Source organism: Lissotriton helveticus, chromosome 3_1, assembly GCF_964261635.1.
Source record: "Lissotriton helveticus chromosome 3_1, aLisHel1.1, whole genome shotgun sequence".
Classification (NCBI taxonomy): domain Eukaryota; kingdom Metazoa; phylum Chordata; class Amphibia; order Caudata; family Salamandridae; genus Lissotriton; species Lissotriton helveticus.
This window is the reverse complement of record NC_136061.1, coordinates 927,907,550-927,979,638: the sequence shown is the minus strand read 5'-3', so window position 1 is coordinate 927,979,638 and position 72,089 is coordinate 927,907,550.

The following is a 72,089-nucleotide window of genomic DNA, read 5'->3' as shown; positions in this document are numbered from 1 at the left end:
TAGCTCGAAGTTTGCCCCTGATTGCCGTGAGTTTGCGTAGTGTCTGTCTGGTGGGTGTAAGTTTGTGGGTGTGTTCCACAGCCGTTAGTTCCTCCTCTAAGAGATCCCTGTCTTTCGACCGTTGTCTATTCAGGGCTGAATTAAGCGATATACACTTGCCCCGCATCACGGCCTTAAAGGAGTCCCACGTGATGTACTCAGAGGTGTCCTCCAGTCTATTAAGAATAAAAAATTCCTTGATAGTCTCTCGTAATTGGGCACACGACTCCTTATCCCTCGCCAAGGATGCCGGGAAGTACCACCGAGCAGGCGATGGGGCATTGCCCAACCAGGAAAAACATACTGAGTATAGACCATGATCTGACACTGATATGGGGAATATATTGGCTTCCTTGAGATTGCCCTGTAAGGACTGGCTGGCAAGATGTAGTCTAGCCTGGAATAAGAGTGGTGGACGTGGGAGAAGAAGGAATAATCCCGGGTGTGGGGATATAGAGCACGCCACGTGTCCAAAAGGCCCATGTCCTGAATATGCCTCTGAGTGTCAATGGAGAAAGAGTCCAAGTCAGAGCGGTGAGTATGTGTGCTGTCAAGAACTGGGTGCCAAACTAAGTTAAATTCCCCCATAACAAACAGTGGTCCCTCTGCAAAGTCTGTTACCTTACCCAGGAGTGTATGCAGGAAACCCTTCTGCCTGCTGTTAGGGGCATAAATCGCCACGAAGGTGCACATCTTCCCTTTCAGTCACCCCTTAACCATCAGCCATCGTACGTCTCCATCGCTCTGGATACCTAGGGGTTGGAACTGAGTGGTGGATCGAAATAAGAGTGCCACCCCCCTGTGTTTGGTAGAAGCAGAAGATATATAAATAAGTGGGTTTTGCTTGTGTTTCAGACGGAAGTCTTCAGATTTCAATAAGTGTGTTTCCTGTAGAGCTACTATATCTAGATGATGGTCTAGGGTGTACTTCCAGATTTCTGTCGCTTCTGAGGGGAGTTGAGCCCCTTAACGTTCCATGTATCTACTGTGATTGGCATTGCAATGTAGGACCTGGGAATCTCCTTAATAACATTCTACCTAGCCTTTCACCAACATCCACCGTGTTATTTCCCCATATGCTCCCCCATGGGCGTCGGGCAGGACCCAAGCACGTCAGCATGTCAGAATTCTCCCCGTGTCACAGCTTAGACCACCACCGCCTCTCATCACCACCATCCTCCCACCATGGCTCCACTCGGAAGTCTCTGCAGGCAAGAGCAAAGCTGAGCAACCACCACCATCCCCCCCTCCACCCCCAACCAATGTTCCCTCTAATTATTTTCCTCTGTGTGCGGCAGAGTAAAGTCTCTGTGCGCTGCAGCGAAGGCTATGTGCGCCATAAACCTGACCGTACGTGTAGACCAGGGCTTTGAGTGGGATGAAAAAACTATTGGGTCTTTCAAAGGGGCATAACGAATGCAATTAAGGGCTTGGCTTAAAAGCAATTAGGCTAAAAATATGTGCAACGCATAGTGAACCACCGGACTGATATTATACCGGGTCTGTCCGTATCACTGCATTCGAATGGACAGCGCGACATCACCTTAGTAAACTTTTCTCGCGAGATCCGCCTGTGTATAGTATGCATCATCCTGCAGTTTAGTTATTTTGGGTTAGTTAATTTAAAAAAAAACATAATTTTGAATATTTTACGAGAGAGAGAGGCATGTGTGGGAAAATGGCTTGCTGTGTGTTGAACTCAATCACAGTCCGAGCACTAATCTTGCCACTGTAAACACGACTGCACTGTGTATTGTTTTATTTCCCAGCATTGGTAGCTTCCCTGGTGCCTCTTGCTTCAGGGTTTCAAAGCATTCCCCCCTGCTTTGCAACAATCTAATTTGGGTCTCATAGTGACAAGGCATGGTTTCAACAGTCTCACTGTATGGGAGGAAAACAAAAAAGAGCATGTTTCTCTTGCTGTGTTCGTGCCACCTAATGCTGACGGTGAGGTGTAGAGCTTTTTCTTTTCAGGGAAATGATACAAAAATATCTTCTATAGAAATGATGTGTCCTTGGGCGTTCTGATCTCATGTAGGGGCTCCAGGAAAGCCTGCCAGAGGGCTTTGGAATGCGGATTATGGCCAGTGCATGTGCGCCAGGCGCGCGCTCACCATTTGCTCCCCCGCCCCCCCATCATACTTGAAAGGAAGCCGCTCACACACCACCATTTGTCTGAGCCTTGGCATCAGACTTCAAAGGAAGCCGCTCCCCTGCCCCCCTCCCCCATCAGACTTCAAAGGAATGCGCTCCCGAACTTGCTGGCCTCACTCTCGTGAGCTTTTATTTACTTGTTTTCATGGTCTGTTCCTCGTCCAGCTCTCTCTCTCCTTACCTCTGATCTTCCCCTCTCTCTCGCTTTCAACCTTGTTGTTTCATATTGATTTTGCCCTGGCTCTTCTCTTCCATACAGGCTCACTTCTGTTGCTCGCTGCTTTTGCTCCTATAAATTTTGGCCTTTCCACATCCTCCTCCCTCACTGATTTTGGATCTCGGCCCCCTCCTCCTCTTTCCTCTTTCCCTCGCCTCTCCCGCGCTTACTGTTCCTGTCTCCTATTCATTCATCTTCCTTATCCAATTTACCACCCTCTCTTCATCTCGCAGACATACTTCCATTCTTGGCTAAGAAAATCATTGCAGTATTGATCTGTGCCTACTCGTCTCTCTTCATAACACATCCCATGCTTTGTTAATCAATGTTATAGACATAACAAGGGTTTTGTTTACAGGTCTATTAAGAGGATACTTCACTCGGGGACACCACCACATCACTTGGGGACACCACCACATCACTCGGAGGCACCACCACATCACTCAGGGGCACCACCACATCACTCAGGGGCACCCCCACATCGCTCGGGGGCACCACAACATCACTCGGGGGCACCACCACATCACTCGGGGGCACCATCACATCACTCAGGGGCACCATCACATCACTCAGTGGCACCACCACATCACTCAGGGACACCACCACATCACTCAGGGACACCACCACATCACTCAGGGACACCGCGACATCACTCAGGGGCACCGCCACATCACTCAGGGGCACCACTCACTGACACCACCACATCACTCGGGAACACCACCACATCACTCGGGGACACCACCACATCACTTGGGGACACCACCACATCACTCAACCCAACCACATCATCACTCAGCACCACAACAGCACTGTCCTTGCTTGCTAGCAACAAGCATTGCCATAGCCAATATAACTCGCATTAGGAAAGTGTAAGCTATTGGCTTTGTGAATAACAATGCTATTAATTTATATATTTTCAAAGCCAACACATATTTAAAAAAATTGTCATTTACAATACCAATAGCTCACACTTTCCTAATGCGAGACCTATTGCATTGCAATTGCTTGTTTTTCAGGAAGTGGGGGACACATCTTTAATTTTTACTGGAGGAATTATTTTCCCATTCAGCGTAAACCCTGTTCGGTACACTTTCACGCCGTTCAGGATTGCCAGTAGCGCCATGAAGCTGCAGACATGTTCAAAATTTCGGTGCAGATAATAAATTGTGGGGTCATGGTGGCGAGAGCTGCTGATTGAAAATGTATGTGGATGATTGATCTACTCAATAGCTATTACGAACTTCAAACACTTACACAACTTTACACAACACAGTTGTTCCTAATCTTTTTCTCTCTTCACGCTGTTTAAGCAGCAGTTTTGGTGAAAAACTCTAGTCGGGCTGGTGATGTATCTTATAGAAACATGGGCAGAAATAGTTTTGGCTCAAGTAGTTAATTTGTTGCTTTTATGGAGGTGAGATAAGAAGGCAGGTGGATGGACGTAGCCTGTCAAGCTGAATACAGTTTGCCACAGGTTGTCCTCACTGTGTGAAAAACAAAAAGGAGTCTGCTTCTTTCGTTAGGTTTTGACTGAAACTGCCTCTATTTATTACAAATAGACACCTTTTTAAAACATCTAGGAATATATTTCGTACTTGCTTATACATCACTACTTCACTGTAAAATAAATAAAGTCATATTTTGCATCCAAACCGCTTGCATTAGTTGCAGCGCTCTCGCTCCTCGACCTGCCTGTCAACAATTAGACTTTAGAGACAAACGTTCTTCTTAAATTATTGTCTCTTTGAATGCGCTCTAGACTGTGAAGTAAGTGTACTCTAGTATGAATAGACCTCACAAACTCGCAATGTACAAAAACGAAAAGAGAAAGGTGACTTAATGGGGCAGTGGCAAAAACAGTGTGATTACATCAGTGGAGAAAACCAATACCTCGAAATCACTGTTATATGTCGTCTTCACTGTATCGTGTGTGCAAAATTAGCTAAGTAATGTCGATACTCCGATAATGCAGTGTAATCGATTGCTTTTGCACTATATAGTAGAGCAAGACACAGGAGTGCCCTACCGAAAGAGACACTGGATGTACACTACAGGGAAAGACACAGGATGAGCACTAAAGCAAGACATTTTACATTTACATTTTTACTTCTATCACGGAGCAAATTAAAGTTTTTGCCTAGATGCTGTCTTTTGTTCGAGCGCGGCTAGGGGCTGATTGTGACTCGCCCATCCCATTTGCATAGATTGATTGAAAGCATGCCAACATGAATAGCCAAAACAATACGTACTCCGTCCGATTAAGGTAAGAAATGCCTCAGTCCACTATAAAAAGAGCGCGCAATTGAGCAAGCAGTGCTTATTTTGCACACAAAAAAGTACCAGGGCCATCGGCAGGAGGCAACTGAATGCTTGCGACACCTATAGAACCCCCCCCCCCCCGCCAGCCCTGCCAATGACCGTTTTTATTACCTTGATGCTGTCTTTTGTTAGAGCGCGGCTGGGGGCTGATTGTGACTGAGTGGCCAGTGTGAAAATATGTATGTTAATTGCAGCGCATGACCGTGTGGCAATTAACACATATTTCCACAAAGGCCCATAAACAGCCTGCAGCCGTTTCCTATTGAGGAACAAATGTAGCAAGAGCCACTTACTATTGAAGTCGTCCCCGAAATCAGGAAAGTAGCATTTTTCGCGCCACTCGCCATTAAAAACCGGCGGCGCGAACACTCTCCTGTGATGTGTGCGCGCTTCAATAGGGACACTGCGCGCTAGGGTGTCACTAAGTGGGCGGCCGCGCACGCGCCCGCGTTAGAGGGAACACTGCCCCCAACCCCCAAAAAACTCAACAGAATAGAAAACCAAAACAACAATCGAAAACAATTGTTTTGTCGCAGCGCGGTGCAGCGCGGTGCAATTCTGCCCACGCACAGACTGGTGGGGACTACGGGTCCTGGAACCCAGTCCGCACAGCACTTCAGCGATATGGTAATAAGGAATCAATGGATCAAAAACCACTCACATTGTGTCTCAGACATTGCAGCGGTAGACACCTGCCCCAGCGTTTATGTCCTTGGGTGCCATGGCGTGAACCAAACTAGGATTGAAGTAGTCCTGCTACCCTCCTTAGCGAGAGGGAACTGTTCGGAGCTACCGCATCCACCCACATATTAGAATATACCCTCACCCATCGTCGTCGTCTTCAGCGGTTCTTCCTGTTCTTGTTCTGCGACCAGGCCAAGGTGGAGGCCGCGCCTCCCGCAGGATTTCCCGATGTACCCGATGAGGGGTCTCCCTCCTCTGCTGGTGCAGGCCCTCTCTCAAGGTGGTGAGTTGGTGTCTCTTGTTGTGAAGTTCAAAGCTAAGGCCAAAAGGGTATGTCCATCGATATTTGATCCCGTCTTTCTGAAGTTTGGCAGTAACAGGTCGCAGAGTTTGTCTGCGCGCCAGTGTAGATGGAGCTACATCTTGAAATATGGCACAGGAGAAATTCTGGAAGGAAATGGAGTCCTTGGCCCTGGCCGCCTGCAAGACCGCCTCCTTAACTTTATAAGAGTGGAATTTCTCCAAAATATCCCGAGGCTTCCGTTGTTCACCCCTCTGGGGGGGCCCACTCTATGTACCCTGTCAAGCTTTATTTTGAGCACTGTGGGGTTCAGGATCTCCGCAAAGAGGCCTTCCATAAAAGCCTCCAAGTCGGGCCCCTCCGCGCCCTCTTCCACGTCTTTGGCGCGAATGTTCTCCCGCCGAGCACGATTTTCCAGGTCTTCGGTCTTCAGTTGCGTTTACTGGAGTTGTTCCTTCAAAGATCTGATATCTTCCTGGCACTCACCCATCGCTTGCTTGTGTTCTTGGTGGTGTGATTCTAGGTCAAGAACTCGGGTGCCCACAGAGTCTACATCACATTGAAGAGAGGCCATGCGTTCTGAGATATCTGATCGTAGTTGGTCGATGGAGGATTTAATGTCCTGGCCTAGCTCATTGCGCAGCTCCGATTTGAAGTCCTTAAGCATGGACCGGAGCTCCGCCTTGGATAGGGCCATGGCTGTCTTCTCCGAGGTGCCCTGAAGAGCCAGTCGAGGGTCAGCAGCGGCGAAAAAATCCGATAACCTGCCAGTCGCTTTGTTTGTGCCTTTCTTCGGAGGCATAAGGAATCGGGCAATCACCGTCCAGCCGTCTCAGAGTTTGCCAGGGATATTCTTGTTATCTCCAGTGTAGGGACAGGGACAGAAAGTAGCAATATGCAGTCCTCCAGCAGTTGTATAGGTCGTCCCGGCAGCCCCGCCACCCCTAGTGTCAGCCTGTGCATCCTCACTCCTTTGTGAGAGCTCGAGGAGGAGACCCCGCTAGGTGCTCGGCCGCCCAGTCATAATGGTAGTGGCCCTCTCTAGACCCCTCACTGTGCAGGTGCTATCAGGCAATGCTGCGGTCCACGCCTCCGCCGTCCATCAGTGCTGCTGCCGCCCACGGCTCATAGGGCGCCTCTCTCCATTGCCGATTTTCAGCCAGGCCATGCTCGGGACTGCTGGAGTGTTGTAGAGCCCCACGAGGCCGCCATTTTAAAGTCAGGCAGTCGGGTCTGGAGCCTCCGTGGTGTGTAGAGGACAGGTAGGAGACGGCCGACCGTCGGGACTCACCCCTCTGACCTCCGCTGCCTTTGCAGACCCAGCGCTCCCCTCAGGTGCCTCAGCAAGCGCCGGTCGCTTCTCCTGGCAGCCGCGCTGTGTTACACGCCAGCTGCCAGCTTGTGTTCGGAGCCCTGCAGCGACCAGGAGCGCAACCAGGAGCGCGGAAGAAATAGAGCGCCCGAAGTTTCAAGGGCTGCTCAAGGGACCACCACCGTGTGCCTCAGTGGTTCCGCCGCCCATGGGTGTTTACCGCCAATAATGCTCCCCGAGCGCCGCGCGGACCCGGAGCCGAAGCAGGTCACGTCTGCTCGGCCATCTGGCCCGGCCACGCCCCCCCCTAGCTGCAGTTTTTTTCTGTCGCGTCCCCCTGAATATCGGGCATTCTCATGATATGTGTCCGCCTGTCCATACTCTCGCTGTGGGGCTTCGTAGAGCAAGCACAGCCACCAATGTTATTCAGGGTGCAGCCCGATCTTTGTAACAGCCTTGTACATATAGTCTCAGGAGAGCGTATCAAAATCCTGTCGTAAATCGAGTGCAATGCAGCCGGCATTTGGGAAATGTTCAAGGTTAGTTGCCATTATATGGTGCAGTCTCCTAATGTTTAATGACGTGCTGCGTGCTGGCATTAACCCACATTGGTCTATGTGTATTAACTAGTGTAAGTAGGGGAGGAGCCTATTTGCCAAGATTTTGCTTATTATTTTGTATTCTGTCACCAGAAGTGATAGCGGGTGATACCCTGTCGTGTCTACCACGTCCCTCCCCAGTTTGTGAAGTGAGACTACCAGGGCCTGTTTGGTGGTATGGAGGAGGTGACCCAAGTCTAGTCATCTATTGTACAGGACCAATAATTGAGGAATTAAAGCCTCAGAATAGGTATCAAAGAACTCCACTTGTAGACCATCCAGTCCTAGTGCTTTATTACGTGGGAGCCCATTAATAGCAGCTTTTATTTCAGCCCTTGTAATGGAACCTCCTAGATTTATTTGTGCTTCTGCAGGGAGCTGGGGATAGGGTAGGGCTTCTAAGAATGCGACTAGTAGTGTGGCGTCTTGTGGAGGTGACTTATCATAGAGTGTGGTATAATATGCATAGAAGCCGTCGTTGATACCCTGCTGGGTATACACTGTGTATTTCCCGAGCGTGGTAATTTGACTGATTACAGTAGTCCGGAGATCTTCTCTCAGAATCTTCTCTAGAAGTGTCCCGGATTTATCCGCATCTGTATGTTTTAACTGTGTGAAGGCCCTATAGTTGATAACCTTGAGGGTCTTTAAGAACTCAGCATGTTGAATAAGCACCTCCTGTGGAGGAGCCTGTTTTGTGGGGTCTCTCGCCGCTTCTTGTTCCAGCCCATTCATAGCATCCTCTACTGCTTTCAAGCTTTTATGTATCTCTTGTTGTGCACCCACCGTGGCGCTGAACGCAGTTCCATGTAATACTGCCTTGAGCGCATCCCATTCAACTAAAACCGAGGACGCAGTGTTGCCATTCTCTGAAAAGTAATTTGTGAGTGCAGTGGACAGGATGGAACGGAACACAGCGTCCTCCAGCAATTGGGGCCATAGCTTCCATATGGGGACTGGGGTGGGGAATCTGCCCCAGGTAAGGGGAATCTCTAACGGGTTGTGGTCCGAAAAGGTTTTGGCTAGATATGTGGCATGTGTCACTTGCATGGCTATGGAGAGAGAGCAAAAAATTCTACCTATTCTCGTATGCAATTGGTAGACTGGGAAGTAGAAGGAGTATTCCTTATTTGCTAGATTCCTAATTCTGCACACATCACACAATGCCCCCCGTCCACCCAGTTTCTAAGGGTTTCTGCTCTCTTAATGGTAACCGCTCTCTGGAGAGGGGGTGGGAGCGATTGAGCCCGATATCCATCATTGCATCATTGCAGCCCCCCTATGATCCACGGGTGTGCTTCCCAACCCGCTAGTATCGTGTTTAATCCATTAAGTATTTATTCAGATCCAAATTTGGTGCATATAGATTTCCCAATACAACATGAGTACCATCTAGTGTCCCGTGGAGGAAGATATATCTAGCCTGTGTGTCTATACGCCTTTCCAGTTCTACTAAAGAACCCCGTTTCTGATCCAAATCATTACATGCCTGGCGAAAGCAGACTATTTAGTAGAGAATATTTGCCCCTTCCATTTCTCACGCATTTGTTTAGCTTTCGCTTCTGTTAGGTGTGATTCCTACAAGAACACTATCTGTGCCTTGCACCTGATTAGTTGTGCATGCACCCTATGTCACTTCTGCACTGAGCCTAGACCCCGAACATCCCAAGTGACTAAGTTATATTTGTCGAGCTTGTGTGTTGGATAGTAGCAATGGTGTGTGTGTTTAGGGCAGGGAGAGGGAACCACAGTATAGGATGGGTCATCAGTTGCAGGCTAGAACCCCAAAACTCCCATTGATCAACTAGCCGGTGAACTATGCCAGGCAAACCAAAAATACAACATGTAGAACTGTGCTGCATTTAACTGGTGCATACGCAATAAGGGGGATATTGCTTACGTCGTCAATGTTGTACTATTCGCGTACATTAGCTCAACAGCTCAACAGCATTTCAGAGCCCTGGCCTAACATAATTAACATTGCATTGTCATTTTAATCATAGGAAAAATGATATGCATTTTTAGAAGGGAGTATGCCATTTTTCGATAGTCGCTTTGACAATCAGCACAGTCGTATTCATGTCTTGCTAGCCCAGAAGTACGTCTGCAGTCTGAGGTGTCACTGCAGGGAATAGAGTTATGCTGCTCTCTGAGTCAGTGAGCACAGTGCTTTCCTCTGAGGACTTCGAATCCATGTGCCGGGCACTTTCCCTGAATGTGGTTGCCGCTGCTAGGGCTTCATCTTTTCTCCGCTGCACATTGCTCATGGGTAGGGTTGAGGGACAATGATGTATTGGAGGTCTTCACATTACAGTGTGACCGCCATCCTTGCATTTGTTTGGGTCTGTTTAACGGTCCTCGAGGGGTGACGCTGAATAACGTTGCCGGGTCCATAACCTCTATCTATTTCTCCTCGTCTTCCGGAATTTCAAAGAAGTAAGTATTTTGATCGTGGATATTTTTTAAACGACCAGAAAATAATAGCGCATATTTAAGGTTCATATCTCGTAATTTCTTTTTGACTGACTCAAAAGAGGATCTTCGACATTGGACCATGAGGGTGCAGTCAGTATACAGTGATATTTGGCAGTTTTCAAATTGTACCTGAGGTCGCTCTCTTGCCTTTTGTAGCAGGACATCACAATCCTATAGTTCAGGAACCTGACTATCAGTGGTCTTGGCGAGGCACCCACCTTAGGTTTTCCAGTAGGAATTCTATGTGCTCTTTCAACACAGAAGATGTCAGATAACCTGTCAGGGGCTATGTGGTCTCTGAACCAGTTTTCCATGAAAGTAGTGGCATTTGGGCCCTTACTACATTCTGGGAGTCCAATAATGCACATATTGATCTGTCTGGCTCTACCTTCTGCATCCTCAACACTTTTCAGGAGACCATTAACTTGCCGCTGTAATATTGGGATTTGTGATGTGTGTTCTTTGTGTTGGGGTAGGATCTGCTCCAGTACCAAACTGTTATCTTTCACAGTGGTCGCCAGTTTGGTGTGATCGGCCTTTAGCAGTGTAAAGACTGTAGTTAGTGAGCTAATCTGCTGCTCTATTGCCTTGTGACCTCTTGTAGTAATAAATCTAGATTGTCCGGGGGTGCCCTCTCGTTTGTGGGTTGTATGCTGGTGAGCAAGAGTGGAAGCACAGTATGTTTCTGCTCATCTGTAGGCTGCAAGTTAGAGGCGGTCCCCTCTTGTAGTTTCCCTTTAGGTCGCACTATGATTCGCGGCGGGCTCTCGACCATGCCAGCTGCTGTGGGAGAGCTGGTGTCTCCTTTGTTTGATGACTGTGTGCTCGCACTCGGTCTCACGTGGTCGGTTGTTGTAGTACAATCACCCAAGGCCTTGTCAGCTTATGAAGGACAGAGTTCTGTAGTGCGCCCCTGCTCCCTTTGCGTGTCTGAGCTTGCTACAGTGGAAGTGGCCAGAGCTCAGTCTCTGCACTATGCAGCCTAGTATGTTTGCGCTCTTTGCAGCCAGGCCTCATAGTTCAGGCCAACAATGTGCTCAGGAGCAAAGGGACTGAGAGATTTTTCAAGCGAATCTCGGATCAGGTAGTGCTTACGGTGTTCCTACAGCAGAGTTCCAGTGAGGGTCCTCCTGTTTGTACCCACTTTCATGCACTTCCTGGGGGTGCCTAGCATGCTCGAGTACTGGGCCGTATGCTTGAATTTCACTTGAGCCCTCTGACTAAGTTTGCCACTTGTTGTAGACCTCTAATTACCTGCAGGGTGTCGTTCACAGGTCATAGTTTTAGGCACCTCGTACTGGGATTCTTGGTCATATTCAGCTCTCCTGCACATATCCTCCTGCTTTGGGTGGAGCGTGCTCAAATGGGGCAAGGCCAAGGAAGTGCCAGTAATGTAAAGCAGATCCAGCTATAAGTGGTGCTGCTCTCACCAGTGCAGTGAGGACCTCCTGCTGCACTCTATTGGGCTCGGGGCACAACCGTCCTGGCCACCCCCACTATATCAGGCAAGGGGGGAAGCCAGACAAGAGACGTAAAGAAGAAGCAGGTAACGTCCCCCTCTCTCACTCGTTGAGTGTCCTCAATCGAGGCGGGAGGCCGATTCCTTGCTGACACCAGGAGAAAGCACAGGCCACAGCCAGATGTTGTGACAGTCCTTCAGCAGCAAACACAGAGGTGAGGCCATGCTCCATCTGCATTTGGCTCAGTGGCCCCGCTCAGCTCCAGAATCGTCCCAGTGAGTTCCCCTGCTTGTAAAGCGAAAGGGGGGGAGCCGCTCCTCTGTGCATTCGTCTAGTGGCCAAAATCATCCATCCGGATGCCTCCAGAGCACACCCAGGCAGGCCCCGCCGCCACGGCCCAGGTCCTCAGCACAAGTGTCTGGTCACATGCACGGTCAGCCAGGGGGCGGCGGGGGCATCCAGGAGGTGTCCTCTCCACTTGATGCATAACCCGGGACCGCAAAGTCACTCACGGTGGCCTCTCACTATGGTACGCCGCTCTTTTGGCCTCGCTCCCTCAGAAGATGGCGGCCACCTCACAGGTCCCGCTTCTGGTATTTTTCAGTACAATAACAGTTTCGGTCACACCATCTGTCTACGGGGTTGCCCCGACTGTCCCGCCACTCAGACCTGCCGGGTGGGGCCTGATGGAGCACAGTACACAGCAATGACACAGGATTGTGTCACCCGGGCTCTGGAGCCTCCCTAAGCTGCATCTGCCATGTTCGGTGGTTAGCCACACACCCCAACAATTCCTTCTCCTGGTCATTGCAATTACAAAAAAGTAGCCTTACTTTGCCACGTGGTTCTTCTGTGAGTCTGAGATCTGTATCACTGGCTATTAAAATCTATCATGCTAAAGTCCAGAGCTCCGCTTTGTATGGGGCTGAGATTGTTGTGAGTTCCCTATATGGCCCACTGTAGTTTTCCACTACATTAGCCTAATTGTGAGTTGTAGGCTGCTTTTGCATTGTGCACATCATGAGGTTACACGTTCGTTTTATTGCCACATTATTATTTTAGCAATAGGCTGCATATGTTTTTTGTTATTTATCTCTTTTACTGAGATTCATTCTAAACATTACATACAAGGTCAAACAACACTGTGCCCTTTTTTTCTGTGGTTGGTCAATAACCCACCTAGCACATAGATATAACAAAGATACCCAGCTGCTGTTTTCCAGAATAACATTTCTTATCATATAAGTCAAGACTTGCCGTTTTGGAAATAGGCTATTTTCTTGCAGACGAAGGACGCTGGGACGAGCTTGCGCAATCTGAGATACTGACCAGGTACGGGGCCCGGTTATAATCCCTGAGATCTGCGATATATCATTTGTGTAACCACACTATCCCCGAAGGGGTCCTGGGGGAGGCAACTAGAGGTGTGAGGCGCTAGGAGCAGGCCAGCCTCCAACATAAAATGTTTAACACAAAATGGGCCTGCTCCCAAAATAGTAGCCTAGGTGCAAAAAGGGGTTACATTGTGAGTGTGGGCATCTCTTAAAAAGTGAAAGACTGGTCTCACACACCACCTGGTGTCATGCTTCATCATTGGCCAGTCCTCGCCCTCTAGAAATTCGGTTTGGTGGAGGGCGGGCATACACCTGATGACAGGGATGCACTTGTAAACTAAGTGGGGGCCCTTGAAGAGTGAGTGAGATTTAAAAACCATATAGTTGCCAAATTAATTTATTCATATGGCAGGCAGCTATATGGTGTTAAAAACAATTAAACGGTGCTATGGCAAGACTATTGTCCCCTCACCGTTGTGGGTGCATTCAACATGTTTCTGCCTTTTGGCCCAGTTGGGTCCATGGCATTCATCAGGACCTAAAGAAAAGAGGGGGCTCCGTTGTTACCAACTTTGTCGTGATAAGGTGCCACTTGGTGGGGTGACCTATGTAAAACTCCACTGTAGAGGTACTCCCTTTTAAGCCCTAGGACAAAAACCTAAATGCCCCGTGGGAGGAGGGCTGAAGGAAGACCACTGTAGTCACACTTGCCACAAGGTGGGTCTCCCGTAAGTGCACCTAGATGTGTGCTCTACTCCTCCCTGATGATGGTATATACTTTGTGCCCACGTAGTAAGGTTAGACAAATATATAATTCACCATGGTAGGGAATTTCATTGTGCATAGTCTACTGATAATGCTATTCATGCTGCTAAGTTGCTTTTTTTAATTCCTGCAGACTTGCTTCATGATAGAACATGACAGTTTCAATAAATATTGAAAAACATATCTTGTGTTTTTCAGTTGTTTATTGAGGACATGTATGAGTGAGAGAATGAAAGGGTATGGTCTGTTACCATGATTCCCTGAGGGGACTAGAGTGTTGTGTTCTACGATGCCAACATAACTTTTACTCTGGGAAGTTTTGAAGGGCTGGTAAGGCACTATAAGCTAGTCAGGGTTCGGGTCCATAGGTGCTGATGTGGTATAGTGACTCAGTCCCTAAATACTGACGTTCCGTGATCTCAGGCATAGTTCTGTTTCCAAAAACAGAATTCCTGCAACAAGATCTGGGTACATGGGAATCTGAAGGAGTAAACAGTAAAAGATAATGCTTTTTCAAGGTCTGTGGGGCTGATTAGGATGGCGGTGAGAGCGCCACTGACAGCCTGTCGGTGAGGGTCTCACCGCCATCCTAAGCATGTTTTCCGCCCGCCACATTAGGATGGCGAGAGGTTTGTTGGCAGTCGACAAGATCGACTGCCACGTATCCAACGGACTCCTTGAGCCCGCTGGTGCGGCGGAGGCAGAGTAAGGACTACAATGGATGGCACCGCCATAGGCATTACGATGTGCCTTTCTGCCGGCCTTTTCATGGGTGTGAACCAACCATTAAAAAGGCTGTCAGGAAGGGAAATTGGGGGCTCCTCGCAGACCCCTTAATCCCCTGGCCCCTAGACACGGGACCTGGGGACACATATGATGCCCCCCTTCATATCCCTCCACCATGTGGTAGGCACATCAAATTGCAAAATATAGGCAATGCGACCGCCGTGGTGGCGGTCTGATCCAAATGCCTATTGTGGGACCATCAACAGCATGCCGGGCGGTCCCGGTCACTGATAGGGTGACATGCAGACATAAGTCTGCCCACCGTCATAATCGGGCCCTTTGTTCAGCTGAGCTTATCTCTAAGTACATTTATTCTATAGTCCAACTTTTTTTGATTCAGGGCTCAAGAGAAAAAGCAATATAGCTGCTTTAAGACCAAGTTAATTTTGGATTAGATTGTGGGTAACTCCAGATTTAGAACCATATACGAAAGCCTTAATTGAGATCCTAGACATTGACAACTCGGACTCCATTCCAGGGTTTCGTGATATAAAATCCAACTTTCAAGCACTATGCATGAAATCACTCTGGAGTGATCCTTCTACTATAAGGGGTGTAACAACAGTCACTGACAAATCAGGTTTTTAATTCCACATGACTGAGTTACATCATAAAAACATGAGTTCTGGAAACCTTAGGGTAGGCTCCCCATCCCATAGGTATACTCCAGCATTTGAACCTTATATGGATGCCATTGATCACTACCAAATCAAGATCTTGTATATTAAATGAAGGACTTACTATGGTTTGGTCGATTTCTTAGCAAATGAAAGCAGACTCTTGATATACAGGCCCGTGCACCATCTTGTAGGGATGCAACAGAAGAAATGGATAATCCGCTGGTCTTCCGTCCACGGTACCAAAGACCAGAAATACCTGGGTCAGGACCCTCTGTATAAATGTAGGCAGAAGGAATTATCCAACTGCTTCTAGGATACTTCGAACTAACACCAGCCCCCTTATTGTATACACTCTTTGCTGTCTGGCTGACACGGAAGCAGCTAGGGTACTCTCTTTGAACTCAGCCACATGTGAACGTCTTTGGGCCCCCCTTCAATAAATAACTGGTGCATTTACTTGGAATCAGTCCCAATATTCGAATTGTTTACTGGAAATGAAAGGCCATGTCTGTTTTTTAAGCTTTCCATAACATATATCATATCTTCAGCTCAGAATATGTTTTTATGATCCAATGTATGAGATTTCCAATCCAGTTTTAGGAAGCACTCGACCCTTTACAATAAGCAAATGGTTGATCTGTGGAGCGAGGTCTGGCCTTTTATGCAGCTTGGTGTTGAACATGTTATGTTTATCACCGTGCAATGTGTCGAGGACCATTTTTATATCTATGCCTTTCTAAACAGTTCTGCCCAGGAGGGTTTTTTTATTCCTTATTGTGATTTCACCTTTTTACATGAATTGTGGTATTTTTAAATCATGTATATCTTAAGTGATCACTTTTTTAATGCGAACATTTTGATATTATGCTATAAAGTGGCATATGTACACTGGTATAGTTTCTATGCATGTTTGTGTAGGTTGTATGGGGTTTTGTCCCCGAAATGAGCTTGTCAATGTTTGAATGAGTGCAGGTCTGGACATTCAGATGGTTCTGCAAGGGGTCTTAATATCCCCTCCTGCAGACCTTGAGTGTTCAGATACAGCTGCAGCATTGATGTTGCATCATGTTATTAGTGTCGATGGCTGCCGAACTATTTCTCTAATGATGGTTTGCACTGTGCTGTCACATCTGTATCTCAAAGGGGAGATCACCCAGGGATGAATCAGTTGCAATGGGAATCATTAAATGCTAGTGCGGACCCAGGGTACCAACCTGCACTCCAGGCTCTCCCAGTTGGAAAAGCGCTGAGTTCTATTCTCACCTGGCTTGTTAAGCAAAATCACAAACGAGATATATTTTTATTAACCACTTGTTTGTAACCCATATGAGTAAAATACATTTGTAGACAATGTACGGTATTGAGAGAGCGCCATGTAATTTTGAAATTTGTAGGGGTGCACCATAATCCCGAGTAGTCAGCACCCACATATTTAGAGGGTCTACTAATGTAGTTTAGACTTATAATGTTAAGCTGAGAATCAGCACGATATGTAGTGATGTGGTTATTAATTAAAGACTAATGTAGTGTTCTAATCGAAATGTCGTGTTGCCTAATGTAGAAGTATAATCATATGTGAAATGTCATATTACTAATGAAATGCTTTTGAAATGTATACATGCTTATTAAGGCGTGAATTAATATAGGCTTCTAATATGAAAGGTAGTGCTTACATTGAAAGCAGGATTAATACTCCATAGTGGTGAAATGTAATGTTATGTTGTGATAGAAATGTCTTTAAACGTGCAAAGGCCTGGGACATGTTAAAGCCAGTAGAGGCCTAATTGTATTTTCTTATTATTGGTTTTTTTTTGTTTTGTTTTTTAAACTCTTTATTTGCGACTGCATGATTTATCACCTTATAAAACCTGTCATTATTATCAAAATACAGTCTTTTAAACTTTTCTCCCACAACATATCTCCATCGACTTAGGTGGTAACGTCCGTTCTTATTATTGTTAACTTTAGTTGAGAAGGAAAGATTTTGTTTCTTCGGGGAAGAATCTGTCCTCAGCAAAATGTTGAGATATAACTTCGAATGTTTGCAGAGATGTTCCCATGTATTTCAGCTTGCAGGTGCAAGGCCACATAGCTCGTTAGGTAGAAGAGTCCATTGTTTAGGAGTTAGGACAATAGGCGCGAATGGAGAAAAGCTGCCAAAGAATTTGGGAGTGCAACATTTAGCAAGGAAGGTGCTTGGGACCCAAGGATACACCAACGGACGCTGGATGGAAAGGTGCCATACTGGAAAAATCCAAAGACCTTCCCCTGCCAGAGGGGTGTACCTCTGGGCGTGTTGACTGTTTTTGGGATTCTGTATTAGGGACAGCTCCCGAGGGTGGAGAGCAGATCTTAGTTAGGGAACGGACAGAGCAGGATGAAGAAAGCTGTAGAGAGAGAGTCTTGGGAAACTGAGTTGGGGTGTAAGAAGGAGCATCTTAGAACGAGCTCGACAGTTAGACTATTTGCCTGAAGATACTGAATGTACTTCTTTAGAGTCTTCAACGCTGACACCTTTACTCTTGTCTGATGGGAATGTTATGTAGGGATGTCACCTTAGAATAGTGTAGGGACAGACTAATCACTTTCCTTTTCCTTTTTGTAAATGCAGTCCAAACTTCAAGCTGGGACTGTTCTTGGTTGCCTAATGTTATTCGAATTGACTTTGCTTTTTATTCTGAGTTGTCTGAGAATCTTGCATAGAATCATGTTTGTATTAGTGCCAGTTTATTTTCTGAACCTCTTGCTGAGATGTTTGAATGTCCAACTATTTTTGGCTTTGTAATAAATCTTTGAAACTTTAGTTCGTAGTCAGTGGTCCTTTGAGTTTAATTTGGATTTGATGGTGAAGTTGTTCAAAGCTGTGGTAAAATGTTCCCTTTATTCTTCCAGAACAGGGAAAAAGGTCCAGTCGACCTGGTTTGGGATTCTAGAGATGAGTAAGAAAATCTAGATGTAAATCCCAGCTTCCCCAGTTGGTAGCAGAGTAGGATGGTTCCCTTTCTAAAGTAGGGAAAGATCTGATCTAGATTAGGATAAGAGTCCCCTAAGGCCCATAGAAATTAGAGAATGATTGCCCAGTGGATTGTTGGCAGAAGACAGTGCTCCATGGAAACTGACGGAGAGTGACAGTGCTGCGAAAAGCAGCAGTTCATAGGAGAGGGAGTATGAATAGGGTTATATGTTGTTAGATTGCTGTGTTATATGTTGTGTTGTGATGTCTTATGGAGTTGGAATGCCTGTTGTATGAAAGGAGATCAGGCTGTGAGTGCGCGCAGCCCGGGAAAATCTTAGGCTCAAGGAGAAGCTTAAGTGGTTCAGGTGTATCGAACACCCCTAGTAATTGTCGACTATTTTTACGGGGATCGTGAGGTACCATCGATCGCCCGCTGGACTGAGATAGGGGGAATGAATGTGTGAGTGCGTGAGTAACTGATGCTGGTCGTGAGTTGCTGTGTGTTTGTAACCTATCAGTGAGGTGATTGTCTGGTCGTTTCGCATACAGACAGTTGCCAGTTCGGTAACAATTACGCGACTGTGGATGTACAGTCAGACTGTGGACGTACAGTCTGCGAAGTGATTGTTTGGTCGGAAGTGATCATTTCAGTGTTTGCTTGGGATGCGTGTGTGAGGAACTGCAAAGGAGGGGAACTGCTGCGAAGCGGAGGAGAGTGACGTCAGTAGGTGCCGCTCTGGGACTGGTGGATTGCCATCAGGAAGTAAAGGAGCGCTGTGAGAGAAGAAACGCTGGGTTTCATCATGAAATGTTTTAAAGTTTTGAGAGATGTATTCAGAAAAGAAAAGAAGTTAGAACCCCGGGGGGAGAAGAGGCCCCACCCGAGGATACTCCGGCTCATTACATGGCTACAAATGTTGGGTTGCACACGATATTGTGGCTCGAAAATTGTGCTAAGATGACAGATGGAAATGAGGAGTTGACTTTTCCTAGATATGGAACTTTCAGATTAGAAGTGTTCTATCAGTTGAAAGCGATTATGGCTTCTTTGCGGCCTTGATAGAAAGGCTGTTATCTGAGAGGCAACCTCCTTACAACCCAGAGTCAGGGGAGGAGAAGCCAGCCCCAGTGGAGGACGTTAGGGTGCCGCAGGTCCCCCATAGAGCTGAAGTAGAGGGAAAGCTCTCGACAGGAGAAGGACAGAATGTGGAAGGTTTCAGTTCTCAGAGGTTGCCGGATGCTCTTACAGTACCAGTCACTATTGGTCCGATAGTGTCAGTGTATAATCCAGAGCAGCCGCGAAGTGGGGGTCCACCGCAGATGAGTATGCAAGGAAGTATCCGATCTGACAGGAACAGTGTAGTGGAAGGATTGAGCCCAATGCCAAGGCCTGTGGAATCGAGTACCCCATTACCAGTGACAGCAGACTCGTCGAGGGGACCGATGGATTGGAGGGGCCTAAGACCAAAATCTTTTGGGGAACTGAGGCCAGATCTGAGAACTTGGGAGACGGTTGAGGGGGTTCAGAGCGACAGGCCAAGAGAGGATTGGGACCATGGGAATACCGAAAATAGGATGGATCCTCCAACACCCCTGAAGAGTGTAGGCGTAGGGGACAGGACAATGATTGCAGGGAGCCGAGTGGTGCATCTAGTCGAGATACCTTGAGCGCAGTAATAAAAGTAAGAAGAATTGATGTGATACGGTTAAAAGCAGAAGTGGATGAAATTGTTGAAGGAAATCTGCCTTCAGAGAGGATTGAACTTTACGAACCAGATGAGTTGCTGTTCGTAGCAAAGGATTTGACTCGGAAAGCTAGGTCGACCCATGAGAAACTGACTGAATTAGCGAATAAATATGATGTGGACTTGTCCAAAACAAAAATGCTGCAGGGTAATCACAGATTGCAATATATTGACCAAGATCTAGAAGAGAAAAGGGTGATCGGACTGAAGACTCACATTCCAGAACTAATTATAGGAATACGAGCTTGGAGTAGACTTGATAAATGGGAAGAAAGGTGGTCAAAGAAGAAGAGTGTTAGAAGGAGTACGACTGAGACACCCCCTCCGGGAGGAGGAATGACAGGAATTGGAGCATACCCTTTGCGGGAGGTGACCAATGGAGGATATGTTCATGTGCCCTGGAATCGGGGAGATTTAGCTGCCTTTACAAATGATTTCCCAAAGCTGCGAGAGAGCCCAGTTGAATGGTACAAGCAGGTAGAGAGGTTTTACAAGATCTCGAAGGTGCTGTGGATTGATCAGAACACCTTATTTGACATTGTGGTTCCAGGAGACTTGTAGGTAGCATGCAAGGTCGCTGTTGAATGGGCTGTTGTGGAGCCAGAGAGGGAGGCTGCCACAAATAGACCGTCAACCCTTGTAATGAAAAAATATGAACAAGTGATTATGTGGTCGAAATCTAAGGTACCACTACAGGATATCGACTGGGTTAAGGTAGATCTGACGGTACAGGAGCCTAAAGAAACAGTCCATGAGTACTACGAACGACTATTACAGGTCTTTAAGCAGTACAGTGGGTAGGATGTGATGGATCCTAGAGACATGGGACAGTTTGTTTCAAAGTTTGTTCTATGATTGAGACCTGATATCTGTCTTATGATCCAGCAACATTTGATTTGTTGGCAGAACAAACCGCTGGACGAGATTTTGAGGTATGCTAGGTACTGTAGTGATGAAATCGATTCGAAGCACCAAAAGCTCAAGGAAAAGCTGATGCTGGACCCGATGCAATCTGCTGACAAGGGAGGTCTGGTTCAATCAGGTGGAGGTACCTTGGGGAGGAAACAGAATGGTCAGAAAAAGGGAAATGGGGATGACTCCAAGCCAAGGGTAGATGTAGCGACGTTGAAAAAGACTACTGAGTGCCACTATTGGCACCAGATTGGACACTGGAGACGCGAGTGTCCCTATAATCCTGCAAATCAGGAGCAGCAGGAGGAGGAAATGGTTCTGGAACAGGTACCTCAGGTGACGGTGACGTCAGTGGCAAAGACTAAGTCGATAAAAGGGGGGACTTCGGTTCCTCGAGTACAGGTTCCCAAGCCACCAAAAATATCGACAGGAATTCGGACTTACCAGCAGATGCCTCTCTTTGAGGAGAGTGATGATAGTTATTTGGACCCGTTGGCCTGACGGTGCCTGAGAGGGGTGGAGGACTGCACTCTTGGGGCGGTCCTGGAGGTAGACCAAAGGAGACCATTTGTGGAAGCTGATGTCGATGGTCACCCTACCACCTTTTTGGTTGATAATGGTGCTACCCGTTCTACTGTGAGATCTGCAGTAGTCCCCAACCTACCCCTCTCGGGACAGACAATCCAAGTTGTAGGTGTTGCTAATAGGAAACTGACAAATCCTCTGACAGAACCGATTCCTGTAAAGATAGGAATGTTCAGGGATAGACATCAATTTGTGATGTGTGATTCAAGTCCTGTTTGTTTGCTAGGGAGGGATCTCCTGTGCAAACTTAATTTCACCATCTATTGTACCCCTAAGGGAGTGGAATTGCAGACTAATGACGATGACGCTACCTTTAAGGTCGCAAATCAGCATGTGTGCACAGAAATGTACCCTCCTTTGACAGTGGATGAGCTTCCTTTTGATTTGAGAGAGTCAGTTTCACAGGTGGTGTGGGACTTTACTGGAGAACACATAGGACTGATTAAGGGTATTAAGACAGTTAAGATTCAGGTCAAGGAGAATGTTGATTTCCCCAGAACACCCCAGTACAATTTCTCCTTAAAAGCCAAGCCTTTTCCGGGGGTCGGGGCACACCAAGGGGTTCGGGGCAAGGTGGTTGTGGGGAATTGGGGAGGAGGCGAGGAGCTGGGCGGCGCAGCCCCCCACTGGACGAAGCCGCGCTCCGTAGGCCCTTAAGGCACCCACAGCTACGGCTGTGTAGTTGAGACCTGGGTCATCAGGTGTGGGAGTTTGGATGGGGACTGATATCTCGATATTGGGGCCTGTTCTGGGGGAGGGGGGGGGCTCCACAGTTGGGGATTGTTTACCTTTTTTGAAGTTGTTGACCCTGGGTGTACCAAGGGAAGGGCTGTTGAGAAGTTTTGTTTTGTTCTGGGGGGGCACCACCACCGTCGAAGGGCTGGAGCTGGAGGGAGTGTTTCGTCCGGATTACTGGGACAATGGCTAATGTGAATGGGTTGACCTGTATTACTTGGAATGTCCGGGGCCTACACACTATGCAGCGCAGACACAAAGTACATGCCTATTTAGTGCGCAGGGGAGTACACATCGCGATGCTACAGGAGACGCATCTTACACGACAAGAGGGGGCAGCGCTACAGAGGCGATGGCGGGGACAGGTTTTTCACACCAGCTACTCGGCCTATGCGCGGGGAGTACTTATATGGGTTAGAGCAGGCACGCCTTTCCAACTCACGCGCCAATGGGTAGACCAGGATGGGAGGTATGTGGTGGCAGAGGGGAAGCTAGAAGGTAGAGATATTGTGTTAGCTAGTATATATGCCCCAAACACGGACCAGTTGGCTTTCCTCGCGACGCTTTCAGGGACGCTGGCCCACTCCCTGGCGGGCCCGGTCCTGCTGGGGGGCGACTTTAATTCCATTGCCGACCCCTTGCTGGATAGGTCCCACCCCCCTCTACGTGACTCCCCAGTTCACAGGCTATCCAGAGGTAGGAGGGAATGGCAGGAGCGCTGGGAACTTATAGATGTCTGGAGAGGGCAACATCCGACTGACAGGGATTACTCATTTTTCTCTGGACTGCATGATTTGCATGTCCGGTTGGACACGATACTCTGCTCCCGGGGGGTGCTGCCATGCGTCACTGGATCGGAGTACCTGTCAAGGACAATCTCGGACCATAACCCACTCCTGGTTCGGCTAGCGTGGATAGCAGAGAAGCCCAGGGTTCCGCTCTGGAAACTGCGGCCTGAGACCCTGGAGGACCCCCTCTTCGGGGAGGCCCTTGCGGAAGGAGTGGCCTTATATTTCACGGAAAATGAAGGGACGGTGGACTCTAGAGCGACGGAATGGGACGCCTTTAAGGTAGTGGTGAGGGGTATCTGTATCAAGGATTATGTAGGCGTGCGGAAAGTGTTGCTGGGCGACTTGGCTAAGGCGGATGCTAAGCTGAGGGAGGCGGAGAGGGGGCGGCCTGGACACCCAGAACTCCAGGAGACACTTTGTTCGGCCAGGGAGGCGGTAGCCGTTGAAGTGGAGAGGCTACGAGCCTTTGACTACAAGCGATATGTGCTGCGCTCCCATGTTGAAGGCGATAAGGCGGGCACCCTCCTGGCATGGCTCTCGAACCCCACAAGACGATGCGCTCCCATACTTCAATTGAAGGATAAGGCGGGCGTGATACAACACACTCAGCTGGGCATAGTCGCCGGCTTCCAGAAATATTACGAGGGCCTGTACAAGAGTACCCCGGGAGACAGGAGGGGGCTGGTAGAACCCTTCCTGGCTGATCTACCCCTGCACCGGCTGGAAGCAGAGCAGGCGAAAGACTTAGGGTCGGACATTGACGCGGGAGAGATACGATCGGCGGTGCGGCGCATGGCAAGGAACAAAGCGCCGGGAATAGATGGGCTCCCCATAGAATTCTATAGCAAATATCTAGACGTACTGGCACCGCGACTCCTGACCGTATATAAGGAGGCCAAGGCGACGGGCCGACTACCGCAGTCGATGCGGGAAGCATTAGTGGTCCCGCTACTGAAGCCCGGCAGAGAGGGTAATGACCCAGCGTCCTATCGACCACTCTCTATGCTCACCGCGGACTATAAGATCCTGAGCTCCATACTAGCGGCGAGGCTTCTGCCTCACATGACGGGGCTTGTGCACGACGACCAGAACGGTTTTATACCACAGCGCAACACCACAATAAATATCAGAAGGCTTGTCCGTCTCATGAACGGGCTGGACGGCGGGGCAGGGACGGAACTGGTTCTCTCGGTCGATATTGAAAAGGCCTTCGACAGTCTCGAGTGGGACTATCTATATGTTGTCATGGAGCGCTTTGGGCTGGGAGCTGGTTATATTCATTGGACGAAGGTCCTTTATGCGGGGGCGATAGCAAGGGTGAGGGTGGGACCGACGGTGTCCCTCCGCTACCCAGTGGAGCGGGGCACTCGACAGGGCTGTCCCCTATCGCCGCTTCTATTTGCGCTGGCTATTGAGCCGCTGGCGGCTGCGGCCAGAACGGGGCGGCACATCCGCGGAGTGCGGGCCCGAGACGGGCAACATTTCATCTCGCTATATGCCGATGACCTACTACTGTTCCTCTGCGACGGGGGTGAGGACTTGCAGAGAGCGGAAGCCCTACTGGAGAGCTTCGGAGAGATGTCGGGCCTAAGGGTTAACTGGCCCAAGACGAGTTTGTTCCCACTGTTGGAGGGCGCTGCCCAGCCGCACCACCGGTCGGAGGTGGCCTGGAACCCTACCTGTATTAAATACCTGGGGGTCCATATTTACCATAAGCCGGAGGACCTGCTTGAGGGCAACCTGGGGCGATGCATACGCGGACTGAAGGGCTGCATGGCCTTCTGGGCCACGCTGCCACTATCGGTAGCGGGCCGGATTTCCCTGCTGAAGATGGTTGCCCTACCGAGATTATTGTATTATTTCCGGACGCTCCCAATCTGGCTACCTAGCTCCTTCTTTAGACTATTTAAATCTCAAATTACGACGTTCATTTGGGGAACGGGACGATGCAGAGTAGCGCTGGCCACGCTTTCTCGCCCGAAAGATGAGGGGGGTCTGGCGGTGCCGGACTTTGAGCTTTATTACCTTGCGGCCCAACTGCAAGTCTTCACGCAGGAGGTAGCGAGGGTGTTTCGGGGCCCAGAGAACGACAGCTTGCGAGGGACGCCCAGACACGTCCTGGCATATATAGTCCTCCGGCAACGGCTGGACAGTCGGGATCTGTCGCTGGAGCAGCGCACGTATCGTCAATGTTGGAATCGGGCCCAGAAGAGGGCGGGTATCCAGCGCCCATATGCGCCTGAGATCCCCCTGGGCATGCTAACGGCCTTGCCACATGGCGGCGACTGGTCGCGCCTACAGGAGTGGGAGGAAGCAGGAATACAGGTGGTTGGAGACCTCTTTGAAAACGGCGCACTGCTCCCGTTCCAGGAGTTAATAGAACGCTTTGGCATACCGAGAGGGGGATTTCTACTTCATGCAGCGGTAACCAGGGCAATGCAAGCCCACTGGGGTACGGGACTTGAGGAACCTGGGACGGCAGCGGCGTGCCAGTACACCATGATGGCGGCGGGCACGATCAAGGCGGTGACGTGCCTCTATAATCGAATGATTAGGGAGAATATCCCTCCTCTCACATCCCTGAAAGCCAAGTGGGAGGCGGACCTGGGTAGGGACGTACCTGACACGACGTGGGCACAGCTGGTCCGTAGGGCTCGCAACAGCACGAGAAACGCTAGGTTTCAACTGATCCACTACTATGTGTTGCATAGGGCGTACATGACCCCGGGTAGAATCAGGCGGTATTTTGGAGATGGGACAGTGACCTGTCCCCGATGTCCGGAAGAGGGGGCCGAGCTAGTGCACATGTTGTGGGCATGCCCGGCCCTGCGGGACTATTGGCAAGACGTTGGGGAGGTGCTGAATGAGGTGACTGAAAGATCAATAGAATATGGGCCAGCGGAATGTCTTTTGCACTGGTTTCCCCATACCCCCAAAAATAAACTCACGAGTAAGTTTATCGACATGGGACTGATGGTGGCTAAGAGGGAGATCACTAGAAACTGGAAGTCGAGAGTGGGGCCAACTCCGCGGAGGTGGCGGCAGGAATTTCTAAAATGGGCTACGGCTGACAGCACGCATAGGTACCAGCTTGCGCGCAGGTCCCCCAGCCAAACAGCAGCTGACACTGCGACCTCATGGGAAGTAATGGTGCAGGCACTTAGGGACAGCGAGGCTGAAGACGAGGAGGGGGTCCCCGGGGCGGAAGGGGCGGAGGAGGCAAGCTGAGGCCCTAGGAGCAGCAGGTATGCAGGGGGGTTGATGCCAGCAATCCAGACATAATCGCAACGTGGCCTTAGACGGGGGGTGGTGTGAGGGACGGGATAGGGGGGGAGTTTTAGTTTTGCGCAGGGAATGGGAGTTGGGGATTAGCGCGTAGGTTAGTAGGACTATAAAAGTAGTCATGCACATAATCCGGACACTATCCACTCCTCAATATTGAACGTCAGGCAAGGATGAGCAGAGATAACAACGCCGCCCAACCCCCGGGTTGTGGGCATGACGGCTGTGTACTGATTGACGAAGCATATTGTGTATCTGCTAAATTTTATGATGCTACTTCTATATGTAATGACCTGCACAGGCATGACTACAATAAAAATTATTTATAAAAAAAAAAAAAAAAAAAAAAAGCCAAGCCTTTTCAGAGACTGACGCACAAGGACGTGGGTGATCCGGTACCATGGGATAACGATTATATTAAGGCTTTCCTTGAGTTGCGAGAGGACCTTTGTCGTGCTTCGGCACTGGAAATGCCTAACTACAACAATCCTTTTTCATTGTTTTGCTGTGAACGAGAAGGTTGTGCATTAGCAGTCCTAGTTCAAGATCATGGAGGTGTCCGTAGACCAGTTGCCTATTTCTCAGCTACTTTAGATCCAGTAGCTTCAGCGTTGCCCGGATGTCTCAAATCCGTTGCCGCAACAGGTGTCAGCTTTGAAAGGTGTGAAAGCATTTTGATGGGTCATCCATTGATTGTTTATGTGCCACATTCAGTTGAGCTGCTGATGACCAGGACAAAGACACAGCACTTGACAAATAATAGGCTCATGCGCTACGAGCAGGTTATACTTGCTGCAGAGAACGTGACCCTCAAGAGGTGCTCTGTTTTTAATCCTGCTACCTTGATGCTGTTGCCAAACACGCTTGATGAAGCTTATGAGGACCATGATTGTCTTGATGTGACTGAACATTGCACCAAACCAAGACCTGACATTGTCGATGAACCATTGCTTGACCCTGATGAAATTTTCTTTGTTGATGGTTCGTGCATAAGAGACAGTGTTGGTCAGTTGAGAGCAGCATTTGCTGTATGCACTATTTCAGGAGTTGTCGAAGCTGCTTGCCTGGAAGGAGTATATTCTGCTCAGGTGGCCGAAATCATAGCTTTGACTTGTGCTTGCATGGCAGCAAAGGGAATACGGATTATTATTTATACCGACAGCCAATACGGGTTTGGTGTAGTTCATGACTATGGACAGTTATGGTCTAGGAGAGGTTTCATGATGTCATCAGGAACACCAATCAGGAATGAGAATTTGTTAGGCTGCTCTTGGAAGCTTTATAAGACCCCTTAGAAATTGCTGTTGTGAAGTGCACGGCTCATGGTAAAGGGACAGATTTCGTGTCACTTGGAAACCGCTATGCGGACGAAGTTGCACGATTCTGTGCCGAGTAAGGTTATTCATTCATTGATCAAGAAATAGAGAGATGCGAGGAAAGAGCCGAGTTAGACATGATGCTTGTCATGGCAGATACTTGGGATGAATATAGGTGCATGCAGGAACAGGTGTCAGACCATGAGAAAAATGTGTGGATAAATTCATGCTGTGTGAAAGAGGTTTGTGGACATTTGGATCTCGACTGATGGGAGAGCGGTGTTGCCAGATGAGCTGTTGAGTCCGATGGCGAGACAAATTCATAGTGCAGTTTATTGGGGAAGAGATGCTATGATACGACTGTTCAGACAAAGATGGTACAATCCAAAGTTTCGTGCAGTGGCAGAAGCTGTTTGTTAAAGGTGTGTTACGTGTCAACAAATTAATGTTGGGAAGAGAACTGCAGTCACTATGAGTCACATTGGGAGGTCTGGGAGACAGTTCAATAGGATGCAATTGGATTTCATCGAGATGCCCAGATTCAATCATTTGAGATAAATTTTGGTGGTGGTGTGTGTGTTCTCACGGTGGGGTGAATGTATGACATTGCTCTACATTCTGTCCATCAACTGTGTTTTTTGCAATTTTCACCCCGAGTGGGCTGGGTATGCTCAGACGTGAGTCCCAGGCTCTCCACACCACTGGAGTCAAGCTATCCAGGCTGATGAAGGCTGATAGCCAGAAACCGGTCCTTGGATGCTTGATTCGGGTCTGGGAAAGACATGGCTTGGTAGTTCGGACTGGACTGTTCCCATGAGGCACAGGTTCAGAGCTGATTTGCAAATAGCCAGTGTCTAACCCAGGGTGGTGTGGAGTGCAAAAAAACGATGGATTTAGGCCCAGATCCTTGTACTGGGGTGAATGTATGACATTGCTCTACATTCTGTCCATCAACTGTGTTTTTTGCAATTTTCACCCCGAGTGGGCTGGGTATGCTCAGACGTGAGTCCCAGGCTCTCCACACCACTGGAGTCAAGCTATCCAGGCTGATGAAGGCTGATAGCCAGAAACCGGTCCTTGGATGCTTGATTCCGGTCTGGGAAAGACATGGCTTGGTAGTTCGGACTGGACTGTTCCCATGAGGCACAGGTTCAGAGCTGATTTGCAAATAGCCAGTGTCTAACCCAGGGTGGTGTGGAGTGCAAAAAACGATGGATTTAGGCCCAGATCCTTGTACTGGGGTGAATGTATGACATTGCTCTACATTCTGTCCATCAACTGTGTTTTTTGCAATTTTCACCCCGAGTGGGCTGGGTATGCTCAGACGTGAGTCCCAGGCTCTCCACACCACTGGAGTCAAGCTATCCAGGCTGATGAAGGCTGAAAGCCAGAAACCGGTCCTTGGATGCTTGATTCCGGTCTGGGAAAGACATGGCTTGGTAGTTCGGACTGGACTGTTCCCATGAGGCACAGGTTCAGAGCTGATTTGCAAATAGCCAGTGTCTAACCCAGGGTGGTGTGGAGTGCAAAAAAACGATGGATTTAGGCCCAGATCCTTGTACTGGGGTGAATGTATGACATTGCTCTACATTCTGTCCATCAACTGTGTTTTTTGCAATTTTCACCCCGAGTGGGCTGGGTATGCTCAGACGTGAGTCCCAGGCTCTCCACACCACTGGAGTCAAGCTATCCAGGCTGATGAAGGCTGATAGCCAGAAACCGGTCCTTGGATACTTGATTCCGGTCTGGGAAAGACATGGCTTGGTAGTTCGGACTGGACTGTTCCCATGAGGCACAGGTTCAGAGCTGATTTGCAAATAGCCAGTGTCTAACCCAGGGTGGTGTGGAGTGCAAAAAAACGATGGATTTAGCCCCAGATCCTTGTACTGGGGTGAATGTATGACATTGCTCTACATTCGGTCCATCAACTGTGGTTTTTGCAATTTTCACCCCGAGTGGGCTGGGTATGCTCAGACGTGAGTCCCAGGCTCTCCACACCACTGGAGTCAAGCTATCTAGGCTGATGAAGGCTGATAGCCAGAAACCGGTCCTTGGATGCTTGATTCCGGTCTGGGAAAGACATGGCTTGGTAGTTCGGACTGGACTGTTCCCATGAGGCACAGGTTCAGAGCTGATTTGCAAATAGCCAGTGTCTAACCCAGGGTGGTGTGGAGTGCAAAAAAACGATGGATTTAGGCCCAGATCCTTGTACTGGGGTGAATGTATGACATTGCTCTACATTCTGTCCATCAACTGTGTTTTTTGCAATTTTCACCCCGAGTGGGCTGGGTATGCTCAGACGTGAGTCCCAGGCTCTCCACACCACTGGAATCAAGCTATCCAGGCTGATGAAGGCTGATAGCCAGAAACCGGTCCTTGGATGCTTGATTCCGGTCTGGGAAAGACATGGCTTGGTAGTTCGGACTGGACTGTTCCCATGAGGCACAGGTTCAGAGCTGATTTGCAAATAGCCAGTGTCTAACCCAGGGTGGTGTGGAGTGCAAAAAAACGATGGATTTAGGCCCAGATCCATGTACTGGGGTGAATGTATGACATTGCTCTACATTCTGTCCATCAACTGTGTTTTTTGCAATTTTCACCCCGAGTGGGCTGGGTATGCTCAGACGTGAGTCCCAGGCTCTCCACACCACTGGAGTCAAGCTATCCAGGCTGATGAAGGCTGATAGCCAGAAACCGGTCCTTGGATGCTTGATTCCGGTCTGGGAAAGACATGGCTTGGTAGTTCGGACTGGACTGTTCCCATGAGGCACAGGTTCAGAGCTGATTTGCAAATAGCCAGTGTCTAACCCAGGGTGGTGTGGAGTGCAAAAAAACGATGGATTTAGGCCCAGATCCTTGTACTGGGGTGAATGTATGACATTGCTCTACATTCTGTCCATCAACTGTGTTTTTTGCAATTTTCACCCCGAGTGGGCTGGGTATGCTCAGACGTGAGTCCCAGGCTCTCCACACCACTGGAGTCAAGCTATCCAGAATGATGAAGGCTGATAGCCAGAAACCGGTCCTTGGATGCTTGATTCCGGTCTGGGAAAGACATGGCTTGGTAGTTCGGACTGGACTGTTCCCATGAGGCACAGGTTCAGAGCTGATTTGCAAATAGCCAGTGTCTAACCCAGGGTGGTGTGGAGTGCAAAAAAACGATGGATTTAGGCCCAGATCCTTGTACTTGGGTGAATGTATGACATTGCTCTACATTCGGTCCATCAACTGTGGTTTTTGCAATTTTCACCCCGAGTGGGCTGGGTATGCTCAGACGTGAATCCCAGGCTCTCCACACCACTGGAGTCAAGCTATCCAGGCTGATGAAGGCTGATAGCCAGAAACCGGTCCTTGGATGCTTGATTCCGGTCTGGGAAAGACATGGCTTGGTAGTTCGGACTGGACTGTTCCCATGAGGCACAGGTTCAGAGCTGATTTGCAAATAGCCAGTGTCTAACCCAGGGTGGTGTGGAGTGCAAAAAACGATGGATTTAGGCCCAGATCCTTGTACTGGGGTGAATGTATGACATTGCTCTACATTCTGTCCATCAACTGCGTTTTTTGCAATTTTCACCCCGAGTGGGCTGGGTATGCTCAGACGTGAGTCCCAGGCTCTCCACACCACTGGAGTCAAGCTATCCAGGCTGATGAAGGCTGATAGCCAGAAACCGGTCCTTGGATGCTTGATTCCGGTCTGGGAAAGACATGGCTTGGTAGTTCGGACTGGACTGTTCCCATGAGGCACAGGTTCAGAGCTGATTTGCAAATAGTCAGTGTCTAACCCAGGGTGGTGTGGAGTGCAAAAAAACAATGGATTTAGGCCCAGATCCTTGTACTGGGGTGAATGTATGACATTGCTCTACATTCTGTCCATCAACTGTGTTTTTTGCAATTTTCACCCCGAGTGGGCTGGGTATGCTCAGACGTGAGTCCCAGGCTCTCCACACCACTGGAGTCAAGCTATCCAGGCTGATGAAGGCTGATAGCCAGAAACCGGTCATTGGATGCTTGATTCCGGTCTGGGAAAGACATGGCTTGGTAGTACGGACTGGACTGTTCCCATGAGGCACAGGTTCAGAGCTGATTTGCAAATAGCCAGTGTCTAACCCAGGGTGGTGTGGAGTGCAAAAAAACGATGGATTTAGGCCCAGATCCTTGTACTGGGGTGAATGTATGACATTGCTCTACATTCTGTCCATCAACTGTGTTTTTTGCAATTTTCACCCCGAGTGGGCTGGGTATGCTCAGACGTGAGTCCCAGGCTCTCCACACCACTGGAGTCAAGCTATCCAAGCTATCCTGCGCCTCTGGCCTGGTCGCCCCCTCTGCCTTCCTGCTTACCTGCTGCCCGCTGCACCTGATCCTCGCCGCTGACGCTGCCCCAGCCGCCGCAGGGCCGCCCTCCGAGCCTCGGCCTCCCGTTTTCCCGCCGCTGCCAGCCCGCGGCCCCGCCCCCCCGCCAGCCGATTGGTCGGCCCGCTCCCGCCTCCCCGCAGACCCTCCCTACCGGCTCCCCTCTTAAGGGGACCCAGACCCTTCCAAGGGAGCGACCACTGCGCCTCTGGCCTGGTCGCCCCCTCTGCCTTCCTGCTTACCTGCTGCCCGCTGCACCTGATCCTCGCCGCTGACGCTGCCCCAGCCGCCGCAGGGCCGCCCTCCGAGCCTCGGCCTCCTGTTTTCCCGCCGCTGCCAGCCCGCGGCCCCGCCCCCCCGCCAGCCGATTGGTCGGCCCGCTCCCGCCTCCCCGCAGACCCTCCCTACCGGCTCCCTTCTTATGACGCCCCCGGAGCGACCGCGCAGCGGACGCGCGCAGCGGGAGCACCGATTGAGGGCTGAAGGTGCGCCAAAGGTAAGCCCGTCTGCGCCCGTCCGCGCCTGGACCGCGCCCAGTGCCAGGACCCCTGGCCCCCACCGACAGAAGCCGACCCGCCGGACCTACGACGCCACCGAACTCGACGCACTCAACACCGGCCGAACCCCGGGCTGCTACCGAGCCACACCGAGACGCACCCACGGATCCTTCAGCTGCCACTCCTGTAAGTTCACCTGCAACCGGACCCACGCCACACCAGCACCCACCAAGCCAAGCACCAGCAGCAACCACCTGAAGTGCATCCTGATCAACACCCGCTCCGTCCACAGACACGCCGTCGAGCTCTGGAACCTGCTCGACACCACAGACCCAGACGTCGCCTTCCTCACGGAAACCTGGATGAACGACTCCTCAGCGCCCGACATCGCCATCGCCATCCCAGAGGGTTACAAGATCACCCGAAGAGACCGCGACAACCAGACTGGAGGAGGCCTCGCCATCATCTACAGGGACACCATCCGCATCAAGACCAACACCGACGACACCCTGACAACCGCCGAACACCTGCACTTCCAGATCCACACGGACCCCAAAACCACCCTCAGAGGCACCCTGATCTACCGACCCCCGGGACCACGCACACAATTCAGCGAGGACATCGCCGACTTCATCAGCCCGCACGCCCTCCCCTCCACCGACTACATCCTCCTGGGGGACATCAACTTCCACCTGGAGAACAACAACGACCGCAACACCACCACCCTGCTCGACAACCTCGCCAACCTCGGTCTCAAGCAGCTGGTGTCCACCCCCACCCACCTCGCCGGACACACACTCGACGCCGTCTTCTCATCCAGCAAAGACATCACCTCCAGCCACACCACCGGACTCCACTGGACGGACCACAGCTGCGTCCACTTCACCTTCAGAAGAACGACGATCCACCACCAGCAGCAGCAGGCTGCTCGAAGAAGCTGGAACAAGATCACAGCCGACCAGCTCGCCGCTTCCCTGAGCCAGCACCCTCCCGCCAGCTCAGCGAACCCCAGCCAGGCCGCCGACAACCTCACGAAGTGGATCAGCAACTGCGCGGACGAACTCGCCCCACTGAGGACCCCGCCCAACAGACCCGGCAGCAAGAAGGCCCCATGGTTCACCGACGAACTCATGAGTTCCAAGAAGAACTGCCGAGCCCTCGAGAAAGTCTGGAGAAGGGAACCAACTCCGGACAACATGACCACCCTCAAGCTTGCCACCCGGAAGCACCACCAACTGATCCGCGCCACCAAGAAAACTGCATTCAAGGACCGACTGGACAACAACGCACACAACGGCAAGGAATTCTTCAACATCGTGAAAGAGCTCTCCAACCCCAACGCCAGAAACAACGACATCACCTCTTCGCAAGACCTCTGCAATTCCCTCGCCTCCTACTTCCACAACAAGATCGCGGACATACACAACAGCTTCAGCACTCAACCGACGCACGCCACGACCGAACCACCGCCCCCCACCACCACCCTCCGCGCCTGGACGCCGATCAGCACCGAAGACAACGTCCGCACGATGAACTCCATCCACTCCGGATCTCCAACCGACCCCTGCCCTCACCACGTCTTCAACAAGGCCGACGATGTCATCGCACCCCACCTGCGGGACATCATCAACACCTCATTCGACACCGCCACCTTCCCGGAGAGCTGGAAGCACGCCGAACTCAGCGCCCTACTCAAGAAACCTACAGCGGACCCCACCGAACTCAAGAACTACCGCCCCATCTCGTTCCTCCCGTTTCCAGCCAAAGTCATCGAGAAGATCGTCAACAAACAGCTGGCCACCTTCCTCGAGACGAATGGATCCCTCGACCCCTCACAGTCTGGCTTCCGAGCCAACCACAGCACCGAGACCGCCCTCCTCGCTGCCACTGATGACATCCGAGCCCTGATGGACAACGGAGAAACAGCGGCCCTCACAGAGAGTCCGTCTACCACCGTACAAGTCAGAAGCCACCGGAGTCATCTGCGGCGTCCCTCAAGGATCCTCTCTGAGCCCCACCCTCTTCAACATCTACATGAGCCCCCTCGCGGCCATCGCACGCCAACACAACCTCAACATCATCTCCTACGCCGACGACACCCAGCTGATTCTCTCCCTCACCAACGACCCCGCCACCGCCAGAGCCAACCTTCACGAAGGGATGAAAGACGTAGCCGAGTGGATGACAACCAGCCGCCTGAAACTGAACTCAGACAAGACGGAAGTCCTCATCCTGGGCTCCTCGCCCTCCGCCTGGGACGACTCCTGGTGGTCCCCCGCCCTGGGCACCGCACCCAAACCGACAGACCACGCACGCAACCTGGGCTTCATCCTGGACTCCTCCCTCTCCATGACCAGACAAGTCAACGCCGTCTCCTCGTCCTGTTTCAACATCCTGCGCATGCTACGTAAGATCTTCCGGTGGATCCCCACCGAAACCAGGAAGACGGTCACCCAGGCCCTCGTCACCAGCCGTCTGGACTACGGCAACGCCCTCTATGCCGGAACCACCGCCAAGCTCCAGAAGAGACTCCAGCGGATCCAGAACGCCTCGGCGAGACTCATCCTCGACGTCCCCAGACGTAGCCACATCTCCAGACACCTGAGAGACCTGCACTGGCTCCCGATCAACAAAAGAATCACCTTCCGGCTCCTCACCCACGCACACAAAGCCCTACTCAACCAAGGCCCAGGATACCTCAACAGCCGCCTCAACTTCTACGCTCCCAAACGCCACCTCCGATCGACCAACCACGCCCTCGCCGCCGTCCCCCGCATCCGAAGAGCGACAACAGGAGGAAGGTCCTTCTCCTACCTGGCCGCCAAGACCTGGAACTCCCTTCCGACCCACCTCCGCCTGACCCAGGACCACCTCTCCTTCAGGAAGAAGCTCAAGACCTGGCTGTTCGAGCAGTAGCAGCACCCCCCCCCCTAGCGCCTTGAGACCCTCCGGGTGAGTAGTGCGCTCTATAAATGTCTTTGATTGATTGATTGATTGATAGCCAGAAACCGGTCCTTGGATGCTTGATTGCGGTCTGGGAAAGACATGGCTTGGTAGTTTGGACTGGACTGTTCCCATGAGGCACAGGTTCAGAGCTGATTTGCAAATAGCCAGTGTCTAACCCAGGGTGGTGTGGAGTGCAAAAAAACGATGGATTTTGGCCCAGATCTTTGTACTGGGGTGAATGTATGACATTGCTCTACATTCTGTCCATCAACTGTGTTTTTTGCAATTCTCACGGTGGGTGGAGGCATACCCGACACGCAGGTGCGACACACTTACTGTAGCTAGGCTATTGTTGAGGGAACTTGTGCCTAGATTCGGGGTTCCGACCTCTTTGGAATCAGACAGAATAACTCACTTCCATAGTGAGATTATGAAAATGCTTTGCACAGCACTGAACATTGATCAGAGACTCCATTGTAGTTACCAACCAGAGGCTTCTGGAATAGTAGTGCAGGTCAACGGAACTTTGAAAGCTCGGATGGCGAAAGTGTGTTCATCCACGTCTCTTAAGTGGCCAGATGACTTGCCTTTGGTGCCAAGGAGTATGCGCAGTACCCCAGACAGGAGAACAGGTCTCTCGCCTCATAAAGTGCTGATGGGGAGGGCAATGAGATTACCAGCGGTGCCATCGACAGCCTTGCTGAGTATCACAGATGATCTGATCCTTGGTTATTGCAAGGGACTCACAGATGTCATCCGTTCTGTGTCCCATCAGGTGCAGGCTGCTGTGGTTCTGGCTTCCAGTGATCTCTGCCACGACCTGAGTCCGGGGTACTGGGTGCTGGTTCGGAAGCACGTGAGAAAAAGCTGCTTGGATACTCGTTGGAAGGGGCCCTATCAAGTCATCCTTATTACGAACACTGCTGTGAAGTGTGGTGGGCTACCGAATTGGGTGCATGCTTCACACACGCAACGAGTTCCAGCACCCTTGGAAGAAACAGCTCCTCTTCCTAATGAAGATCCAGCTGAAGTGGCAGGGCCACAGGAAACGACAAGCCAAGCTGTGAGGGTGTATGAAGAAGCTGGTGACTCACCGGATCAAGCTGAGGAGTGTCACGACGGAAGTGAGTCTGAGACTGCCTCAGAGAGGGGAAGTGACTGTTTAAGTGACCCGAAGCCAAATTCAGCTGAAGAGAACTGTGAACAAAGTGAGCAAGTGCCAAGCAGGAGTACCAGCAGAGCAGGGGAGCAGTGTCCATAAAGACAAAGGCAGTTGAACCTGAGGTTGGTTTCCGAGAGGGATCTTGCACCTGTGTCTGAGGAGTCTGAATCAGACGTGGACGGGGAAAGGCCAGCTCATGGACGACTGAGAAGATCAAGGCGAAAGAGGGTGCCTTGTCGGAGGTACGCAACTCCTGAGTGGAACTACCCTGTGACTTATGCCAGGCATATTGAAATCGGGAAGGGTGAGGGCAGTGACAGTGATCAGTAACAGTCCTACCATCAAACTGGACGTGCTGTTGTTGGTGCCAGGACTTGAGACCGAAGGCGTACTGACCATCACTGTTCCAAATCCACAGATTTTAAGCATAATTCGTCATCTGATTTTGAGTAGATTCCTTTTTCCTACGATTGGGCCTGAAATATCAGCTCAAGAATCCATTGTTATTCGTCTTGAACTTTTGGAATATGTGCTAGAAGCGGTTGGAACAAATCTTATTATTGATGAATGAGACTTTTTGTAAATACTTGCTGTAAATAACCTAGGTCCGAGTGGAAGAAGGAGAAATTTAGGGACTTCCCATAGAGGACGGAGAAGGGTTAAGGTTGTCTATTGCTCGCTGTAAATAAGGAACTGAAAATAAAAAGGGACTTTCAGCCTCTGAGGTGTGGTTCGAGTGCTTCTACAGGAAGAAGGAAGAAAAAGACAATCGAACTCTGTCGTTTAACAAATATATTGAGGAGCACGTCCTGAGATCATGGAAGCTGGAAACCCGAATCATAGCTAGGTGCATTGTAGGCACACTTATAGGAGGAGTTATACTCTTCATTATTCTAGTAGTTGTAGTCTCGTATTTAGTACCACATGAGCAGGCAGTAGATGTTGAGGGAACACCTACACCTACTACTCCTAGCAAAGAAGAGGTCAAGGTAGGACATAACAGAGCTTTGCTGCTAGAAGAGAGTCGTAGATTGCATCCAGATCTGTTGAAGGGTAATTTCAAGCTTAATGCGTATGCAAAGTTTTTGTATAAGTATATTGATGCAATGGATGCGAAAGATTGCTATGTGTGTATACAATTGCCTGCTTCCGTAGATGAGGGTATTGGATATTACCATCTTCCATTGACATATGGAATATCATGTAGTTTGCTGCTTAGCATATTTTATGGTCGTAATTATTTTGAGTATTTATTTTCGAATTATGATGCGGTGCTTCCTGAAGTACCGGCATATAAGCATTTGAACAAGTATGATTATTACAAATCAGAGGACAGGCTTGGAACGTATTTTATTCCAACCCAGGAGTAATATACAGTTTATGCACATCGTCATAATTTGACATGCTTGTTGTCAGATACAGAGAAGAAATTCATTGATCAGGTAGAAGATAGATATCGGAAACAAAAACAGTTGCGAGATTCAGGACAAGGCATAGTAGATTGGACAGACGAGGAGAAGTTGCACAAGTCTAAAGGGAGTTTTGGTCCAATAGCTTTAGATGAAGCACAGAAAGGGAAGATGTGCATTCACCGACCACAGACATATTTGAGAATGTCAACGTAGGTCATACCACGTGTGAGCATACTTTCTCTTTGGAGTATTATGCAAAGGATTTCTTGCAGAGTATGGTACAAGTGATTCCGACGGTGTATTTTGTTTGTGGAAGGAATGCTTATGTGCGATTGCCTGAGAAATGGTACAGAAGGTGTTATTTAGCGATCATTTTCCCCAAGATTTACCATACAGAAGATTTTGAATTGATCAAAGGAGGACAACATGTGAGAGTGAAGCGAGGTGAAAGTGCAGGAGCTATAGTTGGAGATGTTTTTGGAGCAATGATACCCATGTTGGGAGTGATTCTGAATGACGTGAAAATTCGAAGGTTGGCGACTGTTGCAGACGAACTATCCATGAATACAGCTAAGTCCTTAGTGTTGTTTGAGGGTGAGATGTTATCAATAAGGACTATGGTTTTACAAAACCGTCTTGCTTTAGACGTCCTTCTAGCTAAAGAGGGAGGAGTCTGTAAACTTTTAAAGGTTCAAGAATGTTGCACTTATATACCAGACAACAGCAAAGATCTGGAGAAATATATAAGCAACATTACTGCAATTCATTATGAGATTGAGGATCTGACTGAAGAAACAGTGTGGGAGAAGATTGGAAAGGGTTTGGAAGGTTGGAAGTTGGTTTGCGAATATTGGGAAAGGTATTCTCGGTTACATTTTGAAGCCCATAATAATAGTGATGTGCTGTGTGATTGGATTGTGGGGATTGGTTAGAGCGTACAAGTGGTACAAGTCAAGCCGACTGGAAAGATCGATGAGAATGCAATAGAGGAGGATGGAGAGACTGCAGTACAGTCAATATCAAAATCTGAAGAATACGTACAAAGGCCTGGGACATGTTAAAGCCAGTAGAGGCCTAACTGTATTTTCTTTTGTTAGCTTTAGTCGAGAAGGAAAGATTTTCTCTCTTCGGGGAAGAAGCTGTCCTCAGCAAAATGTTAAATTGTAACTTTGAATGTTTGCAGAGATCTTCCCATGTATTTCAGCTTGCAGGTGCAAGGCCACAAGGCTCGTTAGGTAGAAGAGTCCATTGTTTTTAGACAGTAGGAGCGAATGGAGAAAAGCTGCTAAAGAATTTGGGAAGCAAAATTTAACGAGGAAGGTGCCTGGGACCCAATGATACACCAATGGACGCTGGATGGAAAGGTACCGTACTGGAAAAATCCGAAGATCTTCACCTGCCAGAGGGGAGTACCTCTGGGAGTGTCGACTGTTTTTGGGATTTTGTATTAGGGACAGCTCCCGAGGGTGGAGAGCAGATCTTAGTTAGGGAACGGACAGAGCAGGATGTAGAAAGCTATAGAGTCTTGGGAACGTTATGGCAGAGTGGGGTGTAAGAAGGAGCATCTTAGAACAAGCTCAACAGTTAGACTATTTGCCTGAAGAATGTTAATGTACTTCTTTGGAAGTCTCCACCGCTGACACCTTTACTCTTGTCTGATGGGAATGTTATGTAGGGATGTCACCTTAGAATAGTGTAGGGACAGACTAATCACTTTCCTTTTACTTTTTGTAAATGCAGTCCAAACTTCAAGCTGAGACTGTTCTTGGTTGCCTAATGTTACTCAAATTGACTTTGCTTTTTATTCTGAGTCGTCTGAGAATCTTGTGTAGAATTATGTTTGTATTAGTGCCAGTTTACTTTCTGAACCTCTTGCTGAGATGTTTGTATGTCCAACTATTTTTGTCTTTGTAATAAATCTTTGAAACTTTAGTTCGTAGTCAGTGGTCCTTTGAGTTTAATTTAGATTTGATAGTGAAGTTGTTCAAAGCTGTGGTAAAATGTTCCCTTTATTCTTCTAGAACAGTCCAGTCGACCTGGTTTGGGATTCTAGAGATGAGTAAGAAAATCTAGATGTAAATCCCAGCTTCCCCAGTATAGTGTTGCATGGTTTTTATACAGACCGGCGTTAGGAATGACTTGACCTCTTCACACTTCGTGACTTCATACTTGGGTGTGTGATGTGTGTTTTTTTCAGTCGGGGTCTCTCCAACGGTTGAAGGTTCAGCGATCCCAAACAAGGTATTGTGGACGAGCTCTAGTCCATTATCCCCGCACCTTGGGGTTCTTCCAATAATCGCTATTAATACGGCTCCCCTGTCCCCATAGCTCGTGCACCCAGGGCTTCTCGATTCTGAGTTCAGCAGAACTCCTGATGCGATATTGCACTTAGAAATCTGGATGCCCTTGTTCCAGCTAATTTATGGCTCCAGCATTTGCTCACTAATCCAAGGTGTCCTGTAAGGAATGGGGTTATTGATGGAAGTTGATGTTTCCAAGCCAATTTCACAATTAAATTTCCCATATTCCATGTTGATTTTTGGGTAGCATATTCCACTGGGTATTACCTGGCGAATATGTCCCAGAAAAACCTAGATGGTGTGTTAAGTCTGCATACAGAATTACCCCACATCTCAGAATCCCGATTTAGACAGTCCCTACTGGTAGAGGCTAAAATGGATATTCTGCAAAAATGAGATTGAGGGACTCTGTACCTCTGCTCTTTCTCCAGGTCCCTTTATACTAGTTACAGCAGTGAATTGGTTTGGCGGCCATTTTGATAAAGAAGTAACACTCTGAGGCTAGTCTGCACCTTCCTAGCTGTATATTCCCTTAGGAATCCAATCCCATCCATCCCAACCCTGCCCATCTCTCCCATTTTTTTCATCTTTCTTCGCACGCCCATATGCATTTATTTTTCATTTTTCCCCCACCCGTCTGTTTTGCTTGTTTTATATTACTCCTCCACCCTCAAGGTTATGGCAGAAATAGGCAATGTGCCTGTCCACCTCCCCTTCATTTTGACTGCAGGAGGTGGGCCTGGAAAGGACTCCAATTTCCAGGAAAGGAAGGAGAGCTGCGGGCAAGTGACAAATAAGATGTGTAACCTCAAGGATTCACACGCCCTCAGCAGCAGATAAAATGTAACATATATACACCTATTGCAGAGTGGCAGGTAGCCACTCTGCAGTTATGGTTAGGATTCCGAGATATGGGAATTTCTTAGATTTTTTATATGAAATAACTTTGCACCCATTTAATAACTCTCTCCAAAACTTTGCAGACCTATAGCTTTTTCTACATAAGAGGATGATGCAAAGCTTCATGGCGATTTGACAAGGGGAGTCGCAAAGAAAAAAGAGGCGGTCGCAAAACTTTTTCTGCATTTTCCATAGACGTTTGTATTGGATACAGGCCAAAATAGACAGGTGAATTTCCAAGAGATTTGGAAGGATTTTAGATTATTTTGTGCTGGTGATCCTTTTTGGTAGTACAGGTAAGTAGTGTAAGTATTTTTTAAGTTATAAGCCATTAAACTTAGGGCCTGATTACGAGTTTAGCGTTCCATCGGACCACCAAACTCATGGTGGCATTCCCTGGACCACCACACTGGTGGTCTGCCTGCTGAATTATGAATTTGGTCCTGGGACTGCCACAGGAACACCGTAACCGCTGGGGATCATGATTTCCAGATCAGTTGACTGGGGGTGAGTGTTTGATTTGCTCAAGCGCTCCGTTCATAATCCCCTGTGGTATCGCTTTGTTCGCCCTAAGTTGGCAGGGTATGCCCAGACGTGGGTCCCTTGCTTACTTTGCCCCTGGATTCAAGCTAGCCTGACTGATGACGGCTAATTAGCCAGAAAACGTTCCCAGGATGCTTTTTTCCGGTCCAGGGAAGACATGGCTTGGCAGTTCGGGCTGGACTGTTCCCATGAGGCACAGGGTCAGACTGATTTGCATATGGCCATGTCTGAACTGGGGTGGTGGAGTGAGCTAAAGAATGATGATGGATTAAACCCAGATCATTTGACTGGGGGTGAGTGTTTGATTTGCTCAAGCGCTCTGTCCATCATCCTTTTTGGTATCGCTTTGTTCGCCCATAGTTGGCAGGGTATGCCCAGACGTGGGTCCCTTGCTCACTTCGCCACTGGATTCAAGCTAGCCTGGCTGATAACGGCTGATTTGCCAGAAAACAGTCCCAGGATGCTTGTTTCCGGTCCAGTAAAGACATGGCTTGCGGGCCGGGCTGGATTGTTCCCATGAGGCACAGGGTCACACTGATTTGCATATGGCCATGTCTGAACTGGGGTGGTGGAGTGAGCTAAAGGATGATGATGGATTAAACCCAGATCAGTTGACTGGGGATGAGTGTTTGATTTGCTCAAGAGCTCCGTCCATCATCCCCTTTGGTATCGCTTTGTTCGCCCATTGTTGGCAGGGTATGCCCAGACGTGGGTCCCTTTCTCACTTTGCCACTGGATTCAAGCTAGCCTGGCTGATGATGGCTGATTTGCCAGAAAACGGTCCCAGGATGCTTGTTTCCAGTCCAGGGAAGACATGGCTTGGCAGTTCGGGCTGGACTGTTCCCATGAGGCACAGGGTCAGACTGATTTACGTATGGCCATGTCTGAACAGGGGTGGTGGAGTGAGCTAAAGAATGATGATGGATTAAACCCAGATCAGATGACTGGGGGTGAGTGCTTGCATTGTTCAACACTCCGTACATCATCCCCTTTGGTTTTGCTTTGTTCACCCTAAGTTGGCAGGGTATGCCCAGGCGTGGGTCCCTTGCTCACTTTGCCACTGGATTCAAGCTAGCCTGGCTGATGACGGCTGATTAGCCAGAAACCGGTCCCAGGAGGCTTGTTTCCGGTCCAGGGTTGAAATGGCTTGGCAGTTCAGGCTGGACTGTTCCCATGAGGCACAGGGTCAGACTGATTTGCATATGGCCATGTCTAAACTGGGGTGGTGGAGTGAGCTAAAGAATGATGATGGATTAAACCCAGATCAGTTGACTGGGGGTGAGTGCTTCCATTGTTCAACACTCCGTCTATCATTCCCTTTGGTTTTGCATCATTCCATATCATGACATGGAATGTTAACAATCTTTTGGACCATAGAAAATGTTCAACGGTACTGAGGTATGCCTACTGTTGGAAATGGGATCCCTGGCTGGCCAGGGCTTGCGCCAAAGTCAGTCAGAGACCACCACTCCCAAGTCAGGGCAAGGGAGTTACACGCCAAGATAACCCCTGCTCACCCTCTAGGTAATGTGGCGCGAGCAGCAAGGCTAAACTTGGAGGCGATGTGAGTTAAGTATTTGCGCACGCACCCCAGCAACAACACCCAAAGGCCCACCACAAAGGAAACTCCACACAAGGTTATATAAAAATAGCCTTTGTATTACACCAAAACACATTAGATAAAACACACACTTTACAATGTGCCAGAGCAGAATTTACAGGGGATATGTACAAGACAGGGCCACCTGGACCACTGTCAGGAATCAGCATTTTTAGAAGTAACAATACAATACTTATAGGCCTAGAACTTAGAACATAGGGCCTATCGGACAGTACCTTCCGTCCTGGTTGCGCAGGATAATGCGAGTGACCTCCTTAGTAGGCTTTAGCGGGCGACCGGCTAGCTACAAGCGTTTCTCTGGGGCGACCAATGTGTGCGGCTCAGAAGAGGAGGGGGAGGCAGGATGCGGGCGGCCCAGCGAAGCGGCGCGGCTCAGGGGAGAGTGGCGCGGCTCGAGGCTTGGACGGGCGGCCGGGCACGAGCTGCCGAGGGGAGTGAGCGAGGCACACTTCAGCGAGGCCCCAGGGGCCCAGGGAGATCAGACAAGTCCCAGCAATTTGTCAGGGAAGGCACAATAGAGTCCACTGGTCCTGGGACTCTGGTCAGGGGGCGAGCTCAGTATCAAGCCCTTGAAATATCACTTAGAACATAACAGAAAATCACTGTAACACAAAATAGGACATAAAGCACACAACCAGTACCCACTGGTAACCGGTAAGTACCACCTACGCAATCCTAACCACCTTAGGAACAGGTCACGCAGGGAACCAGGACCTCACTAGCACCACCTGTACTAGCAAGAACAACCACCTCAGTATCACAATACAAGTAGGGGCATAGACCTGGGGGCAAAACACATGATGCAGAACCTACATTCAGCGGTGTAAGAAACACATGACGCATCAACACACGTTCAGCGGTGTAAGGAACAAGACACATGATGCATCAACAACACATTCAGAGGTGCAGCAAAGAGAACACATGATGTATAAACTACACATTCAGAGGTGTAAGGAACAAGGCACATAATGCATCAACAACACATTCAGAGGTGCAGCAAAGAGCACTTTGCAGAAATCACATTAACATGAACTTACATCAAAGTCCAGGGTCCAGGTTGCGCCACTGCGCCAACACCTAAACGTAGCAGCTGCCCACTACTTGCTGGGCAGCTGAGGGACAGAACAGGGGGCCTAAACGCTGCAGCTGGCACTAAGTGCTGCGCAGCTGGGGAAAGGCCAGGGATGAAGGAGTGCGCCTCACTCCTAAAGTCCAGAGTACATGTCCCTAGGAAGCAAAATACCTAAACGGTGCAGCTGCCCACTAATTGCTGGGCAGCTGGAAACAGAACTGCAACAGGGCTCTTACTAGCTCTCTGGAACCCAAAGCTGCACAAACTGGGAGCCCTCTGGCTCTGCAAACAAATATGCAAAAGGTGGAGCCTCTCAGGGCTCGAGAAACAACTGGGCCCATTGGAGCACTCTGGCTCCTAAAATACAATAATGCCCCCGCACTGGTGGAGCCTCTCGTGGGCTCTCCCACACTGGTGCCCTCTTGGAGCCACGGGGCTCCGTGAACCAATAGCGCCTTGAGCCCCTTGTGGGCTTGGAAATCAATGCGGCGCTGTGAGCCTCTCGGGGCTCGAGAACAATGGGCGGTAGGCGGAGTCCCTCTCGGGGGACTCGGGATCACTTGAGGCCGCCCGGGCCTCTTAGCACCACGAGACTCGCTCTGGAGGGGAGGGGCGGGCACCGGCAATGTGCCCCGATGCCCCTCCTCTCTCTCAACACACTCACCGGGTCGGCTGGCGGTGCTCGGCTGCGGCTCTCTCTTGGCCGTGGTAGCGCCTGGCGTGGCTCTCCCTCCACCAGGGCAGGCCTGGTGGAGGGGTAGCCCTGATCGCCCATAAGGAATTCACTTTCCACCCTCTAGTCTCCCCCTCCATGGGAATCTCAGACTGTTTAGTGGTTCGATCCCTTTCCTTTACTCCACCTCTCACCTGTGTCCTTGTGTACCGACCCCCGTCCTCCCCTCAAACGTTCCTCCCCTGTTTTCAAGACCTAATGGCGACTTTGGTTGTCAACCATTCCTCCATCATTGTTCTGGGAGACTTTAACTTTTGGCCCTCCGACCCTGCGGAATGCGCCACGTCCAAGGAATTCTCAGACTCTCTTCAGTCGCTCAACTTTACGTCAGTCGTCAATGCTCCCACACACAGGTTGGGACATATTCTGGATCAAATCTGGCAACGCGATTGCCCGGTTAGTCCTATCTCCATCTCCCCATGTCCATGGTCGGATCACTCACTGATCACCTTATCCCTATCCCCCGTTCCACCATCTAAGCCCGCTCCTGCGAGGAATGTCTGGGCGCGCTCATGGAATCGTGTTGACATCGAAGCCCTATCGACCCTCCTCTCCTCTTCCAGCCCCGATCTGACCGCGCTGCCCTCCTCTGGTCAGGTAGATGCTATTACCAATTGGCTGCGAGCTGGGTGCGACACCATCGCCCCTCTAAAACGCATCGCAACTAAACGCCCTAAAGATGCAAACCGCTGGTTCTCAGACGATCTAAAGACCCAAAAACTCACTCTCCGCCAAGCTGAACGACAATGGAGACGAAACTACTGCCCCTTGGCTAAAACCCGGTACACTGAACTTCTCACTCAGTATAAGAAAGCTATATTAGACACAAAGAAAAACTATTTCTCCTCTATAATCCAACTCGCGGAGAACCGGCCAAGAGAAATCTTTTCTATCGTCCAAGACCTTGCCTTTTCCGATAGAGCTTCACTCAAACCATCACCCTCTCAATCACTATGCGACTCCCTTAATCACTATTTCCTAGACAAAATCAGCAAAATTAAAATTAAAATTCCTCCTCCATCCCCGACCTTCACCGACCCCCGACGTCCTCCAGTCACTGCACATCTGGATTCAATTCCCCCCCTATCGACCGACTCATTTCTTTCCATTCTTCCGTTGGTCAAGTCCGGCTCCCCGCTGGACCCCTGCCCTGCCTACATCCTAAAGCAGATCTATACCTTCTGCCCCTCACCACCTTTAGTGCTTCTCAATAGCTCACTGGCTCAGGGCATCGTTACCCCTGCACTCAAATCGGCAGTGATCGTACCGATCTTAAAAAAACCTGGAGCGGATCCCTCCGACCCAGCCAACTTCCGCCCAATTTCCCTCTTGCCTTTCCTGGCAAAGGTATTGGAACGACACGTGGTAAAAACCCTGAGTGAGTTCGTGGAAAGTCATGGTGTTTTGGCTTCAAGACAGGCCGGCTTCCGCCCAGCCCACTCAACTGAGTCCGTTATAACATCGGTTCTGGATAACCTCCGACAAGGAATGGACACCAATCAACATCAGGCCCTGATCCTCTTAGATCTTTCCGCCGCATTCGACACAGTGGACCATACCATCTTACTCTCACGTGTCGAGGCGGCGGGAATCCGAGGAACAGCCCTACTATGGCTATCCTCCTTCTTGAGCGGCCGGACTCAGGCGGTTCGTCTGGGAGAGTTCTCTGCGGAATTTTTACCCATCCAGTGTGGTGTCCCCCAGGGTTCCTCTTTATCCCCCCTCTTATTTAATCTTTACATCGCTCCCCTTATTTTTGCTTTACAGCAACTGGAGGTCTCTGTGTACAACTATGCAGATGATCTCCAGCTCATTTTCCACCTTTCCTCTGCCCCTGAGTCTATGTCGAAGGTTCAGTCCATCATGACCTTCATCCAGGACTGGATGAATTTCAACCACCTGAAACTCAACCCCGATAAAACGGAGCTGGTGTTGACAGGTGGTTGCTCCAGTCCCTGGTCCCCCTCCTTCTGGCCCCCCTCCTTAGGTCCCCCACCCACTCCTGTATCCTCTGTCAAAACACTTGGTTTCAAAATCAATAACCAACTTTCCCTACACTCTCAAGTCTCTGCTGTGGTTTCCTCAGCCTTTCTTTCACTCAGGACTATCCGCAGAGTCTCACGATTTTTTGACCCAGACGCGCTCAAACTAGTTCTTCTGGCCATGGTGACTTCTCGCCTAGATTATGGCAATGTCCTCTACCATGGCATGCCCGACTACCTTATGAGGCGTCTCCAGCTGGTTCAAAATCAGGCCGCTCGGCTGGTTTTTAACCTTTCCAAATCACACCATGTAACTCCTCTCCTCTTTTCCCTGCACTGGCTCCCCGTTCGGCAGCGCGTCCTATTCAAGCTCGGCTGCACCATTTTTAAAGCCAGAACATGTTCTGCCCCCTCCTTCATCAACTCGGCTATTCAAACCTACACTCCCTCACGAGACCTCCGATCCTCCTCTCACCACCGTCTCTTGGTTCCCCGCTTCAAACGGAAGAAGTGGGGTGGTTCCAAGTTTGCAACCACGGGCCCAGCTTTTTGGAACTCTCTCCCATTGTCCCTCAGAACCTGCACCCAGTACCCCCTCTTCCGCAGAGACCTCAAGACCTTCCTCTTCACCCAAGCCTTCCCATCCTGAATGTTCACCTTTCCCCCTTTTCCGACCCATCGAGTAGTGGTCGCCAGTTAGCGCCAAGAAACCGCCAGGTGTACGAGCGCTCTACAAATCCCTTCAAATTCAAATTCAAATTCAAATTCATGGGAGCCCCGCCTTCACAAAGCGCTCAGCCCGCTTCCTCAGGGACTCCTTCCCCGGGGCGGACATCAGCTACGGTCTCCCTCCTCACACGGGAGACCGGCAACGGAAAAAGGAAGGCTTCCCTTGGGCAGGGGGAAGCGGAAGTGACCAAATTTAGGTCCCTCCCATAGTCAGGCGGCTCGGGCCTGGCTTCCGGTTTCGTCGCGGCGGCGGCATCGGCTCTCTCGCTTCTCGGGGGCAAGAGGGGTAGGCACCCTCGAAATTACTAATAAAAGCAATAATGCGGCGTGGGCAGCCGCGGAAGGGGCAATAACAGCGCTCAGAGCGCTAGGTGCGAGAATAGAGCGCCCCCAGGCGCTAGGACGGAAATACAGCGCTCCCAGCGCTATAAGTGAAAATCGAGCGCTACAAGCAGGATAAAGCGCTCCCAAGCGCTAGAGCAACAGAAAGCACCAAAGTCCTTCAACAATCCAGCATCTCAGCAGTCCAGGGGCTGGGCAGGGCTCAGGGAGGCAAGCCTTCCCCTGAGCCCAAGCAGCAGCACGCCCCTGGCAAGATTCAAGTTGGGAACAAGAACATTTTTCAAGAGGTCACAGCCTCTTTTTATACAGACAAATCCTTTGTCTTTGGGCAGGGTGGGGGCAGAACCAGGCGCAGCTGGTCTGTGAGCACTGCTGATGGGCTCAACCACCCTCTCTATTCACTGGCAGGGCTAGGGTCATCAGTCACACCACAGGGGGGCAGAGCCAGCATTGTCAGGGGAAAACCCAGCCTCATTCAGGACACAGGTACACTCCTCCCCAGCCATCAGCATGCTAATCTCCCACCCACCACCGGGCAGACCCATCCAGACTTCCTGGAGCCTGGCATGCCAGCCAGCTCCAGCCAATCACGCTCCAGCACCCTCACTGCACACACACAGCCATGTCTGGAAGTGGCCCTTCCCCACTAGACACATACAAGCCACACATACCGTTGCGCAGCATTCACTCCCACGAGTTCACACATACCAAACTCGAGCCTGCACTCCCCACGCATCAGGAACTACCAGGGACACATACATTCCCCATTCATTCCTATGGGAGGGCAGGCCTATCTCACCACATGCACTCAAGGAGCGCACGCACTTTACACTGCGCCACAGTGTCAAAGTGCGCAAAGACCAGAAATCACTGCATTTCAAGGAAAAAAGTTCAGGGGTGAACCTGCCACAAGGCCCAAGTCCAACACAACCCCCTTCCAGCCAAAACGCAGGGTAGGCCAATCACCACCGTGATGGACTTCCCTGCTTGGGGCGATAGAACACGGACGCAGGCCCGCACTGCAGGGACACCCTCCGGTTCTACGCCACGTTGATCCATAAGACAAGCAAATACTTAAAAAAAAAACAGGCCCAACTAGGCTACCCCACTGGTACTCCTTAGTTGTCCACGGCTAGGACCAGGCCCTAGGCCACCCAGATACCACTGGTCCATGCCCATCCACAGAGTGGGGGGTTGTAACCCCTGGCCTGCACTAGCCATTCTCCACTCCCTTTCTCAGTGTAGTTCCAAACTACCACTGATCCTTCAACCTAGGGTCCGCACCCTCAGGCTGACCAGAGGTCACGGGCAAGAATGCCCCACCCTACCTCTACTTCTGAAGCACCCTCCAGAACACAACACTCCCACCAGTTTAGGACCTTACTTCCTCAGCAGCAGTGACCACGGTCAGACCACCACCAGAACGGTGTAGCGAGGCGTTGCACGTTGCGGTGCCCCCCAGTTGCGGTGCAGCCTATGGCTCGTTGACGGCGTCGAGACGACGTCGGTGAGCGCAGAGGTGGCGTTGCTCGAGGGGGACGTTGCTCAGTGCGGTGCCTACAGGACACCAGGGTGGTCATGACTGAGTCACAGCTCCCTTAACTGGTTTACCACCTGTGATTCAAATTCACCGGATGCACAGGGGTCAGACTCCTTCTTACCCCCTTCCAGAGTTCTGCACCCTCCCACTGTAGAACAGGGTCCCTCCACTTAAGGTAGGCCCCACCTGCTCTCAGGGTAGTACCACAACACTCAGCCAAGAACTCTATAGATCCCTGCTAGGCCTGTACCACCCCTTCTGGGAAACACAGGGTCTCTTCACTTAAGATGAGCCCCACCTGTGTTCACAGGGGTACCCCTAGAAGACAAACCGGCCAGGACACTGGCTACAGTCGCCCTGCCGTCCAGGACAGGCAACACCTGAACCTGGCTCCCTAACCTAGGGACGCTACCCTTTGGTTAGATGCCTGGCGCACCAGGACTTCTACAAGTTGAAAACAAAAATCTAAGACTTTCTCTCCTCCTTCAGCAGCAAGGCAACCACTGCAGGTCAATCCCCCATACAGCTTACCCGGTTCCTTCTCTTCAGGCAGGAGTTCCTTCTTGTACTTCAGGACACTACGTACAGTTCCCCTTACGTCCAGATCCGGAAACACCGGCTACTGGCTCCCCAACCGAGGGAAGTACCCCTTTGGTCAGATGCCTGGCGCACCAGGACTTCCTTGAGGGTGACACAACTAATGTGTCGTGTACAAGTCTGCCTGACACTCAGGACAGAAGTGGCCTCACCATGGTCACTCCCTGGCGACACAACCCTTCTGGCTGGCCCCTGACCCACTGGTTCTTCCACTGGGGAGCCTATCCCCCTCGCACCCCTTCATTTGGACTTCTGCACCCTCCCAACTGGAGAACTACTAGAGCCCTGCTTACAGGCACTCCACGTTCTCTCCACACTGGGAGATCTCCCTTAAAGGACGCTCCATACGGACATGCTAGGCTCCCTCACCTGGTGTTCTTAAAAAGAAAAACACCCAGACTACGAAGACCAGGTTTGTGCTCCACTGAGCCACTTCCACCACACTGGGCTGGAAGACCAGAACTTTCCTTAGGGTCACTCCCCCACAATTAACACAATGGCACAGGGGCAGGGGAAACTCCCATGAGCTTCAGGCCCACCCATGAAATCCTGTTCACTGATGTTCTACGTTCTTCAGACACTCTAGGAGATCCTCCTCAAGTGACCTATTGTTACAGCCTAGGCCCCCGACCTGACGTTTCCTTCAGAAACATTCTAGGCCCTGACACTGGGTTTCGGGCACCTGGAGACATACAGTCCCACCCACTCCTTCTCCTCTTGAGACAGGACGTGAGCCCCTACACCGAGAACTAGCTGGGCTACACTGAACCTCTTCCACCACGCTGGGCTGGAAGACACTTCAGACACTCCTTTTGGAATCACTCCATCCCCTATGCCTCTCTCCTCCCAGAACATTACCAACTCCAAAATTCTGTCTCCAAACAGACCACAGAAATCAAAAAGCAGGCTCCACTGTCTGCAGACGTTCTTGGGAAAAGTTTAACACACGGAACTTAGGTATCTGAGCAAAACAAGAGTACACAAGCATTCAGCAAGCTCCCCATCCAGAGAACTCACAAACACGTCCAGTGCCACACACCATTCATCCACACACACCCCTCCCCAGACTGGTAAGGCAGTTTCTACCACCGCTGACTTCTCAACCTGACCACACTTGACACAGGTACCATTACTCCAGGACAGGGACGGGGTACACATGCACTGGACACACTTATGCTGCCACCACTGGATCCCACCCTTCTGGTGAATCCAGAAAACACACTGCACTTAGGGGGATGATCTACCCTCCCGAGCAAGGGACACCTAACTCAAAGTGCACAAGAAACACATTTCAACAGAAATGACATTTTCAGTAACCTTAACAAAATAATCCCCACAATGTGATTTATCTAAAATGCAGAGTTTTGTAGTGCGGCCAGTTGCCACTTTGGTACAACGCAAACACAAATCCTTATCCTCACCGCTTGCCGCCAATGTTGGAAATGGGATCCCTGGCTGGCCAGGGCTTGCGCCAAAGTCAGTCAGAGACCACCACTCCCAAGTCAGGGGAAGGGAGTTACACGCCAAGATAACCCCTGCTCACCCTCTAGGTAACGTGGCGCGAGCAGCAAGGCTAAACTTGGAGGCGATGTGAGTTAAGTATTTGCGCACGCACCCCAGCAACAACACCCAAAGGCCCACCACAAAGGAAACTCCACACAAGGTTATATAAAAATAGCCTTTGTATTACACCAAAACACATTAGATAAAACACACACTTTACAATGTGCCGGAGGCACGGGCAGAATTTACAGGGGAGATGTACAAGACAGGGCCACCTGGACCACTGTCAGGAATCAGCATTTTTAGAAGTAACAATACAATATTATAGGCCTAGAACTTAGAACATAGGGCCTATCGGACAGTACCTTCCGTCCTGGTTGCGCAGGATAATGCGAGTGACCTCCTTAGTAGGCTTTAGCGGGCGACCGGCTAGCTACAAGCGTTTCTCTGGGGCGACCAATGTGTGCGGCTCAGAAGAGGAGGGGGAGGCAGGATGCGGGCGGCCCAGCGAAGCGGCGCGGCTCAGGGGAGAGCGGCGCGGCTCGAGGCTTGGACGGGCGGACGGGCACGAGCTGCCGAGGGGAGTGAGTGAGGCACACTTCAGCGAGGCCCCAGGGGCCCAGGGAGATCAGACAAGTCCCAGCAATTTGTCAGGGAAGGCAAAATAGAGTCCACTGGTCCTGGGACTCTGGTCAGGGGGCGAGCTCAGTATCAAGCCCTTGAAATATCACTTAGAACATAACAGAAAATCACTGTAACACAAAATAGGACATAAAGCACACAACCAGTACCCACTGGTAACCGGTAAGTACCACCTACGCAATCCTAACCACCTTAGGAACAGGTCACGCAGGGAACCAGGACCTCACTAGCACCACCTGTACTAGCAAGAACAACCACCTCAGTATCACCATACAAGTAGGGGCATAGACCTGGGGGCAAAACACATGATGCAGAACCTACATTCAGCGGTGTAAGAAACACATGACGCATCAACACACGTTCAGCGGTGTAAGGAACAAGGCACATGATGCATCAACAACACATTCAGAGGTGCAGCAAAGAGAACACATGATGTATAAACTACACATTCAGAGGTGTAAGGAACAAGGCACATAATGCATCAACAACACATTCAGAGGTGCAGCAAAGAGCACTTTGCAGAAATCACATTAACATGAACTTACATCAAAGTCCAGGGTCCAGGTTGTGCCACTGCGCCAACACCTAAACGTAGCAGCTGCCCACTACTTGCTGGGCAGCTGAGGGACAGAACAGGGGGCCTAAACGCTGCAGCTGGCACTAAGTGCTGCGCAGCTGGGGAAAGGCCAGGGATGAAGGAGTGCGCCTCACTCCTAAAGTCCAGAGTACATGTCCCTAGGAAGCAAAATACCTAAACGGTGCAGCTGCCCACTAATTGCTGGGCAGCTGGAAACAGAACTGCGACAGGGCTCTTACTAGCTCTCTGGAACCCAAAGCTGCGCAAACTGGGAGCCCTCTGGCTCTGCAAACAAACATGCAAAAGGTGGAGCCTCTCAGGGCTCGAGAAACAACTGGGCCCATTGGAGCACTCTGGCTCCTAAAATACAATAATGCCCCCGCACTGGTGGAGCCTCTCGTGGGCTCTCCCACACTGGTGCCCTCTTGGAGCCACGGGGCTCCGTGAACCAATAGCGCCTTGAGCCCCTTGTGGGCTTGGAAATCAATGCAGCGCTGTGAGCCTCTCGGGGCTCGAGAACAATGGGCGGTAGGCGGAGTCCCTCTCGGGAGACTCGGGATCACTTGAGGCCGCCCGGGCCTCTTAGCACCACGAGACTCGCTCTGGAGGGGAGGGGCGGGCACCGGCAATGTGCCCCGACGCCCCTCCTCTCTCTCAACACACTCACCGGGTCGGCTGGCAGTGCTCGGCTGCGGCTCTCTCTTGGGCTGTGGTAGCGCCTGGCGTGGCTCTCCCTCCTCATGGGAGCCCCGCCTTCACAAAGCGCTCAGCCCGCTTCCTCAGGGACTGCTTCCCCGAGGCGGACATCAGCTACGGTCTCCCTCCTCACACGGGAGACCGACAACGGAAAAAGGAAGGCTTCCCCCGGGCAGGGGGAAGCGGAAGTGACCAAATTTAGGTCCCTCCCATAGTCAGGCGGCTCGGGCCTGGCTTCCGGTTTCGCCGCGGCGGGGGCAAGAGGGGTAGGCACCCTCGAAATTACTAATAAAAGCAAAAATTGCGGCGTGGGCAGCCGCGGAAGGGGCAATAACAGCGCTCAGAGCGCTAGGTGCGAGAATAGAGCGCCCCCAGGCCCTAGGACGGAAATACAGCGCTCCCAGCGCTATAAGTGAAAATCGAGCGCTACAAGCAGGATAAAGCGCTCCCAAGCGCTAGAGCAACAGAAAGCACCAAAGTCCTTCAACAATCCAGCATCTCAGCAGTCCAGGGGCTGGGCAGGGCTCAGGGAGGCAAGCCTTCCCCTGAGCCCAAGCAGCAGCACGCCCCTGGCAAGATTCAAGTTGGGAACAAGAACATTTTTCAAGAGGTCACAGCCTCTTTTTATACAGACAAATCCTTTGTCTTTGGGCAGGGTGGGGGCAGAACCAGGCGCAGCTGGTCTGTGAGCACTGCTGATGGGCTCAACCACCCTCTCTATTCACTGGCAGGGCTAGGGTCATCAGTCACACCACAGGGGGGCGGAGCCAGCATTGTCAGGGGAAAACCCAGCCTCATTCAGGACACAGGTACACTCCTCCCCAGCCATCAGCATGCTAATCTCCCACCCACCACCGGGCAGACCCATCCAGACTTCCTGGAGCCTGGCATGCCAGCCAGCTCCAGCCAATCACGCTCCAGCACCCTCACTGCACACACACAGCCATGTCTAGAAGTGGCCCTTCCCCACTAGACACATACAAGCCGCACATACCGTTGCGCAGCATTCACTCCCACGAGTTCACACATACCAAACTCGAGCCTGCACTCCCCACGCATCAGGAACTACCAGGGACACATACATTCCCCATTCATTCCTATGGGAGGGCAGGCCTATCTCACCACATGCACTCAAGGGGCGCACGCACTTTACACTGCGCCACAGTGTCAAAGTGCGCAAAGACCAGAAATCACTGCATTTCAAGGAAAAAAGTTCAAGGGTGAACCTGCCACAAGGCCCAAGTCCAACACCTACTCTTTCCACCTCTCAATTCTGATGTTGCAAAAAACCTACTTTAATGAGGATGAGTGCCCATTCCTGGCCCATCAGGGGAATTATAGAGTTTATTACGGAGGGATGCCCGGGGTGCCAGGGGGGTGGTGATCCTCCGAAGCCATGGATTCCCCATGGTGGTCACGGTAACTGGACATAATATCGACTACATAATATCGAATGGACAAAATATCGACGGAAAAATATCGACATTAACAAAATATCGACTATAGGAATATCGTTGAAAAAAATATCGACTGCAAAAATGACCCAAAAATATCGAATACAAAAATATCGACTTAAAAATATCGACTAGACAAAATATCGAAATATAGTGAAAGTAAAAAATATCGAGAAAATGTTAGAAAATATTGATTTTATAAAATAATATATATATAATATATAAATAAATAGTACCAAATGTTTAGGAGCGGGTTGTGGGTTTATAGGGGAATAGGGTGGGAAGTAATTTAATAATAATTAATTAGTTAATATATGTGTGGTAATTGTTTTAATTAGATTTTAATTGGTAATTAATTAATATTAATTAGTTAATTGTTTAATTGAATAATTAGCATATAATTTAATTGATTAATTGATTAATTGATTATTAATAATTAATATTTTTTTAAAAAAATGTATATGATTTTCATTGATACATTGGTTATTAATTAATAATAATTAGTGATTTATTGTATTAAGAATTAGTATATTATTTACATTTATTAATTGCTAACACATTAATTATAATTAGTTAATGATGTAATTAATATATTGCATATCATTTAAATAAATTAATTGGTAATTAATTTATAATAATGACTTAATTACATTAATTGTATACATTTAAATGTAATGTGTTAATTAATGTTGATGTTAATTAATTAATTGGAATTAAACAATATTAATTAATCTAAATTATTATTATAGCTAATGTGATAATATATTTTATAATAGTTTTTTGAAAAATATTTGTTTTTTTTATATATTTATGTTTAATGTTGTGTTCATTATTATTTATAGTGTTCTGGCTTAGTTTCATAGTTTTTGTTATAGGTTAATTGTTTAGGGTTCTGGGTAATTTTGGTAGTCGTGAGTGAAGTTGTATTTAGTGGGATTTGGGAAATTTTTAAGTTTGTGGGTAAATGGGTATTTTTGAGGTTGAGGGTCAGTTTTCTGTTCTTGTGTAAAGGGCTATTTGTAGAGTTCAGGGTCAGTTTTCAGTTTGTGGGTAAAGGGGTATTTGTAGGGGTCAGGGTCAGTTTTCAGTTTGTGGGTAAAGGAGTTTTTTGGAGGTTCAGGGTTAGTTTTCAGGTTGTGGGTGTAGGGGTATTTGTAGGGTTCAGGGTCAGTTTTCAGTTTGTGGGTAAAGGGGTATTTGTAGGGTTCAGGGTCAGTTTTCAGTTTGTGGGAAAAGGAGTATTTGTAGGGTTCAGGGTCAGTTTTCAGTTTGTGGGTGAAGGGCTATTTGTAGGGTTCAGGGTCAGTTTTCAGTTTGTGGGTAAAGGGGTATTTGTAGTGTTCAGGGTCAGTTTTCAGTTTGTGGGTAAAGGGGTATTTGTAGGGTTCAGGGTCAGTTTTCAGTTTGTTGGGAAAGGAGTATTTGTAGGGTTCAGGGTCAGTTTTCAGTTTGTGGGTGAAGGGCTATTTGTAGGGTTCAGGGTCAGTTTTCAGTTTGTGGGTAAAGGGGTATTTGTAGTGTTCAGGGTTAGTTTTCAGTTTGTGGGTAAAGGGGTATTTGTAGGGTTCTGGGTCAGTTTTCAGTTTGTTGGGAAAGGAGTATTTGTAGGGTTCAGGGTCAGTTTTCAGTTTGTGGGTGTAGGGGTATTTGTAGGGTTCAGGGTCAGTTTTCAGTTTGTTGGGAAAGGAGTATTTGTAGGGTTCAGGGTCAGTTTTCAGTTTGTGGTTGTAGGGGTATTTGTAGGGTTCAGGGTCAGTTTTCAGTTTGTGGGTAAAGGGGTATTTGTAGAGTTCAGGGTCAGTTTTCAGTTTGTTGGGAAAGGAGTATTTGTAGGGTTCAGGGTCAGTTTTCAGTTTGTTGGGAAAGGAGTATTTGTAGGGTTCAGGGTCAGTTTTTAGTTTGTGGGTAAAGGGGTATTTGTAGGGTTCAGGGTCAGTTTTCAGTTTGTGGGTAAAGGAGTATTTGTAGGGTTCTGGGTCAGTTTTTAGTTTGTGGGTAAAGGGGTATTTGTAGGGTTCAGGGTCAGTTTTCAGTTTGTGGGTAAAGGGGTATTTGTAGGGTTCAGGGTCAGTTTTCAGTTTGTGGGTAAAGGGGTATTTGTAGGGTTCAGGGTCAGTTTTCAGTTTGTTGATAAAGGGGTATTTGTAGTGTTCTGGGTCAGTTTTGGCCTTTAGGGTCAAGGGGTCTTTTTAGTGTTTTGGGACAGTTTTGGGTATTTTAGAGTGCTGATGTATAGTTTAACTTAACAGTGATACATTAAATTTATTACACGAAAATAGATATTATTATAACTTTACATTAGTACACTTTATTTAGATAAAAACTATTTATGTATTAGCATGTTTCCAGACAGTAGCTAGAGTGGAGTTGGAATTCTAATTATTAATTGGTTGGTGTCCAGCACCATCAGTAATATTACCAACACTGGAGTTGGATTAATAAAAATACATTGGTTAGTCTCCACCACATTTTATGGTATTACCTTGAGTGTAGTAGGAATAGTAAAATAATTTTTGCTAGTGTCCTGCAGCTTCTATGATTTTAGATTGACTGGAGTAGTAACAATACATATAAAATTGGTCAGTGTGCAGCACATTTGTATACATTTGTTCATTACTGTATTTTAATAATAAAAAATTATGCAACATAGATGTTTTCAAATTAGTTGATTAAACAATTTTTTTTTTTTTTATTGTGTACTACAATAAAATCAAAAACAAATATAACATCACATTTTTTTTTACTTTTATTATTCACACAATAACATCTTTACATTTATATACATGTGGTCAATGTAAACAATAATTTGGATTACTAGATTCTTTCAGTAAATTTTACATATTCCCATCAGTCATTTACAATTTAAAGTATTTATATAGAAATACATTAAACAATGATTTGTTATATATTTCTTACATTAATATTTAATAATGTTAATATTAAATATTAATATAATAAAATATATAATACATATTTCTTTTTAACAAGTAACATGACTATTATTACATTTCTTAGGATAAATTGAAAAACCAAAATAAATTTTCTTGGTGTATATTTCACACAATGTTGTTTTTACATAAAACATATAAATCGCTTTGGTTGTAAAGTTTATAATTGTATAGGGAAACAATATGTTTAATTATAATATCTGGTATTTATCAAATATTAGTAAAGCAATTATATAATTTTGTTATAATTAGAAATAATTATATAATCTTTTTTTACTAATTAATAAAAATAATAATTATTTTAATAATTATTATTATTATTAATTAATAAACATAAACATTCATTGATTATTAACAAAAATATATATATTCACAGATAAAATAGAGACTTTTTTCAGGGCATTCTTTATATACTAAATGGTTCTACTTGTTATATTAATAACAATAAATAAGTTATATTATTTATCATTATTAATTATTCCCATAAACATTTATAATGTTTTATAAAAATTATACACAAAATTATTCATATAAATATACAGAATAACTAAATATTTACATCTTTTATTCAAAGTTTTACATAATTATTTTATATTATTAATATATAATACATATTATATATTAATTTATATTAAATATATTATTTTTTGTTAATAAAGGAAAATTGTCATGAGTATAGTGTATTAATTTGTTACATTATACATGTGTATGTATTATATATTTTTTATTTCACATTGTTTATTCTATTATCCTTTTACACAAATGGGTTAAGGGGACTACTTTTTTACCTCGTAAGGTTATTGCGCTCCATTCAGGACTGGAGAAGCTCGCGGTTGGGAGTTGCTTCGCGTGGAGAGAGGTAAGGTTATTTTTTAATACAAATTATAAGTAAGTGGTCATGTTTGAGGGTGTAATCAAACTCTGTAGTGTTTTTTGGTGTATGTATTATTAGTTTAAGTAGCGTTTGGGTGAAAAGTCTGCGTTATAGATGTGTCGTGCTTTTTTTCCTTCAAGTCTAATTTTAAGTGTTCGGAAATGTCTTCTTACTTGGTTAATGTTAATTGTTAGTATATTTACAAATGTGAAGGGGGTATTTGTGGGTGGCTTTCGTTATGTATGTTATTTTACAGGTTTCGGTTCCTCGCATGAAAACTACATGGAAGGAAGCGTGTTTTTTAACGGAGAAACAAATGTTTAAGTTATTATGCTTATATTTTGACTTTTATCTCCTATTTTTCGTGTTTGCCTGGAGCGGTTTTTTCACTTTTTAAACCTTTTTCGGGTTTTTTGGAGGGTTTCGAATCGGATTGATACTTTGATATGCGTGACCGTTTTTTTAAAATTGTGTGTATATAACTTTAAATCCTAACGTGTACACACTACTGTTTTCGGGATTTCCTGGAGCGTTTTTTTACGTTTTACAATTTATTTTCGGGTTTTTGAGGGTTTCCCATATTGGAATAGTAAGATATTGGATTGGATTGTATGGATTGATTTTTCCTTGATTGCGTCTCTCAATTCCTAAAATTTTAAGTATTTATTTTACAATTTTGATTGGGTGGGAAATGTCGATTTCTAATGTTATGTGTATGTTATAAAAAATTATAAACATTGCATATTTGTTACGAATTTTTTTACATATTTTTTAAAAGTTTGTCAAACAAATATGTTTTATTTATAATTCATTATATATGTTTATGACATGTGATTTTTATTAGTATTGTAAGAAGACATTCGTATATTTACTTGACATTTTTATAGAAGACTTTTTGCTATTATTGCCAGGTATTCTAAACCTCTAGTTGTAGGGTATAATGTGACTTGACTTTGAAGTAGTCGGAACATTTGTTGGGTTTGTTTAGTGAGTTTGGGCCCTATTTGTGACACTGATTGTTCCATTCTTAGTTCCTGATAGCTTTGTTCTTTTTTCAAAGCTTCAAGAAGGTTGTGGAATGTGGGTTTGCCTCTGTTTGTAGTTGCTTGGAAAGCATTATGCCACCCTTCAACACTGTTGTTGGTTTTCGCCTCTTGGTTTAAAGTACTGAGATAGACATTCCACCAAGGGATTTGGAATTTGGGCTGGCGTCGATGTCCTGATCTGTGCAACCTTCCCACCCAAGTGTCTTCAAAATAGTCTAGCAATGGTGTTAGCTTATCCTCATTCCTCTTATAATATGCGCTGTCAATTAATAAATTGTAATGTTCAGCAACATCTGTAACAGGGACGTAGGCCAGGGCTATTAACTTTTTAACTTGATAGGCAAAGGTGCTATCTGTAGAGTATAGTACACTTAAAGTAGATTTTTGGAGATGCCTCCATATACTCTGATTAAAATGATAATAGCAAACCTGGATTGCTGTGTGGGGAAATGTTCTCAAAATGCTATTTATCATAGCTAATTCGAAATCAATAATTATTTTTTCGGGAAAATAATTATTGATTTCCGTTTTGAGAACATTTAAAATTTCGGTGTAGGTTGTTTGCTGTTTGTTGGGTAGCAAACAGTAAATGAAAGGTATGTTAGAATGATGGTATAAACCGTGGATGGAATACAGTTGGTAAAAAGGTTTTGGGCAGGGTTTAAATGTTCCATCCATCATCCATTGGGGACACTGTTGGATTTTTCGTAAATTACTTGCAGTTGCAAACATAATTATTCTGTTTGTACTGCTTTCATTATCAAAAAGAATACATTTATCTTTATTGTGTGTGATGGCCATTTCGGGTGAAATAATAATTTCTTCAAAACAAGTTGGGTTGGGTTGGGTTGTGCTAGTGAGTCGTTTGGTGCGTGCAATTGTGCGTTTCAGGGAATCAATAGAGGGTAGTTGCCCTGAAGCATGGTTAGGGATTTTTGCCAGTTCTTCTTTAAGTATTTGGGTGGTGGGTTTGTCGCTTTGTGTGCTAGCACTTTTAATACTTTCTAAGGCATCTCTAATTTCAATTTCGGTGACATTTGGGGGATGATTATGTTCTCTAGTAAATAGCACATTAGTTTCCTTGGTAGTGGCCCTCCCATAACATTTGTTGGAGTAATATTGTGTACACTTCCAAAAAACCTTTCTACCACTTTGTCTCTCCTGATTATACACATAACCCATGTAGCATAATAGCAATTTATTTTTCTGAGACATGACAAATTCTGCACCTTCAGTCATTTTGATTTACTTGTTCTAGGAAAGAGTAGAAGGAAACAAAATCAGTACACATTTTTTTACTTATGTGGTGCTAACATCATTAGTGATGCATTTATACTTACAGTTAATCAAAGTAGTAGTCACAGAAGCAGAAATGTCTTTTGAATGATGTTCTTGTATGTATGTCTTTATTTGCTGTTGGTATGAAAATATAGAAAAACAACGTTAATGTTTATATATAACAAATGTATTTCCTACTCAAAAGCAGTTGTCATTTTTGTCTACTAGTGCATTTGATGTAAACATTACATATACTTACTTGTTTAAATAGTAGAATAGTAGTAATTGCTGGAGTTCATCAATTTAGTACAGGTATGATCTGTAGAGTAGATAGAAGAAATAAAAGCAAAATATTATAATTTTAATACTGAACCGTTTGGAAATGTAACAGATTTAAACGTATACTAACTTCTAAATATGTCGTTTTCTTTGTTGTAGGTAGAATAGCTGTATGATGTATTCAGAATATCTGTAGAGGAAATATAAAATAGATAAGATGTTGTTAAGAACATAGACTGTTATTTTCGGCAGTTTTAGAGAAATGATAAATATACTTACATTTTTTACAAGGCGATTCTTCTATATTGGTATATTTTGTGTAGGATGTTTTCATATGATATGTAGAATAGATGTATGATGTTTTCTGAATATCTGTAGAGGCAATTTAAAATAAATAACATGGTGTTAAGAATATAGTTAGCGTTTTTTGTGCCAACATTTTAGCAAATAACAATTATACTTACATTTTTCTGAAGGGTATTTTTGTGTTTTGCTATAGTTGATCTTGGATTTTTCAAATGATCTATAGGGAAGATGTAAAAAGCAAGATATGTTGTTTAAAAATGTGCATTAATGAAATTGGCCGTTTTATAACAAACACATCTATACTTACATGTGTAATTAGGTTAGTTTTATCGTTTTTGCTGTAGAAATAGCACCATTTCTGTATATCTGTAAATATAATGTCAATGAAAAATAAATACTCTTGTAAATTAGTGTTTAAACAAAGCAGTTGGTGTGTAACAGAGAATTATTATATACTTACTATCTGATTTTGCACATGAAGAAATATGACCATGTAATAGGAATTGTGTTGGAGTAGTTTCTATCAGAAAAGTAGGAAGACATGAAAATAAAATAAGTCTAAGAGTTAGGAGATGTAAGGAAAATAGTGCACTTCTAATGTAGTTTTCTACTAAAATGCTGTGTTACTTACTTGATTAATTAGCTAGTAAGCTGGATCTTTAAAGATGTTTATTCTGCAACAAAATCTTCAAAGTGTTGGCATCTACTTTCCAGATAGGTAGCAGCAACAAATGGTAGAATGCATGTAGCCCTTTTATAGTATATGTGTTATGTGTGCTTTGATTTGATTGGTTTTAGGATGTAAGGAAGCATAGTATAGGCTAGTTTGAATTTTTTTAAGTTAATTGGAGTGTTTGTTGATGTGAGAATGGTGGTATGTGGTTGTTCCCGCATTAAAGCAGGTTCGTGTTTAAATGAAATATATTTATATGTGAAAATAAGTAATGAAAATGTTAGTTAAATGCAAAGAATAATAGAAAATGATAAAATGCATGTAATAGAATGTATAGTAAATGTGGATTAATAGTAATTTTATGTAAGAAACAGGTATTATATGTGAAAAGATTTTTTTACTGAGAAATGACTTTTATTGATGATAAAGATGGTATTTTAGAAAGAAAAGTGTGCAAACATGAACTCGATATTATTTTTTTAACGATATTGTGGTAGTCTATATTTTTGTAGTCGATATTTTTGTAGTGTTAGGGCTAATTTCATGTCCAACGATATAATTGTAGTCGATATTTTTTTAAGCGATATTTATGTATTCGATATAGTTAGTACTCGATATTTTTTACTCGATATTTTTGTAGTTTGTGTAATAAGTATAGTAAGTCGATATTTTTGTTGTCGATAATTTGTCAACGATATTTTGGTAAGTCGATAATGTGTCCGTCGATAATATTTCAGTGATCCGGTGGTCACACAGACGTGGCTGTATCCCCAGTGGAGATACTCAGCACTCACTGAGACATTGGATGGGGGGGGAAACAGAGTTTTCTTTGCCTATATGCTCCACCAACAGAGAAAGACTCTTTCTTGAGTGGTCTCACACAGGTACTGTCTAAACTTCCAAGTGGACCTACGTCTGTGGCAGTTGACTTGAGCGCAGTCTTATACTCTGTTGTTGACTCCACAGTTGCGGTGTCGGAACATAGCTGAAACAGTGGATGGTACCTATCTAGTTGGCTCAATATACTAGGCCTCTATGACATATGGAAGCTATTTAATCTGCGGAGACAACAATACACACACATCGCACTCATGCCTAAATTGATGATGATACTCATGCCAGCTGTAGATTACTGGTACACTTCGCAGGTACAAATTCTGGCACATGGGATTTCAGATCATGCCCCCAATCTTCTTATGACAAAGGCCACGGATACTGGCCCTCGTTCTGTGTGGTGCCTTAAGACTTGGTATCTCCAAGATGCTGGTATGCTTGGGCGCTAGGAAAAGAGTTTAGAACATACTTTCAGGTCAACCAGGGGTCAGTGAGGTCTGTGGGCATCCTTTAGGCCGACCTGTGAGACCACTATTAGAGACCATGCTAAAGGTCTGACCAGGTGGCAAGAGCAAGCCATGGACCGCTGCATCACCCAACTCGAGGCAGAGGCCCTCCGATTGGAGTCATGGCTTCCTTCTGCTCCTTGAGGGGATAATGGCCACCATTCAGAGTTGGTCCGGCAAGAGATCCGCAGTGTGTCCCTTGAGGCAGCGAAACAAATATGCCGAGTGACCACGGCCCGGGTATATGACTGGGGCAACAGAAATGGCAAGCTCCTGTATTGGCTTGCATCCCACCCATTGGCTGGTAGGATTATCCCGGCAATCATGGACAGCCAGGGTAGAATACATCATACATCCCTGGCCATAGCCCAGACATTTGGCACGTATTTTATGCAGTTATACACGGTAGTTTTGCAATCCTTTGACGAGAGAGCCTCACCATTAATGGAGGATATACCGCTCCTACAACTCATGATAGCAGAGAAGAAGGACCTAGACGCACCCGTTACAGTCAAAGAAATAGCAAGGGCCATTGTAGCAATGGCCTCCAGGAAAACTCCTGACCCAGAATTTTTTGCTAAGTGCAAGGACCTAGTTGCTCCGTACTTATTAAATCTATGCAGGGGGGTGATGGAGGCTGGCACCTTCCTGGAAGAGATTGACCAAACCACTATAGTAGTGATCCCCAACACCCATCTCCCAACAGTCTCAGGTGCAGAGTACCATTCTATTTCACTTCTCAATATAGAAGTAAAAATCCTGGCAACGCTTCTTGCTATGTGATTTAAACACGTCCTGCAAACCCTCATACATACGGACCAATGAGGCTTCATGCCGGTGAGGAGTGCGCGACACTGTTTGAGACAGTTAGACGTGACCCTTTAGCAATGGCACTTACTGTCCTATCCACTGGCCTTGCTTCTGATGGATTTCAAGAAAGCTTTTGATACCATGGATTGGGAATACCTCACCCAGGTCATGAGGTGAACAGAGATCAGATTCAAGTTACTAAGACTCGTCAAGGTACTCTACTCCAACCCCACAGCATGTGTGCAGGTAAATGGGGTAGTGTCAAACGTCTTCCACATAAAACAGAAGACCAGGCAAGGTTTTCCCCTGTCCCTGCTTCTTTTTGCACTGGCAATCAAACCATTAGTTCGACTTATCAGGTGCGATGCTCAGGTTAGCGGATGGGCATGGGCTACAGATCACAAAGACCGAATAGCGTTGTATGTGGATGACATCCTCATATACCTTTCTAACCCCAAACAAAGTGGCCCTCGCAGCCTTTGGATCCTTCAGATTTTTGCTGAAGTGCCTAGTTTGAACATAAATCTTTCTAGGTAACTCTTAGTGCAGCTGTCACCCACAAAGCAAACATATTACATTTGAAAGACAGAATGCAGAACAATGTCATACATTCACCCCAGTACAGAGATCTGGGCCGAAATCCATTGTTTTCTGCTCCCCATGTCATTCCAGTTTAAATCCATATGCAAATCAGTCTTGACCCTGCGCCCAATGGGAACAGCCCAGCCCAAACTGCCTGGCCAGGTCCTCCCTAGACTGGAAAGAAGCATCCTAGGACCAGTTTCAGGGTTTCACCACTCATCAGCCAGGATAGCCTGACTCCAGTGGCATGGAGAGCTTATGTCAATAAAGGTCTTATTAAAATTAACATAACCATTGAGTTAAAATAAAATATTGATTAACAGCCTTATGTACTTTACGTTATCAATTTTGAGTATTTTACATTTGGGGTTTGTTATTTGTTGGCATAATTTGTTAATCAATATGTTATTTTAACTCAATGGTTATATTAATTTTATTAAGACCATGTATGCAACAAATTCTTGAAATGTTTACGTGTACGTGACCAGCTTCCAAAAACGCTTGTTGAACTACGAGTCTGATTTTAATGTTTATGAAAGACACTCTGCACGTGACACAGGGATTGGAAGTTAAAAATGGTGGAAACTTTATGTGTAATTGTTAGTGAGCAAGCCTGCATGGCCGGTGAAACGTGTCTGGCATTTCCCTGAAGCTGACGAAATAAAACATCGTTTTTTACAATCAATGACAAGGCGTCGACAATCCTTTGTTCAAAGAGCAGCTGCTGCATATATACATATATATATACATATATATATATATATACTAGCAGCCCGTCTCTACGTTGTCCGGGGATGAAATGTTATGTGTGTAATGTTTCACAGCGTTTTTTATATGTTCCTCCTTTGCTGTTCCGTATTTGCATCTCCTTAGTTCTGTGTGCGTCCTCAGCTTTAAGTTTTTAAGCTTTTGTGTGTGCAAGTGCGTTGTGTTTGATGTTAATGTGACGGTGCCCCTTCAATTTGTAATGTTTTTGGAAGGTGTTTGTGTGGTTCTGCATGCAGTGTTAGTAAGTGCTTTGGTAATATGTGGCTTGTTAGGTGGCCCGTATTTGCAGATCCTTCGTTGTGTGTGCGTCCTCAGCTTTAAGCAGTGTCCGGCGTGATTCCGTGTTTGCGAGCGCTGGTTTGAGGCCTCGCGTGTTGTCTTTCACGTTAACGTGTGTACGCTGAGAGTGCCCTGCGTGATCCCGTGTTTGCGAGGGCTGTTTTGAGCAGCTTGTTGTTTGGAGAGGTACGTGTGAGAAGTGATCAGAACGGCAAGGCGGAGCGTGAATGTTTCCGCAAGCCACGCCCCTTTTTTTTAACTTAATTGTAGTGCAACCCCCTATGACAACGCTGACACCTAAAAAGTTAGCGGCGCACTCTATATCAGTAATGTCGCGTCATGAGAACAGCAAGGTGGAGCGTGAATGTGCACGCACATTCCTGGCGCAACCCATGGCGCTTTTTATTATAATTTTGGTTTTTCCCCGTGTGACAACGCTAACGCCCACAAAGGTTGGTTTGCACTATATATGGTTAACGGCGCCTGATGCGGCGCAGCTTGTTTTGAAGTTGGAGCGTGAATGGGCTTGCACATTGCTTCTGAAAGGCGCGCTAGTGAAGTACGCGGCCATTTCTTTTAAATTCTGCCACGCCCCTCTGAGAATGGTGCACGCCCACAAGCTAATAATGTGAAGTGTAGTTTGACACAACCACGCCCACGACACGCCCACGCCAACGCCCAAGTGGAGTTTGACACGCCCACGCCAACGCCCACAAGGGACTACTTTACCCCTAACGTTCTTTGACCTTTCTAATATATATGGTGGCCAGCTGTATAGCCAATGTCCATCTGCTGCAACTACCCTTTACAATGGTGTATTGAGTGTTGTGATTGGTGCTGTACTTCTTGAGTTTACCCACCTCAAAGGTTTCAGCTCTCTCTTTATAATAGTAGTATAGATATAGATATATATATATACATGGGAACAGAACTCCGTCTTCAAAACTTCAAATCTTGAGGCATAGACGAACACGGACCCAAGAAGTTAAGTGCATGTAAATTATTTATTTCCCATAGACACCATGCACCGTCATGACGCGTTTTGGCCTCCCAAGAGGCCTTGATCACATGACGCTCACAGTGCAAGCCACCCATATATATATATATATATATATGGTCATTTTTCGGCAATTTGTGGGCTTGTATTATGGTCTGCTTGGCCGGTTTTACTGTTGAATTCGCTGATCTTTCAACAAACTGTCTGCTGCAAACTGAAATGCAGTCTTCCATACCTCGTAAAACACTTACTAGGCGTGTCTTTGCAAGTTAAAAACTTCCCCAATTTGCAAACATGAGCCACATTCTTAGCTTTCTAATTCACTAATGCGGGCCGCTTTTATTTTGGTTCCTGGGCCTCTTTACTGTTCCAATCCGAACCTGGCTGGGGGCTTGACTCTGCAAAACTACCATGTGCAGCAATGCAATGATGGTTCAAAGTTTATGAAAGCGTTAAGACCCCATAACTAATGGAGGAAGGCCTTCTACAAACACTAATAACATACTATTAAAATGTTTACTTGTTTTTATAATATATTATTACTATGAAAATGAATGGGCCTCGTGAATACAGTTTGTTGCAGTGAATTATTCACACAGCCTCTGCTGGAGTAAGATGCTGAGGATAATGTTGTTGTACTGCTTCAGGAAATCACTTCCGATCAATAAAGAGCTCATTAGCAGTGTGACGCCCATGCAGAGCCGCCTAACTGCACACACACCACTTAATCTGACAGTAAAAACAGCACCATGAGCTCACGGTAATGGGTGTCAGCGAGATTGATTGGGAGGGGTCAGAGTTTACCAAAGCAAATTGTGACCCAGACCACTAATGCACTTGTAACTCCTTGAAACACTTTCATGCAAGTTAAACAGAAAAGGGCCCCCTAAACCACAGGCAGGCCTTTTGTGCAGACAACTGAGGAGACCTGTCAGAAGTAATGCAGAAGCCTGGAGCTGGAAATAGCAGTCAGAAATGGATGCCTTTCATTCAAGAGAGATGCTCCATTGCTGGCTTGAAAAGGGCAGATTATATTTGTCTGATTAACCAATTAAAGCAGACAAGAAATATTGATGGAAACACTAAGTAGCAGGGAAACCATATTCTTTCTTCTGACAGAGTGTATTAAAGTAATATCGAAAGACATGCATTCTGAGACGCAGCAGCTGGACAAGGTGCTGACAGTGTACTTAGTATTAAAGCATAAAAGCATTGCAAAAGATTAAACATTTTTGTAATAATGGAAATGAATTAGGGAGCCTTCACTTGGTTCTGAGGTTGATTGAGGTGGTAGCAGTGAGGTTGTCCCTGCAGCCATTGCACATGAGCGCTGCCCGCCATGTTGCGACACTGGTGCTTCCGGCTGTGTTTGTGTGTTCCCAGAGTTTCTGTCTAATTTGCCTCTTTTTCAGGATGTTCAGACTTGCCTCCTCCTGTGTTTGAGCTGAGGATTCAGGATCAGAAGTGTGGATGCGGTTTCTTGACTTCTGAACAAGCTCACATATAGGTTCTCAAGTCTCCTCCCAAGGCCTGCTGAAGATAAATCCTGAGGAAAAGCTAGGTTATCCACCACAGGTCATGCTGCCTGGCTTTGCGATGCCCACTTTTCCATCTCTGACATGCAGTACAAGACTGAATACCCACATTTCCCTACCCAGTTCCTGAGGCGGAAAGCCGGGAGCTGGCGCTACTATTGCATCTCTAAAAACCGAGTTGAATTGAAAACTTTAATATCTAAGCTCTATTTTACTATTTTACAATTTGTGTGGTGTCACTTACTTTGTGCCTTTTAAACCTTGCACCACCGCCAGGAACTGCTCCCACTTCAGCGCACAGCCGACCTTAACGCTGTCGCGTTTCTCAGCAATTTCAGCGGCCGCCATCAGACCAGGTGTGCACGCTGACCACGCCCACTTTAGGCCACGCCCCCGACCGCTCTACAAAAGCGCTGACCACTAGCGCCTCTGTACATTTCCCTACCCAGTTCCTGAGGCGGAAAGCCGGGAGCTGGCGGTACTATTGCATCTCTAAAAACCGAGTTGAATTGAAAACTTTAATATCTAAGCTCTATTTTACTATTTTACAATTTGTGTGGTGTCACTTACTTTGTGCCTTTTAAACCTTGCACCACCGCCAGGAACTGCTCCCACTTCAGCGCACAGCCGACCTTAACGCTGTCGCGTTTCTCAGCAATTTCAGCGGCCGCCATCAGACCAGGCGTGCACGCTGACCACGCCCACTTTAGGCCACGCCCCGACCGCTCTACAAAAGCGCTGACCACTAGCGCCTCTGTACATTTCCCTACCCAGTTCCTGAGGTGGAAAGCCGGGAGCTGGCGGTACTATTGCATCTCTAAAAACCGAGTTGAATTGAAAACTTTAATATCTAAGCTCTATTTTACTATTTTACAATTTGTGTGGTGTCACTTACTTTGTGCCTTTTAAACCTTGCACCACCGCCAGGAACTGCTCCCACTTCAGCGCACAGCCGACCTTAACGCTGTCGCGTTTCTCATCAATTTCAGCGGCCGCCATCAGACCAGGCGTGCACGCTGACCACGCCCACTTTAGGCCACGCCCCCGACCGCTCTACAAAAGCGCTGACCACTAGCGCCTCTGTACATTTCCCCACCCAGTTCCTGAGGCGGAAAGCCGGGAGCTGGCGGTACTATTGCATCTCTAAAAACCGAGTTGAATTGAAAACTTTAATATCTAAGCTCTATTTTACTATTTTACAATTTGTGTGGTGTCACTTACTTTGTGCCTTTTAAACCTTGCACCACCGCCAGGAACTGCTCCCACTTCAGCGCACAGCCGACCTTAACGCTGTCGCGTTTCTCAGCAATTTCAGCGGCCGCCATCAGACCAGGCGTGCACGCTGACCACGCCCTCTTTAGGCCACGCCCCCCGACCGCTCTGCAAAAGCGCTGACCACTAGCGCCTCTGTACATTTCCCTACCCAGTTCCTGAGGCGGAAAGCCGGGAGCTGGCGGTACTATTGCATCTCTAAAAACCGAGTTGAATTGAAAACTTTAATATCTAAGCTCTATTTTACTATTTTACAATTTGTGTGGTGTCACTTACTTTGTGCCTTTCAAACCTTGCACCACCGCCAGGAACTGCTCCCACTTCAGCGCACAGCCGACCTTAACGCTGTCGCGTTTCTCAGCAATTTCAGCGGCCGCCATCAGACCAGGCGTGCACGCTGACCACGCCCACTTTAGGCCACGCCCCCTCTGGGTTAAATATGTGAATGCACAGGAAGCGCAGCGGACGAGCGCAGCGGGAGCAAGCCCGTCTGCGCCCGTCCGCGCCAAGACCGCGACTAGCGCTGGAAACCCTGCCCAAATTACATCCAGTAGCAGTTATTCCTCCAGCTACCTCCATCAACTACGAGGTAAGAACTGCTGCTCCTGCAAACTTAATCTGGCAGACCTTACGGACACATTCCGCTGTAATACTTGCCAATGGTCCCTCTCTGCTACCCCAGCTCTCTCTCCACCCCCTACTCCCCCTCACATGGATATCCACCCACACTTCAAAGGTGGATTGATAAACGCACGCTCCATGTGCAAACACAACCAAGACATTAGAGACCTAATCCTGGATCTTGATCTCGATTGCCTCCTAATAACGGAAACCTGGCTCACCGAAAACAGCAATCCGGATTTAGCCATCGCCCTCCCCCAAGGCTTCTCCATCTTTAGACAGGATAGACCGAAAGGGAGAGGTGGAGGAGTAGCATTAATATTAAAAAACAGCTTCTCCTGTCATACATTCAACCTAGACCCCTTGAAAGACATCGAAGGACTCGGTTTCTCAATCAAACTTAATGATTCCCTGTCCTTCTCAGGTGGGCTTATCTACCGCCCACCTGGTAACCCCTCCAATTTTTTAGATTCACTTACCGATACTCTGGGTCACCTTCTGCTTAGATACCCCCACTTCACACTGCTCGGTGATTTTAATCTTCACCTGGAATCCAATTCTGATCAACAGGCCGTAAACTTCTTACAGACTCTAGACATTTTTAACCTTCAGCAGATCGTGTCTTTGCCCACGCACGCCCTTGGACATACACTCGACGGTGTGTGCTCCAATCTTCGCTCCCTCACCACCCTTGCCCCCGTCCCTCTAATTTGGACGGATCACTGCCTGATCCCTTTCCACATTAAAACTTCCCGCCCACTTTCGTACAGCAAATCCAACTTGCTCCCTGACAACTTTGTAAACTGGAAAAAAATACAAGAAGCTCTTGAACTCGACCCTATCCCTCAAACCCATGTCCCCATCCCCACCGGTGATACCGTATCCGACGCTAACCTCTTTCATGGATGGATCACTCAAGAAATCAGTGCACGGACCCCCTCCAATCACTTCCGTAAACCAGACAAAAAACTCAAATCTAACGCCCCCTGGTTTACTCCCAACGTAGCCACTGCGCGTCTCTCCTGTAGAAAGGCTGAACGCAAGTGGCGCAGAACGTATGATACTACTGACCGTCTATCATACATCCTACTAAGGAAAGACTACCACTCCGTCATAAAATCAGCCAAAAAATCCTTCTATATTAAAGCCATTAATGACTCCAACCAAAAACAGAAAACTCTTTTTTCCATAGTGAAATCGTTCACACAGCCCAAATCTCTACAAATTGATATACCCCCATCCCAAGAGCTATGCAACAAAATAGCTGACTACTTTGAGGAAAAAATTGGATTTTCCATCCACCAAAGCGGGCCAACTCTCACGGGCTCACCCCCGATTGCACCCCCTGAGTTCTCTCTAAAAAAATTCTCGCCGGTCACCCTAGACCTAACCAGAGAAGTTATCTTGGCCTGCAAATCCGGGTCGCCCTCTGACCCCTGCCCCCCTAAAATTTTGCACCAACTCATTGATGTGGTAAACCCAATAATCAACTA